The 72,089-nt window shown below is 38.0% G+C and overlaps 1 protein-coding gene and 1 long non-coding RNA gene across 2 annotated transcripts; one reads left to right on the top strand and one right to left on the bottom strand.

Moving 5' to 3' along the window:
- Positions 1–12,508: 12,508 nt before the first annotated feature.
- Positions 12,509–23,248, bottom strand: LOC134739461 (uncharacterized). Its single transcript, XR_010126128.1, has 3 exons — positions 22,722–23,248; positions 20,452–20,556; positions 12,509–14,124 (listed from the first exon to the last, which is right to left on the bottom strand). It is a non-coding gene; the product is annotated as an uncharacterized LOC134739461 (long non-coding RNA).
- Positions 21,665–58,629, top strand: NDNF (neuron derived neurotrophic factor). The gene is made up of 4 exons (XM_054486158.2): positions 21,665–22,318; positions 48,489–48,677; positions 54,303–54,427; positions 56,607–58,629. The coding sequence occupies exons 2-4, from the start codon at positions 48,490–48,492 to the stop codon at positions 57,998–58,000; spliced, it is 1,707 nt and encodes a 568-aa protein (XP_054342133.1). The 5' UTR covers positions 21,665–22,318; position 48,489; the 3' UTR covers positions 58,001–58,629.
- The last annotated feature ends 13,460 nt before the right edge of the window (positions 58,630–72,089 follow it).

Raw genomic sequence — 72,089 nt, 5'->3', positions numbered from 1 at the left:
TTGTTGCCCAGGCTGGTGTCAAACTCCTGGTCTCAACCTGCCTGCCCACCTCGACCTCTCAAAGTGCTGGGATTACAGGGGTAAGGCAATACACCTGGCCCACTTCTTAAATCTTTCCTTATTTAGGCTCTCTATATCACCTAACACTATTTATCATTCTTTCCTCTTTAAGTCACTCTCTTCCCTTGAACTTCTATGATTTTGTGTGTGTGTTCGTGGACATCCTCTTGTGTCCCAATTCATCTCTTAAAATGTGACCTTGGGCAGTGTTCTTTTCTTGGCCTTGTTCTGTTCTAACTCTGTTGGCTTTTCCTGAATGGTCATCTAAACCACAGCTTCAAATGCCATTAGGCTGGTGACTTCTGTATCTCTGTTTTATCTCCAACCCAATTTTTTCCTCTGAGATTTACTCCTACATTTTTTTTTTAGATGGGATCTCACTCTGTCACCCAGGCTGGAGTGCAGTGCTGCAATCTCGGCTAACTGCAGCCTCTGCCTCCTAGGTTCAAGCAATTCTCCTGCCTCAGCCTCCCTAATAGCTGGGATTAGAGGCATGTGCCACCATGCCCGGCTAATTTTTGTATTTTTAGTAGGGATGAGGTTTCTCCATATTGGTCAGGGTGGTCTGGAACTCCTGGCCTCAAGTCATCTGCCCACCTCAGCCTCCCAGAGTGCTGGGATTACAGTACCATGCTGGGCCTGGTACTTATTCTTACATTTCTTTCTGGATGGCCCATATGCACCCAAGTACAATGTGTCCCAAACCAAATTCATCACATTTCCTCTTTTAACCTAAATTCATTTCTTATTTTTTGTTCCTCATCACACTGAAAGGCAGTACTATTCATCAAGTTTCCCAAGTCAGAAACCAGAATATCTTCCCTGGATTATCTCTCTCCCTTATGCTACATATTTTAATCAAATACTGAACCCTGCCAGTTCTATCATCTACAAAGCTTTTGAGTGTGCTCCCTCTATTCCAATGTCTGTCCCACTGCCCTGGTTAAGACTATCATAATTTCCCACCTGGATTTCTGTCATGGCCTTGTAAATTGTCACTCTGCCTCTAGTCTTGCTCTCCGGCCATCCATTTTCCACACTGAAGGTAGAGTAAACTTGACAAATACAAATCCGATTATTCCGCCAATTGAACACATCAATTACTCTAATGACTTATAGGATAATGTCACACTGCCCTAAGATAGTTTATAGTGGTATGCATAACTTGGCCACCACTCACTACTCTGGCCTCATGTGGTCATACCCCCTTCAAACCCACTAGTCTCACTCTTTTAACCTGTTCAAGTTCCCTCAACATGCTCTGGTCACTCTCACTTCTGGCCCTTTACATATGCTGTTTCCTATGTCTAGATGCTCTTACTTCCACCTCTCAACCCCTTTGCAAGGCTAACTCCTTCTCATCCACCCAGCCTCTCAGCTTACATGTCTCCCTCCAGAAAATCTCTATTAACTTACTGCGCCTGGATCTAGCATGCATCCCATGTACCTCTAGTAGCAACCTGCATCTTACAGATGATGCTTAATTGTTTTTTGCTTTTTACACTCCTGCATGCTCATGCATTGGCATGAAGTGTCTATATTATGCACAATATTCAAGTCATCCTGTGGCAATCAATGTTGATCTTTAACAAAGTCAGAACAAATGGAATGGTCAGAGTAACGTCCATATATTCAGTCTTTGTATATAATGGCTATTGTAACATTTATATTGAAGAAGTAATTTAGCATGGATTATACTGAACTCCTAGAGAAATCACTTGTTGCCGGATAATGCTAGTCATTAACAAATTGAAGTGAATTTTTCAGCTCAGTTTACAGATTCACATCAAATGAAACATTTTTTCACTGTCCAAAATGGCTAACAACCTACCATAAATAAATAAATAGCAGGATGCTTTAATCGTAGAAAGTGTTCAGCATCTAACTGGCAAGAGCTGGACAAATGAGGGTCATCTTTTTCAATTCCTGCATCTTATAGATGGGGAGAAAAGGTGTCTTGAGAGGTTAGGTATTATTTTAAGGTCATCCCACCACATAGTGGTAAACTTCCCATCCTGTTAATAGGATCATAGAAGAACCCGTTTGTCACACCCTCCTACCCAGTGCTCTTTCCATTACACAGTGTTATTGCTCACCATGTTTCTTCTCATTTGTAGCTTTCATGAGAAACCCTTGGCCAGGCTCAGAGTTTCCAAATCTTGCAACACTGAGAATGTATTTCAATGATGTATGTTTTCCAGCTGAAGTTGTATTTTTTAAAATTAATAAAATCTTATCTGGAACTACAATACATGCAACAGGTAGAATCAAGGAATCATTTTGTTAGGCAATGAAAATTTCCATTGTAAAAACCCCTGATGCCCTTTCAAAGGTCCAAAATATCTGGGGAGCTCAGTTTGAAAACTACTTGAGATTGAGGGAAGGGCAAATTTGGTAGCAGGAGTTGTGAATTCAGCCACTCAACCAACCTAATGCTCCCCTTGGACTTGGACAGAGCTGGCAGATACAGCAAAAGGTTACTTTAGCATCTTTTTTTTTTTTTTTTTTTTGAGATGGAGTCTTGTTCTGTCACCCAGGCTGGAGTACAGTGGCACAGTCTTGGCTCACTGCAAACTCCACCTCCCGCCTCCCGGGTTCATGCCATTCTCCTGCCTCAGCCTCCCAACTCTCTGGGACTACAGGCTCTCGCCACCATGCCCGGCTAATTTTTTGTATTTTTAGTAGAGACGGGGTTTCACCGTGTTAGCCAGGTTGGTCTCAATTTCCTGACCTCGTGATCCGCCCGCCTCAGCCTCCCAAAGTGCTGGGATTACAGGCGTGAGCCACCGTGCCCAGCCTACTTTGGCATTCTTATGTCTCTTAACAGTGCACTAAATAATTACCACAATGAGATAGTAGTATAAAGCAGAGCTCAGCCAAGACAGAATGATACAAAATTGGGCAGTAGGAGCGGTCCTCTCATGCTTTCTTTCCTTCCTTTCCACCTTACATACATTCATTTTAACAAATCATGTTTCTGGTTTTTGCACCGTTTCCCCTAGGGAGCACTAGTCACCAGTATCTTGGCAGTGTCCAAAGTGCTCCAGTAACGTAAAGATCTGATACGGAGGATGCAACAGGCAATTTTTAAGATATGGTTTATGTTCTAGACAACGTCAGTCATGAAGTTATTCACACAGGCCTACTCCATATTTCAAGCTCCTAGTAATTCTTCAATGTCTATTTCTTATCCTAGCTCTTTTGTGAAGCCATGTCTAACTCATCTAAAGGAGGCCAAGATTGCTTCCTCCTTTAACTTGTTATAGCGTTTTGCTCAGACTTCTTTTGTAACACCTAGATTCATCAGAACTAGTCTTCACAGGACTTTCCTTCTCTCTGCCCAACCATTCTCTTCTGTCCTTACCCCACAACACACACCTCTATTTTTGAGGCAGTTGCTCTCTTTATCTATGTATCCAAAAGAGCAACCAGCCCAGTACCTGGAAAAAGACGAGACTTTAGGAAAGATGAATTAAGGATATATTTTAGTCTTAGCATTTTTTTATCTTAACATATTGGTTATGTAATCATTTCGTATCTCAATTTTCCCATCTGCAAAATGGGGATAATACCTGTCTTGGAGAGGTAGGTAAAATTCTTGGTAAATATTGTAAATAATTCCTGGAGTATCATTATTCAATACGTATTTATTCTAATTCACTGGCATGGAGCTTTGGGTCTGCTCTTTGGTTTGTAGATTGTCATGGCTACAGTAATAGTCTTTCTACCAGGCCTAGAAGGCTGCATAGCCTAGAGCTTGGCCCATCAATTCTGTCTTGTACAGGCAGATTTTTTTTTTCTACCCAATTTGTTTCATGGTCCTCGGCATACCCAAGAAAGCAAGTTATGATGGGACAAACGCTGGATTTGGAGGCAGAAAACCTTGTGTTAAACCTAAGCTTTAATTGATTGTATGATATGGAGGAAGTCAGACACCTGAATCCTCAGTTAATTCACACATAAAATGAGAATACCTGCCACATTTGTCTCACAGGCTTTTTGCAAGTACCAGAGGGAATTATGGAAGTGAAAGCTGTTTGGAAACTGTAAAGGACAATACAAATATGAATTAAACATTTGGTTATTTTGTTTGTATTTTGAATAGGTAATATATATACTTTGTACAAAATTCAAAAAGTACAAATGGGTATATAATGAAAGGCAACTCTCTCCATCCTGTCCCCCAGCCACTCAGATCACCCCCATAGGGACAACAGATGCTATTACTTTTTGCTTATCCTTCCATAGATTTTCTACTTACATGCAAGTTATTATGTAACTTTTTATAAATCTTTCCAACTGCCCCCACACTTTCCTCCAGCCTAAGGCTCCACTTAACACCTTTGAAGCCAGCAACACCCAGGGCTAACAACTACAGTTGGCCTACTTGCGCTGTTAACTGTATTTACAATTAAGAGTCACTCAGTCACTGAGAAAGATTCTGTCATAAGTCTGAAAAAGCCATCATTCTCAGCACACAATGCCCCCGGGGGAGCACAGGGCATGGTGAGGCCCAAAGTTGCTACATCTTCTGCTCAGAACCCTGATCGTCCCTATTCTTTCACATTCCAGCTGAAGCTGCAATCCATTGAAAATCAGTTGTTTTACATTTTTCTTCTACATACCTTTGCTTAACTTAGTTACATATAAAATGTTTTATTGGATTTTTACAATATTTGCTTGAATCTTGTACACTTGAAACAATCTTAATTTTTGGTTGTTTCATATGTGTGATATTTGCATCCTACTATATTCATGAGAATATTGTACAAATTAGCTAAAAGTGTCAATATTACAAAGTTCTTTCAAATCGTTAGGTGAAAAGTCTACATTTATGTGAATTATATGGTATTTTTTTTTGTAATCCCATCCCCTAAGTATGTGATTTCAATATTTAAAGTTTCTCTAATTTTAAACCACTTCAGATGAGTTTTGTAAATCCTGAAATTTCTTAAAGATTATATTCTTTAGACCCTTTTGCTAGATACAGTCTGAACTTTTAAGACCACACTTCAGTTGATATGATTAAATTTATGTTGCTATTTTATCATCCATGTTTTTCTCTTTCATCACATTTTCCACCAGCTTTATTAAGGTATAATTGACAAATAAAAAATTGTGTATATTTATATTGCACAACATGATGTTTTGATATATGTTTATGTTGTGAAATGATTAAATCAAGCTGGTTAATATATTGATTACCTTACATATTTATCATTTTTTGTGGTGAGAATATTTAAGATCTAATCTCTTAGCAATTTTCACATATACAACACATTATTGTTAACTATAGTCACCATGCTGCACTGTAGATCTCCAGAATTTATTCATCCTGTCTAACTGAAACTTAGACTCTTTGAACAACATCTCCTTATTCCTCACCCTATCCCCAACCCCTGGCAAAGACCATTCTACTATCTGTTTCTATGAGTTCAATTTTTTCAGATTCCAAGGGTAAGTGAGATCATATAGTATTTGTCTTTTTGTGCCTGGTTTATTTCACCTAGCATAATGTACTCCAGGCTCATCCATGTTGTTGCAAATGATGGGATGGGATTTTTTTCTAAGTCTAGATAGTATTCCATCATCTTACACACAATGTGTGTAAGGCATTCCATTATTTTACACACATTATCTTATACACACGTGCATGTGCATTTCATATTTCCTTTATCAATTTACCCAGCAATGGACATTCAGGTTGATCCCATATCCTGACTATTGTAAATACTGTTGCAATAAATATGGGAGAGTTATATCTCTTCAACATACTGATTTCATTTCCTTTGGGGAACCTCCATACTGTTTTCCATAATGGCTGTACTGACATACATTCTCACCAACAAGGTACAAGGGTTCCCTTTGCTCCACATACTTGCCAACACTTGTTATCATTTGCTTTCTTTTAAAAAAGATAGTCATTCTAATTGGTGTGAGGTGAGATCTCATGTGAATTTGATTTGCATTTCCCTGATAGTTAATGATGATGAACTTTTTTTTTTCATATATCTGTTGGCCATTTGTATGTTTTCCTTTGATAAATGTCTTCAGTTCCTTTGCTCATTTTTTATTTTTATATTTTTTCACAGGTTATTGGGGTACAGGTGGTATTTGGTTACATAAGTAAGTTCTTTAGTGGTGATTTGTGATATTTTGGTGCATCACCCAAGCAGTATACACTGGACCCTACTTGTAGTCTTTTATACCTCACCCCCCTCCCATCCTTCCTCCCAAGTCCCCAAAGTTCATTGTATCATTCCTATGGCTTTGTGTCCTCATAGCTTAGCTCCCACATATCAGTGAGAACATATGGTGCTTGGTTTTCCATTCCTGAGTTACTTCACTTAGAATAATAGTCTCCAGTCTCATCCAGGTCACTGCAAATGCTGTTAACTCATTCCTTTTTATGGCTGAGTAGTATTCCATTATATATATATATATGTGTGTGTATATATATATATATATATATATATATACACACACACACCATAGTTTCTTTAGTCACTCGTTGATTGATGGACATTTGGGTTAGTTCCATGATTTTGCAATTGAGAATTGTGCTGCTATAAACATGCATGTGCAAGTATCTCTTTCGTGTAATGACTTCTTTTCCTCTGGGTAGATACCCAGTAGCGGGATTGCTGGATCAGATGGTAGTTCTATTTTTAGTTCATTAAGGAATCTTCACACTGTTTTCCATAGTGGCTGTGCTAGTTTACATTACCACCAGCAGTGTAGAAGTGTTCCCTGATTACCGCATCCACGCCAACATCTACTGTTTTTTGATTTTTTGATTATGGCCATTCTTGCAGGAGTAAGATGGTATTGCATTGTGGTTTTGATTTGCATTTCCCTGATCATTAGTGAGGTTGAACTTTTTTTTCATATGTTTGTTGGCCATTTGCATAAAAATTCTAGAAGATAACATTGGACAAAGCCTCCTAGACATTAGATTAGGCAAGGATTTCATGACCAAGCACCCAAAAGCAAATGCAATAAAAACAAAGATAAATAGCTGGGATTAATTAAACTAAAGAGCTTTGGCATGGCAAAAGGAACAGTCAGCAGAGTAAACAGACAACCCACAGAGTGGGAGAAAATCTTCACAATCTATACATCTGACAAAGGACAAATATCCAGAATCTACAACGAACTCAAACAAATCAATAAGAAAAAGAACAAGCATATCCGTCAAAAAGTGGGCTAAAGACATGAATAGACAATCCTTTGCCCATTTTTAATGTTATTTGTTTTCTTGCTATTGAGTTGTTTAAACAACTAATATACGTTGAATATTAACCCCTTATCAGATATATAATTTGCAAACATTTTCTTTCATTCCATAGGCTGTCTTTTCATTCTGTTGGCTGCTTTTTTTTGCTGCACCAAAACTTTTTAATTTGATTCAATTCATTTTTCTAGTTTTGCTTTTGCTGCCTATGCTTTTGGGGTCATATCCAAAAAATCATTGTCCAGAGCAATGTCAAGAAGATTTTTCCGTTTTCTCCTAGTATTCTTGTGGTGTCAAGTCTTACATTTAAGTTTCTAATCCATTTCAAGTTGGCTTTTGTATGTGATATGGGATAAAGTTCCAAGTCATTCTTTTGCCTATGGACATTCTGTTTTCCCACATCATCTATTGAAGAAACTCTTCTTTCCCCATTGTATTGACTTGGAAACTTTGTAGATGATCAGTTGACTATAAATTCATGGATTCATTTCTGGGCTGTCTATTCTGCTGCAGTTGTCTGTGTGTATGTTTTAAAGCCATACCACGCTGTTTTGATTACTATAACTTTGTGGTATATTTTGAAATCAGGTAGTATGATGCCTCCAGCTTTGTTTTTTTTTTGCCTAAAATTGTTTTGACTATTCAGGGTCTTTTATAGTTCTATATGAATTTTACAATTGTTTTTTCAGTTTCTTTGAAAAATGTCATCAGACTTTTGATAAGGATTGCATTGAATCTGTAGATCACTTTGGATTCTATGGCCCTTTTAATAATATTAATTTTTCCAGTTCATGAACATGGACTATCTTTCCATTAATTTGTGTCTTTTGCAATTTTTTAATGAATGTTTTATAATATTCAGTGTGCAGATCTTTCACCTTCTTGGTTAAATTTATTCCTAAATATTTTTTAAATGTAGCTATTGTAAATGGAATTGCTATCTTGATTTCTTTTATGGATAGTTTACTGTTACAGTATAAAAACACTACCAATTGTTGTGTGTTGATTTTATATTCTGTAACTTTACTGAATTTATTAGCTCTAAGAGTTTTTTGGTGGAGTCTTTAGGGTTTTCTATGTATGAGATCAAGCCATCTGCAAACAGGGACAGTTTAACTTTTTCCTTTCCAATTCGGATGCCACTTATTTCTTTTTCTTGTCTAATGGCCATGGCTAGAATATCCAGTACTAGGTTAAATAAAAGGGTTAGACTGGGCATCCTTACCTTGTTTCTTATCTTAGAGAAAAAGTTTTCAGTTTTTCAGCATTGAGTATGATGTTAGCTGTAGCTTTGTCATAAATGGCCTTTCTTATGTTGAGGTGCATTCCTAATACCTAATTTGTTGAGCATTTTATCATGACAGGATGTTGGATTTCATCAAATGCTTTTGCTACATCTATTGAGATGACCATATGGTTTTTTATTCTTTATTCTGTTAATGTGTTGTATCACATTTATTGCTTTGTATATGTTGAGCTATCCTTGCATCCCAGGGATAATTCCCATTTGATCATGGTTTATAATCCTTTTCCTGTGCTGTTGAATTTGCTTTGCTTGCATTTTACTGAGGGCTTTTACATCTGTGTTCATCAAAAATATCAGCCTATACTTTTCTGGCAGTACCTTTGTCTGGCTTTGGTATCAGAGTAATGCTGGCCTCATAAAATGAATTTGGAAATGTTACCTCCTGTTCAATTTTTTGGAAGACTTTGAGAAGGATTGACATTAATTCTTCTTTAAATGTTTGGTAGAATCTTTAGTCACTTTATGAATGAAATTTCACCAATAAGAATAAAGTCAGTCTAAAAATTTGAATTTCTTTTATACAGGAAACAATATGTATTTTGTTTCCCATACAAAAGAAGAGAGAAACCATATCTGTTATCTAAACAGAGAGAATTTTATATAACCAAGTATCAAAAACTGAAAGCAAATGGGAACAGCGGTAGCAACCGAGAAAGCAATTACAATCCCTGTCCTGGAGCACAAAGGGAAGAAGTGGAATTGTCAAAACCTAGAAACTTAGAGTTAGAACCATGGAGGGGCTCTGTGGAGCTGAAACTGATATCTGAGGAAGAGGCCTTGAGTAGGCTAGTGTTACTGCCTTCGAGCTGCGAAACAAACTTCTACCTCGAGGACAGGGCACTGGTAAATTGGCACCGACGTCTCTGAGGGACTGTGATGAAGCTAGTTCTAAAGCTTGGGAAAACTGTGAACTGGAGTCAACAGCCGCTTCTACAAAATACTGCCACTGCCAAGTAAATAACTATAGCTACGTTGAGGGAGACAGGAAGAGGATGCAAAAACAGAAGTAGGAATAAACTAGGAAGCACTGAGGAAGAAATGCGTTATTTCTCTCTCCTCCACCCTTGCATTCTCCCTCCATAATCGCTGACTGGCAGAGCCTAACAGGAGCAGCTGGCAAAACAGAAATGTGTTTTGTAGAGTTTATCCCTAACACCACAAAGCAGGGTAGGGAGAAGTGCATTAAAAATTAAGTGAAAATAGCTTAACCTTGGGCACAAAATGTTACATAAAATTCAAAAGGGAACCTCATACATGTTCAGATTTTGAAAAAACAGATGAACAAACAGAAAAAAAAAACCTGAACCCTAGCAATGAGACAAAAAAATGAAAAGTTCTACGTTGTTTTAGAAAGACCTGTGAACTTTCCCGTTTCTTAAAACATTGGTTAATGGAATGTTGACATTATTGTCTTGTATACTTTTGAGGGAACAGCAATATGCTAGAAGAGTTAAACAAAACACTGTCATATTACTTTTATGAAGAATTAATTAAGTGGAATATAAATCATTTCTCCATCTCCACTCTAAAATGGAACTATTCTGCTATCCTAAATGAATTTTTTTTCTGTTCAGATGCTTGAATTAGTTGTTTCACCCATTGAGAGATGCCAAACAAAACCAAGAAATTGTGTGTTTTCTTTAGGTTAAAATAAATTAAGATGGCCTTTAATTTGGTTCTTCCCATTCATATTATAAAAATGGTCTAGTTCACATGAACAAAGATAGTACAAGAAACCCACACTAGCCCAGTAGCTGTTTGTGTTTCTGTGAGTGTGTATACCTATTTCAGGATCTAAGAGAAATGAAAGGAAGAATTAAAGTAAAACTGTAGATATCTTCCTTTTCTATCTGACCTAATTCTGTAAAGCTCAGTTCTACACATATTATGTCTTCAAAAGTACATGAAATTGGGGGCATTCCAAATTAACATCACCTCTTTTGAATTATGTCAATGACTCTCTGTTGAGCTTTTGAACCTGTAATTATAGAGCTGTGGTGGGTTAAAAATGGCCACAAATTCTTTGCAGTTCCTTTCATCAGGGGTAGAGACTGATTCCTCACCTCTTGAATCTGAACCAGGCTTGTGAGTTGCTCTGTGAGACCAATAAAACGAGGCAGAAGTGACAGTGCTCGGCCTCCATACCAGGCCTCAAGAGACCATTTCCTCATCTCTGCACCCCCTTCTCCAGCCCTACCCCATTGCAGGCCTTGGGAATCACTGCCCGTTCCTCTACTGTATTTCTTCCCTCCTTAGAATCTTTCAGGGCTTCCCACTACTGTGAAGGATAAGACAAGATCCCTCCTGCCTTCCATATTAGCCTAGGAATATCACACTTCCCACGCATGCAAAACAAGAAGAGAATTAGATATTATTTTAGGTGGTTCTATAGCAAATATTTTGTTTAATATGTATGAGGTAAAAAAAACGTAACCCACACATAAAACAGATATTACTATTTAAGTTGTTAAATAAGCTATTTAGTTAAAAGAAGATCTACAGCTTAAACTGAGTAATAGTAGAGGCTGTGTTCAAACACAGAAAACTTTTGGGAAATCCTGCTTTAAGGAAAATTGGTTCAAATCTCACTTGGTACAAATACACTATCCAATTTACTTTACTTCCTTTTACCAAAAGGATCCCTCTAACTTTAAGATCCACCCTGCTTCAGCTTTCTGTTGCCAGTGAAAAAATCAAGCAGCTTTTTAAAGCTTTCCTAACTAACTAGTAGCAAGATGGTAATTTTGGAAATATGTTACCCTTACCCCCCATCAATATTATTGTGCTTCTCCATTCTATTCATATTTTCTCATCATACAAATTTTGTCTTTTTTATGTTAAATATGTATTGTGGTAGAAAATTGCAAAATATTTTCATCTCGCTGCTCTGGGAACTTCTCTTTCATCTTCAGCCTTTCCCATTTTTCTATAATTCCTACCTTATGTAGCCCACTTTTCTGGCATTACTTCTAGTTTTGGTGCTGAGTAACATATTGTCCCTTTTTTCCCTTAGATTTCTTGACTCTTCTAGTGCATTTACACTGCTTCTCATTATTTTCCTGCCTTCTTCATCTCTTACATCCTCTGCCTCCATGCTCTTTACTAATTATCCTTAACCCTCATGATTTTACCTGTCATTATTATCCCACCACTATTTTAAGCCCTAACCACTGTCTCATTTTCTCTTCACTCTTTTCTCTCCTCTTTTTCTCCTCTTACTCAACGCCTTTATCCTTCATTTTATTGTGTTTCTTCTACATTGTGCCCTGCTGCACTTACCTTGAAATCCAGAGGAGAAGCAAATAGAAGGTTTGTAAATGTGTTTGCTGATGCAAAGATAAAGGGAGCCAGACACTTCTAGTGCTTTTGAAGTTCTTTTGGCATTTGAGTCCCACTTGATTTGTGTGACTGATTCCCTTAAGAACATTCTTACTCAAAATAAGTTACAAAAATTCTGGTCTAAAATTGATTGGATATAAGATTATCCTTAGTCTTTGAATGAGACTCTGTTTAACACAAATTACATATTCCTTACAGGTCAGTATGCAATTTCCCACATAGATAAGGTCTTTGAAAAGTCCTTTCAAAATAAGAGTGATTTTTCCATGTTTTGACAGATGTACAAATGAGTTCTTTTGAGTTTAGTGTTTCAAATGACCTTTGAGTTTCAAGCCTATTTGAATTTTCATTATGTTATTCTCTTCTTCTAATTGCAAAAAAAAAAAAAAAAAAAGTCCACCCTCTAAATTTGCAGTTTCTTCAAAATAGGAATTCCCTCAGAGTTTCACTGAGTAGTTTCAGCTAGGCGATTGAAAGTGATAGAATACCACTATGATTATCACATTAATAGAAATTATGGTCTTAGAAATATAGAGAGCTATGGATAAAAGGCTATGGAGACAAAAGAGAAATATTCAAGGCTCTATGTTTGGTTATACTTTTTGGACGAGAAAACATTGAAGGATTACATGGAAGGAATGGAGAGGATTTCGACTGGGTACATTTAAGCTTACATTAGAAAAATTTAAATTTTTCCTTTATAACACCAAGAGTTTTCAGAGCTACATTAGACACTAGTGGTATGGAAACTGTTTTCCCAAAATCATTTCAGTGATTCAATTACCATTTATTATCTAGAAAAAATGGCCCTACTTCTTTTAAATGACCTGAAATAATGCATTTTTTCTTCAACAGAGCATAATGAGAGTTGAGAAGTTGCGCCGGAAAATGAGAACAGTCCCTGTTTCTCTTTACAATCAACATACAGATTTTTGCATTTTATAGCATAGTGATTCATTTTTTATCTAGTTTTACAATAGAATCTGATTTGGCACAATGAAGTAAATATTAACACATTTCTTTCCTAGATGTGGTATTTAAAAGTAGAAATGTGACAAAATCCAGTGTTAACTGGTCTAATCCAATAAGGAATTTAACACATTTGAGTCTTATAACACACACTGAAAAGCTTAACATAATTTTAAAATAATGCTATTCTACTAAAGTTTTATTTTCTCGAGGGAAATTTTTTTGTATGCCAAACTACTAGGAAACAGTTAAAAATGATTGTTAAGATGACTGGACTTGGCTTATTATTTCTTTCTTCAGTTTATTCTCCACATTTGTGAGTGACTACCTTGAATCCATTTCAAAAGTGGAGGAGTGAGTACAATAGCTGAAAGCACTGCCTGGGTTCAAATTTCTTGGCTAGAAATATGACAAGTTCTGACAGCCTCAGTAGCATCATCTCCAAAATGGGAATTCTAATAATTCCTACTGAAGATTGCTCTCACAAGTAATGAGCAGTGAGCGACAATAGCAGGCACTTAGAAACCACTCAATAAATAAGTGATTAAATGGCCAAAAGGTTAAGGTGGAGATTCCCCTCCTTTAAAAAAAATAAAAAAACTAAGTTCTAGGGTTCACAGGTTACTTGTAATAGAAACTGGTTGAATCAAAGGTATATATAATCATATGCCTACTTTTTATGAGCTTCACATGTTGAGATTTTAAAAAATTGTGTTAGCCCTCCTATTCACTGCTTTTCATAGAGAAGTTAGTTTTTAAAATGTCTTTAGGAAAGGACTCATACTGTGTCAATGACAGAGTTTAAGTGATTTTCAAATAAAAGAGAAGACTCAAGCAGCTAAATCAGTTTGGACTATTCCACCTCCCTCTGGCTTAATCTTTGAGATTTCTGACCTTAGAGGTTTGTGGCTAGAATTGATGGATAGGTACACTTTTGTGAAAACACTACATGTGGTTAGATTTGCTCTTATATGGTGCCAACAAGGAGACACCAAATCAAATTCTGCAGTAAGATCCCTTTTCAAATAATGCCCATTAACATGACAGCACCAAAAAGGAAAAAAAAAAAAAAGAATCTGTGAAATTAGTTGATAGAGGCTCCAAGGAATATCCTGGGGCAGCTTGAGTTGGTTCAGAACGCAGGCTTTGGAGTTTGACAGTATGAGACTCAGACCCCTGCTCAGCCACTGATGGCCATAAACCTCTGTTTTCTCACCTGTGAAATGCAAATAATGTCTTTTTCACTGGATGTTTTTGGAATAAATTTGTAAAGGAAAGAGTTTTTGATTTGTTACATTTTGTCAAACCTGAAATTAATTATTTTGGCCATCCTAACAAGCAAGGTCTAAGTGATTCCTTTTGTTTTATTTTTTCACTTACAAAGTACGGTTTTCTGATTAGGGAGAGGCAATGTTTTGTTTATTTGAACGGAAATTGAATCCAGGGAGTAAGAATCAGTGATTATTATATAGGCAATTGTTTAGTGTCTATTATATATCACACGCTTTACATATTCAGAATAGTTTAACCCTAACAATAACCTTATCAGAGAAATTTTATTATCCCCATTTTACAGACGAGGAAACTGAACTTCAGAAAGATTAAACAACTTTCCAAGTTCACACAGTCACAAAGTTATTAAATGTCAGTTCAGGAAACTGTACCCAAGACCTCTGGCTCTGATGTCTGTGTTCTTTCCACTACATCTGATGCCATTCAGCTTCAAAACATTTAAAAAAATAACCAGGCTTTATGTCTGTGTGACCTTAGGGCTGTATGATATCACTGGCACATAGCTATCAGGAACTTGGGCCAAACTGCTCACATGAAAGAGTGTTCTTCTTTAGCTGTGCCTAAACAAGCCATGGGATGTAGAAAATGAAGCAATTATTAAATGAACTCAAATTATAGGAATGTATTAATCACACAATCTCAAACTCTGTGTTATATTTAAGGATCTATCTCCACCCGCTTCTTTCAGCCCTTTTCATACTCTAGGCTGGCCCAGTATTTTCTCATCTCTCTCTTTATTTTCATGTGTGCATAGCTTTAGTACCCTCCTAACACTGCTGCTAGCTTAGGCTTGCATTGACTGTCATTGCTACATGACTGATACAGTGCAGGCTCCTGGAAACAGCCATCCATGCTGCTTTGGTCAACGAACCTGGACCACAGAATAGTTGTTGGATCACAGGCCGAGACTCAACGTTATCAGTGGATTCCTTCTTGTAGAACACAGGAGGCGGTTAGGAAATGTTTTCAGTATTGACATTTTAAAAAATACCTTAGTTTTTCCATCATGTAAATGATATAGTGTAATACACTAATTAGTAAAAATGTTCACAAGAAATGGGATGACGGGTGGATATATACTCTGAAGTGAAAACAAAACAGGGATTTTTATATCAGAGGAGCCCATTAACTGCAATCAAGAGAATGTCTCTTTTACAAACCACCAGACTCCTTCTTAAGTGTGGCAATGGCATTTGCCTCATTGCTTTTTTCCTTTAGGTTTTACTCACTGCCAAGAGGATGAAGCCTGAACCTCTACTAACATAGTCTCTCCAATTTGCCCAACCTAGGTATCCAGTTTCTTCTTCTGTTAACTTCATTAGCAAAATCCATTTCACCAAATGATTCTATTCACTGCCTCTGAAATGCACTTTGGTATTTCCTTCCTGTGAACCTTTCCTGGATGCCATTTCTATGGTTTTGATGCTCTCATCCTCTTCTCTACCAAATCAAACCTTTCCCAGTGGTGAATAAGTAACATCCTATAATTCTTAACACTCCTTTGGCTGTTATCATTTGGCATCTGATGCTATGAGTAATATTTAAAAGCCAAGTAACTAGTCACTATCATATTGTATGCTCTCTGAGGGCAGGAATAATATCTGTCTTTTTAATAACGTATCTTCAACATCTGAAATATAACAGGCATTTAATAAATATTTACTGAGTGTCTAAAGGAAAGAAAGAAAACATATCTAAACTCATCTTACAGACTTTTTCTGGGCAAATACTATGTTTTAGATTTTTTTAAATCTCTTTTAGCACTGTGCTCAGTGACTTGAACAAAGTAAGAATTACATTATTTTTTCAATGTCCTAAATTAATCGTTGGAAATTCAAGCAAATTGCATTTGAGGGCTTAAATATAATTTTTAATCTTTTATTTTAATCCAGTGTTTTTTGTAAGATAGTGGCAGTTCCGATTTAAGTAAGACGTTGTTAAATGTACAATAATGATCTTAAAACATCCCATTCTACTTCCTGAACAAACTAAAACAAGGAAAATCGGTTGATCTCATGTACATATTTAAAATTAGGGTGATTTTTAAAGTAATAGTTAATTTGATAACATTTCCTGAATATGTCATAGTCTATGCTGTTCCCTTTTCCTTCAAATCCTCATTTACCCCACACCTCCCTCCGTTAGCCTAGGATAACTGACCCATCCTTTGGATCTCTATTTAGACGTTACTTTCTCCAAGAATCCTGCCCTAAGGCCGCACTCTCACCTTGGTCATGGACTTACACATTGCCCCATTCCCTTAAGATATCACCTAATTGCTTAACTCTTCACTACACTGCAGGTTCCTCAGAGCAAGGGCCTCATTTATTCCTTTGTTCCCAGCAGCGAGCAGAGGGCTGGCATATAACAGGTGCTCAGCAAATGTTTATTAAGGGAATAAACACCCTTAGGAAGAATAAAAGGTAACTCAGACTTGATGTTTCAACTTTACATTGGCTAAGCGTGTAAGAGGTGTCAAATTACAGACAATCATTAATTTTTAAGAGACTTTAGAGAACTACTTCTTGAACTGTTTAAGGAAGAGACTGAAACTGACCCAACAGACAAAAGACTATCTGGTGCTAGTATGATCCGGGATGTGACACTGTTTTATCCAAGCTTCAGGATTTGCAGGATGGTTTCTATCGGTTCTGTTGTCCCAGCCCCCAGTGTAGAGATGTCGACTATAACACTCTAGAAGTTTATGTATAGAAGGATCTATTTACATTTGTGTAAAATGAGAACTGTATTGTACAATACAACTGAGGTGATGGCCAATCCATGGGCAGAATATTATCATAAGCTTCTGATGATCTTTCAACCTTCTTTCATGAGTTAGCCTAGTTCATATGACAGTCGTTCTGAGGGCCACTTGACAGTCTGAAAATTATTGTGGACCCCAAGGAGTTTTTGTTATATAGGTTATTTCTTTCAATAGTCAACCTATGAATCACAACAGAAATCTTTAAAATATTTATTAATTTATTTAAATAACTATAGTAAACCTACATTAAAGTAACATTATTTTCCAAAGAAATGTTTTACATTTTTGTTAATCTCTTTAATGTCTGGCTTAATAAAAGACAGTTGAATTCTCATATCATGTCTGTTTTCAATCTGTTGCAATTTGTTGTTCTGTTTGAAGTGTATCTTCAAACAAAGGAAAATCCAATTATTCACAGATAGGTAGTTGGAAAATGAAGAAACATTTCAATAATCTTTTCAAACAATTCTGGATATTCTTCTTTAATGTGACACCATAACTCAACAAATGGTAGTTTCTTAAACCTTATAATTGCAGTATGGAATATGAAACTATATCAGTTAACTTTTCATACTGTGTTACATTAAAACCCGTTGGTCTATTTTGCACTTTGAATGGATCCTTATGCGTGATTTTAGATCATGATGCATTATTAGTCATTTGGAAAATACTTGTTCACTGAGTTATGCAGCTCTTCCAAATGTTGATATATTTCATTGTACGATATCTAAAACCACATTCATTTAAATGATCACGATCTTACTAGGAAAGACTTTAAGTACTGGGAAACTGTCAAACTCATGGTGACAGAAACAAGTTTTCAAAATTCTAATTTTTTACTCAAAAGTTCAAATTTTTCATTGGAAATAAATGGTGCTGTTTGTTTGCCTTGAAATGACAGGCTGACTTCATTTGTTTGTTAAAGAAAAATTTTTTTAAAAGTATTTGCCAAGTATCCAAGTCTGAGTAACCATAGTTTGTCTGTCAGTTGTTCTTTCAAGTAAAAATATGTCACATAAAAAAGCAGGTAGTTTAGCTCACAAATCAATTACATAAATGTCTTCGTTCAGGATAAACAACTGCACTTTAGTATGCCGCAGAAGAGCTTTATTTGTGCCTCCCAGTTTGCCATACAGAATATTAAAAAGACATAGTCAAGAGTTGAAATTTAATAAAATAAGTATTTTTTACTGCTTCATCAAAGACATTCTTAAGTGAAACTGACATTTGGGGCAGTAAAAATACAATAACTACTAGGATATTTGGGTGCCACTGCTTTGAACATGCTAGGGTGCTAGCAGTTTTACCCACCATTGCTTTCGTATTATCAGTGCAAATGTCAACACAGTCAAAGAAGGCAAATTATGTCTTAGAATCAATATGAAACTAGCTTTGTCCTTGCAGACCTCCCCTGAAAGGATCTCAGAAGCCTTCACGGGTCTACAAACCACAGTTTGAGGACTGCTGCCTTAAAACATAGGTTTCAACTAGTAGTTCTCCTAAATAGACTTAAATTCACTCTTGGTTTTATAGTAGTTTTTGGCTTTTTCCTCCAATTGCATATTTATGAATTTCCTGGTTTAAAAGTAAATGCAGACAAAAATATGTAAATATCTTGCAAACACTTGAATATGTTATACTATTCAATCCTCACAAAACATCTGTAAGTCAACTATAATTTATTCCATTTTTATATTTGAAAAAAGCCACTAATATTCAAAGAGGTTTTGTCCTACAGCAAATAATTTTCAGAGTCTAGAATTAAATATAAGCCTGTTTGGCTAAATAACATATGTTCCATCTAATATAACACATTACCCAAGTCTCTCAAAACACTGAAGATACTTACATATATATGTAAATATAAATATATACAATGCCACTGGTTTTATCGGTGGCGTATTTTTTTAGAAGACAGAGTATATTGATATATGCAAATCCTGATGTTCAAAACACAGATATTTTGATGAATTTTATGAAATTCAGAGTCCTTACAGAACTTTCCTATAGACTCAGGTCTGTCATTAACTGCCTGAATTAATGATGTCTCTCTAACATCATTAGCACTCAGTTTCTTCCTAATGGCAATTTTAAATCAATACCCCAATCACTGGTTCATTTGAATTCCCAATCAACCCTGTGAAATGCATGGGGGTAGACAGTGTTGCCCCAATGTACCAAAGCGGGAAGTGATCCTCATATACATACAGCATAAACTACAATTGCATTGGTCAAGAATACCAAGACTTTTTGTAAAGAGGAGCAGCAGCTTTTCAGTCTAGTTGTCTTCATCTGTCTGCCTCATTATACCCTGGTCACTATCCCTGTCCTCCCTTGGCTTCATCGGTCCTACTCTGTCACCCTTCTTCTCTGGTGTTCATCCCTTTCTTTTGCAGGGTCCTCTTCCTTCATCCATGCCTAAGACATTGGTGTTCTGCCATGTCCCATCCTAAGTCTTCTCTTCCTGGCTGCCTTACTCCTCCCCCATGCTTGCCAGACACCTGAATGTATCCTTCCAGCTCCTGTCTACCCTCCTAGGAACTCCCCTTTTGGCTGCCTCTACATGGCAGGGCACTCAGATGTCACAGAGGCACCCCCAACTCCACAAGTTTAAGACAGAACTCATTACATTCCTCCTAAAACTGCTCCTCTCTGTGTGTTTCTCTTGGCTAGTGGCACCATGCCTGCCTTAGTGCACCAGCCAGAAAACTGGGAGTCAGTCTAGACTCTCTTCTCTCCATTACCCTCTATGTCCAATCAATCACTAAGCCTTGTCTATTCTATTTCCTAAATATCTCTAGAGCTGTCCCGACCTCCCAAATAGCATTTCTGCTGCCTTAGTTCAGACCCAGTTTTTCCTCTGGAAATAACCTCACGGTGATCTCTCTTCTATTTGTCTTGCACAGTGAAACCAGAGGAAACCTTCTAAAACACATTATCTAATAATACTTACAAACCTTAGAATCTGCCCTAGCTTAAAACCTTTAACAGCTTCCCAACTACTCACCATCTCCAGGCAAGTTCTGGCTCCTTACACCCAGAGAGCCTTGTGCGGCTTGGCCTTGCATACTTCACCTAGTCTCCTAGGTGCACCTAGGAGACTAGTTTCCAGGAGAGTTTCAGGACTAGTTCCAGGACTAGTTTCAGCCGCACCTAGTCTCCTAGTTTCCAGGACACACCATGTACTTTGACACTTTCCTAACCTCTTCACTTGCTTCTGTTTGTGGAATGCCCTCCCCCCTCCCACCACATCCTTGTTGGCCTTGTATTTCTTCCTTGTCTTTCAGAACTCTACACTGAAATCTCTACCAAGAGAAGCTTCTGAAGGGGAGTTAGCTGTTTCCTTTTCCATGCTCCCATAGGACCAGGTACCTGCATTTATTATAGTGCTAATCACATTTTCATTTATGCCTCTGTCTCCCCACCAGGCGGTGAGTTCCTTAAAGGCAGCACCATCACCCCTAAATCTCAGCACATAAGACATACCTGGTACACAGCAGGGACTTCGTAAGCTTTGTTAATGAATGACCCAGGGATCTGCTCTAGATCGTATCTCCTAAGTGCAGGACTTTTCCCCCCTCATTGTCTCATCTGCACAAAATATGCTTGCACAGTGATCTGAAATGTCCTTTTTAGTGTTTAAAAATTTTACAAAACTATTTTGTGACGTATAAACGGTTTTATAAATCCATTTCCTGCAGTGTTTTCATCTAAGAGCCACAAAACTTTAGGAGCTGCTTTGGTCCATCCTCTGTGACCAACCATTTAACAAAAAAGATCATAGTTCTTAATATGACCGGGGTAAGGCTGATTTTCATCTTATCTACCTTAATTTCACTGCGGCAATAACAGAACTAGTGTTTTCAATACTGACACTATATCTTAATAAATAATTATATATTATTAGAACTTATATAAAACCAGGTTTGCTGGAAATCAGGTTCTCAGTTGCAAAAATGAGATCACCAAATCATTCGGTGCTTTTTTTTTCTTGGTTTTCCTAAGCCCAGGCCAGGTTGCTAATTAGGTAACTTTTTATCATAATTACCTAGTCAGCCTTAATGGCTTCACACACTCTGCTCCGTTTCACTGGTCCTGTAGGGCCGCTTTTCAATTGTTAAAACAGCTGCTGAGTTTCAAACCGGGGGAGGCTCGGTCTGCGCCGAGGGGGAAGCGCTCCCTGAGTGAAGGCTGTGATAGGCAGGCGTTCGGGTGAAAAGTGGGACATGAATGCACAGTTTGCACACACTGCTTTCGCCTCCAACCACCAACCTTCTGGATTTAACACGTCCCCCTCCCTGCCCCCAGATCAACCCCAGAGTTTCTCTCTATTGTGCACCCCAGTCTCCTTGACAGTGTGATGGTCCCGCGTGCGCGTCTCCTGGGTTTTGCAGCTTTGTCGGGGGCTCGGTGGGCCTCCTTCATTCTCCCCGAGTGGCGTTGAGGTTAGGACAGCAGCGTGTCCCTCGCGATGCCGCCCGTGAGGGTCCTGTTTGGGGAGCGCTGGGTCGCTGAGCAGGGTGGTATGTGTGTAAGAGAAAGAGAGGGAGGGAGGGCTACAGGGAGAGAGAAAAGGAGGGAGAGGGTGTCTGTGTGTGAGTGTGTGTATGTGTATGAGTGAGTGTGTGTGTGTGTGTGTGTGCGTGCGCGCGCGCTGGCGCGCAGTGGGAGGGAGAGAAGGAGGGACGGAGGGGGAGGCAACGGGCAGAGGAGGGAGGGGGCGGGCGGGCAGCGGTGAGGCGGGAGGGGTTAGGGCTGGGAGGGGAAGAGACTCCGGGCTTCAGCAGTGACACTCTGGAGCGAACACACACTCCCCGCTTCGAGCCGCGAGAGAGCGGAGCTAACTGAGCAGCGCACCCGCCACCGCCGCTGCCGCCCCGTGCGCCCGGCTCTCCCCGCACCCCTCGCGGCGCTCCAGCCAGGCGCCTGTGCGACTCGCGGCCGCCCGCGAAGCCCGCGCCAGCCCCGCGGGTCGCTGCGGCATCCTCCCGCCGCCCAGCCCCCGCATGCTCCCTGCAGTTTAAAAGGACCTCCCGCCGCTTTCCGGCGCTGCCCCGGGATTCCCCAGCCCCGCGCGGCTCCCTACTCCACTTCGCAGCAACTTCGGCGGCCGCGCGCCGCCCGCCCTCGCCCGCCTTTGAAGTTTGCTGTGCCGACCGCAAAGTTGGGACACTTCAGCGGATTGAATTTTTCTCTTTTATCTGCCTCGGTCCCCGCCCTCCAGGCTTCTTGTTCCTGGATATTGGTGCTTAGCATCTTGGCAGGGTCCGGGGACGTGGACTATTTCGTACACCACACCTCGGGGAGGGATTTTTCCTCTTTTCCCTACGAAAAACAAACAGATCTTTTTAAGGTAAGTGGGGAGAGGAAAGCAATGCCCCAGAGCCCCGACGCCTTAGCCTGCCACCCCGAGACCTAGCACAAGGAGCGTTCACGCCCGAAGGGTCATCCGAGATGGGGGCTCGAGGCACGCGCCCCCAAATTGTCAGGGCCCAAGAAGCTTCTTAAGGGCGCCCTATCCGTAGGAGCTGAGGGCATGAGGGGCAGGAGCAGGTTTCCCTCGTTTTTTGTTTTTTTTTGTTGTTGTTGTTTGTTCGTTTTTAATTTAGCTGCTTTCGAACTGGGCGGCCCGGAGAGATGTGAGGAGATGGACAGACAGCGCAAGGGCGGGGAAGACCTGGGACCGGGAAGCTCGGGGTGCGGTGGGGTCCGGGGAGCCGCGGAGCCTTTATCCCGGACTTAGCGTGGACACTTACTTTGCCCGCCTGCCAAGAGGGCTGTTGCCTCCCTCTCCAGGTTCATGCCCTCCGCCCGCCGCTAGAGAAAGTCTGCGGGACTGGGGTTTTGCAGAGGGCGTTTGCGTGTAGGGCGAAAAGCTAGAGGTCCGGGCAGCGCACGAGTTCTTGGTGGGCGTCTGGGAGCTGCGCAGCCGGGGCCGGGAGTTCGGTTGGCCCGACCCCCAACCGCTCTGGCTCCTCATTTGTCCTCTGCGTGGTAGGCAAGCATCGTTATAGAAACTTCCTCGGGCTGAGCGAGGTGGCCTGGGACCGGCTCATACTTTCTTCCGGAGAGCAGAGCGGCCACCGAGGTGACGCCCCCTCCGGCCCCAGCCGGGAGACTCGGCTTCGTGCCCTCGTCCTGTCTGTGCGTGAGTTGGGGTTCGCTCTCACCGCGTTACCTTTCTAACTGAGCGGAGTCGCCGCGGCCCCGACAACCTAGGAGTCCGAACGAGTGATTGCAGGTCCCAGCTGTTTTCTTGGAGGCACTTTGCAAACTGCTGAATTTGGGGTGCGGTTTCGTTGCATTGTGCGCTCTCGGTTCCCCTTTTTTCCCGCACCGTATCCCAGGCCCAGGCGTGAGAGCTCCCCGCAGTTCCCCGGACCCGCCCCGCACCAGCTCCTCGGAGTTTGCCGCGGGTACCTCTACGCTGTCTCTGAGCTGTCCCTCCGGCCAAGTTGCGGTTCCCCTCCTGGCCCCCTTCGGGGCGCTGTCCATTTCTTGCTCTTGGGTACGGGTTGCTCCCTAAAACCAAGACCTTGAGCGGGAAATGAACCTGAGTGTATGTCTGGGTTTTGTTGTTGTTGTTATGTTTTTTCCTTCTTTTCTTTAAATTTATTTACAGAGTTCTTTTTAGCAACTTTGTTGGGTTGATAAATTTGCTTCTCATCTGTCGATCCCGCTAAATCTCAAAGAAGCGTTTATTTTTTCATTTAGTTGCTGCTCTCCCCAAACACACTACCCTCTCTTTCCCCCCTCCACCCCTCCTCCTCCTGCCTCGCTTCCTGAACCCTTTTTCTTTTCTGACGGAGGGAATCTCCGCACCTCCTCCTTTCCTCCTCCCACCCGGTCCCTGAGCGCCTGTGAGAACCAGGGGAGTCATCAATGGAAATAAATAGGACCCCGCTCCATTCTCCGCCCCCTTCAAACAAGTAAAATCCTCCCTGGGCTCGCAGAAGTAGAGATAAAACATCCCTCCCGAGGGAGCGGTTGCGGGGGATTTGATGGGATTGAATTGTTTTATTATCTTGAAAGAAGTGATGGATGGATCCGAGAGGGAATATGTATATAAAGCAGAGTGTAGTGAGGGCGATCGGTATGATTATTCATTATTGTTTGTTAAGAGTGATAATAAGGCCTCAACCTTCGCTCAGACTGTGTTTATACTTGGGTTTGAGTTTATGTCAGTCTCTTATTACAGTGGTTTCAGAAAGTGAAAACACCAAAACGGTATTAATTCTTCAGTCATTCTGCATATGGGATTAATCAAATGTCAAAAAAAGATACTGTCGTTTTACTACAGTTTTAATCTATGAACTTTTAGAAGGTTGCACTCTTATAAAATGTCATTGGCCTCCATCTGTCTTCTTAAAGTTTAAAAAACTTGGCAACATAATTAATTATGGTCCCAATTCCCATTTTCAATCTAAACCTCTGTATTCAGGATTATATTAAAATACCCCATCATTTATTCCTCAGAAGTGACTCTTATGAGTTTAAATTCTTGGAGGGGAGAGAGGGACAACTGGGAATGAGGGGCCTAGGAGTTAGAGAAATTAGTACTATTTCAGATTTCTCTAAAAATTCCTTTACTTCTTCCTTTAAAGAAAGAAATTACAAGGTCCTTCTTTGCACAGTTCGTCACTTCAGTGAATGCCCTTAATCTTTACCACACACTTGAAACATAACAGCTTGCAGCCTTGTCTGCATTATTGCTTTCATTTTTGTGTCAGGACATTTTATTCATTAAACCTGTATGTCAAAGACTTAGGCTCAGTGTGGCAGTAGCACTCTGTTTTAATTAGTAACTATCATAAAAAAGAAGCTAGAACTCTGTAATAGGCCTAAATTGCCATGAATTATGTGTGGTTTAAATTACGCATTTATTTCAGCAGAAATGAAACCGTGAATATAAAACATCTTTTAATCACTTGCAGATACAGCTTTTATCTCTTAAGATGTAACAAAATATGTAATTGAAAAATATCCTTCTAAGGATAAGAGAAGCCCCCACCCTCAGTTTATTTGTCCTGGGTCTGTTTAACATTCATGTGGTAAAGTATGAATGTTAAAGAGTAAAGACTATTGTCACAACATTGCCAATACCAGGTCGATGGAATGCTACCTTGGAAATAGCCATAGTAGGTCAGTCGTCAACTTAATGTAGAGACTTTTCCAGTTGGCTGCATGAACCTTGTTGTTTCAGATTTTAGTTTTCTCACTTGGATTTATCGACCAGACTCTGTTGTGGAAGGGAAAAAAATGTATTTTAAAACTCTTAACAAATTATTTGACATGAAGGGGAGAAAAGTAGAAATAAAGTGTATCTCTTCTTTTCCTATATTTATTTCTATAGCAGTTCTCTTCAGCCTATCTAGAGGTCAGAATTTTTACTTTAAAACAATGTGTTTTTGTTGTCGTCGTTAGGACATATCATTTTGGTATGATGGATTAGTAGATATTGGAAATGGAATAATGATGACTGAATCAACCGAGAGCATAGGAACAGAGTGTAAATTCCACATCATATGTGCTCATTAAAATTATTTTAATCTCCTTTCCTTAGTTTCTCCATGATAAGGTGGTCGATAGTGACCAAGCAGTGCTCTCTCTCTCTCTCTGTCTCACTTTTTTGCTCCCTGCCTTCTTGTCAGGTCTTGCTTTGGGGACCCATACACCTATAGTAGCAGCTGAACCTTGCCAGTCAGTCACCATCAGCTAATCACTTGGAAGAAAGTATGTCTCATAGTCATCTGTATTGGGTCAAAGGCAGGGATACCCAATATAACCAACAAAATACTTCAACTAATTCATTTGACCCTGAAATAATATCTAGAACCTCTAAATGTTTATTTTAGAATGATTATTCTAAAGAACACAATTTATTCTTCCCCTGTGGGCTCATAATCATTTAATAGAAGCCACAGCGTGGGTTGATAGTAAATAGTAAACCACATGAAATCTTTGCTTTGAAAGCTGATTTTAAAATCAAATCCTCCAGGATTTAAATACTCTATTTTAAAATACTTTGCATTTTATTCCCTGAAGTTAGGATAAATTCTGCTGTATTTTTCCACTGTATTACAAATGTAACATTACATGACACTCAGCATGCATGCAGTCATGCCTCCATGTTAATTTCCTCCTAGAAAAAAAAGTAAATACTTTGCTGCTGCTGTTAAAAAATGATCACGTAGTATGAGACAGAAAACCAAGAATGCTAATATTTTATTGTATCATATGGTGGTGTGCTGACCATAAACTCAGTTATATTTTTGTTGAAAATCACGCCATTTCAGTGTAAATCTGTTTGCTTGGCTGTGTGTATTTCACGTATTTCTTGCCTCTTCTGAGATGACACCTGGCATTTGCTGTACCAGTGCCTAAGCCAGTGCCAAAAGCAGGTGTATCCTTGGCTGCTTCCTTCCTAAACACACAACCCAAAGAAGCAATATCCACACCTTTCCCCTTCCTTCTGGTACTTTACTAAAAACTGCAAACCAACAAACACATGAATTTTAGTCTTTTGAAATATTTGGAAAACATGTAATATATAATGTTAATTCCCCCAATAAAAAAAAGTTGTGGCTTGTTTTGATTTTAAAAATTAAGGGTAACAAATTAGATCAAGGTGGTATAAAAGCAAACTAGCAAAATGTGTCTGTAGATTTTTCACTTTGGGATAAAGAGACAAATTTGACCACAGAACAGCTGGGTATTTGGCCCTATTACAATGCCAATTTTTTTCAAGGAACTCATTGAGTTAACTTCGATTTAAACTTCACTTTAAAGTCCACAAACCTCAAGTTTATGAGAAAGGTATAGAAACTTTCAAGATATGTGTCGTTATTCTTTCAATAATTTCCATATCCTTTGGAAACTGATTTATTTTAGTAAGTTAGTTAATAGGTCTTGGTTTTCACTTGTTAATTTTTTCTGTAGCAAATTTGAACATGACACATTTAATATTTTATATATTTCTCTGAAGTATTTATTTTTAGCTTCACTTATGAAAACTCTGAAATGAATCTTTTCTTTAAAAAAATATGGCTAGAGGTAGTAGTATAAATGTATAATTTGTCAAATGTCTCTTTTAATTCTTTTTTTAAAATAATTTGCTGTCCTTTTTATAGTTAAAAGAAAAACTTTTTTAGGAGTAATGGTTAGGTTATATAAAGTTTGGAGAGTACTCAATAAAAATATGATTACACGTGATTGGGAATCAACTCATTTGAGTGGAACTCTTAGACACTGCCTCCACAGCATGGAGACTTTTAAATATAAAACACAAATTATAAAAACAATTCACAACATGCATGCATGTTTGCTTTCTAATTGGAATGATTTCAGCTAATATCACAAATAGTGGTGACCAGCTGAAGTAAATGGAGACTGTGCAAGTTTCTGTCAGTGTTTCTTCTCTCTAAGCGGAAATCAAGGTAAACACCCTCTTCTTCCAGCTGTGTGCTCTGAGAACATTATTCCACAATCTAAAAACATAGCCAAAAATATGGACTATATTCACATATGTGTTTTATCAATAACTGAAAATCACCATATCTTGTCTTCTGAGGCAATGCTCTTATATACACAGTTGTAGATAAAATAGGAGACTGAAATTTAACATTTTCTAAAATAAGCAGTAAAATCTGAACTCATAATTAGACCTGTAAAATATGATATCTTGTTTTTGAAATCACCATGACTGTTTTTAAAATTTATAATGTAGGAACTATGAACACATTGGTATATACAAGACAGACAATGCCCTATCCTGGCAGTTGGCAAACAAACTGTTGGCAGACAGTTAGGGGTAGTGTTGTGGTACTTACTTGAAAATACTACATTTAAGAGAGAAAAACTAGTATAATAGGGCCTGATTGATTTATTTAGGAATACTTTGTCCAGTTTAGCTGTTACAAGTGTATGGTGACTTCTGGTGTGTAGATGGTTATAATTTATATATTAGAAATACATATACTGCTGGATCCTGTAATTGAAGAGAGATTTGTTGCCAACAGTGGGACAGACCAGAAACACCAGCGCTAGCTAAGACACGTAGTAAACTGGGGAAAAACATCAGTCGTTTATCTCTGTGCCTCCCTGAGTCTCTGATATTGTTAGTTCTTTGGGTGCTATGAAAATATGTTACTTTTTATGGAAAAAGAAAACTGCCTCTTAAATGAGAGATAAACATTTAACACTCTAATGATAGCAACAGCAGGATTCACCATACTAATAGAACTAACAGATGGGTTACATGAGAGATGGCCTTAGAGGTACCAGGGAAGCCACCCTGCTCCCAAGGCCTCTCAGGGTACCAAAACACTACCTGAAAAAATATGCTTTTTTTTAACTTTTAAATTAATTTTATTTTTAGCTTTTACATTAATTAATTTATATTTAACTTTTAAATTAATTTTATTTTTCAGTGTCCTCTATAAATATGAAAATATCTCTGCGATGGGAAATGGGTAAACTGATATCAGCTAACATTTTACAAAGATATTTTAATAACTAGATAAAGCCAGATCACTTAAGACAACATTTTAGAGAGGGATTATTTTATACATATATATGTATAAAACATATGTAAAATATATGTGTGTGTGTGTATTTCATTCTTTACACATAAAAGTGAATATAAATAGATCTTTTGGTATTTCCTTCTTACACCATAATGGGCAATTTGTGCCCCACAATGAAGCAAAGAGGACACCCCCTTTTAGAGACCTCTGCTTTACAAGGTTGACACTATCAGAAGCTGTCCAGGAATTAGAAAAGGACATTTGAAATTATCTTTGCAAGGTTAGGCCCAGTGAATATTTGCATTTAAAAGCTTGTCTTTTAATTACAGTAAAGTGGAGGATACAAGATATTCTTTTAAACAATTGAAGTGAAGGTTGCCCATTGCCTCTAAAATCGTACTGAACAGATATTCAGCTTCTGTTAGTGTCAACCTTGTAAAGCAGAGGTCTCTAAAAGGGGGTGCCCTCTTTGCCTCACTGTGGGGCAAAGATTGCCTCATTATGGTGTAAGAAGGAAATACCAGAAGATCTATTTATAGTCACTTTTATCTGTAAAGAATGAAATCAAGTTTTGTGAATATTACTTAATACTATATAAATTAACAAAAGCACTCTTACTCAGGATATCAGATGGTCATGGAACAACAAAGAACGGCAGAGGTGACAGCGTGTATGAAGCAAAATTAATGCAAGATAAAAATAATGACATTCTGCTAGGTGCAATGGCACAGTTATAGTCCCAGCTGCTAAGGAGGCTGAGGCTGGAGGACCACTTGAGCCCAGGAGTTTGAGGCTGTAGTACACAATGATCTCCCTTGTGAATAGCCACTGCAGTCCAGCCTGGGCAACATACTGAGACCCCATCTCTAAAAATATAATAATAATAATGACATTATAATCAGCCCTGTTTATAAAACACCCCTGAAATTAACCAGAAAAAGATTTGAAATGTACAATTATATCTACTGTAATTATCTATGATGCTCATCCCAGTGTAGAGAGCTTTTAAGTATTTTTTAATGTATTATAAGTATGTATGTGTGTATACAGACACAGACACAAACCCACGCACATGCATACACATTTTTTTAAAATCACAATTCTAAGAGGTTTGGAGACCTCAGACCTCAGACCGCACATTACTGAGTGAGAGGCGTTGAAAAGAATTGAGCGAGAAGCTGAAAAAGCTCTCAAATTAGTCACTATTTTCAATATTATTCTGTTATTTGTAGAGGTATTTCATAATTCCTCTTTTATGTATAAATGCATATTGTGCCCCATTATGTTTTGAAAATATCAGTAATCTGAGAGTTTAAAAAGTTCCATCCAACATTTTTCATGTATATTGTGTTATATTTTGAAGTTTTTCTTTGAAATTATATTTTTTCTTAGTAATGTTGTCAGTTATTAACTAATGTTAAAGTTGTTTCCATGCTTTGAATTTCACAATGGAAGTGGAAATGATTCTATTTATTAATAATAATAATATATCTTTGTATAACCCTTGATTGTTTACAAGGTGCTTCCACATCCATCACTTTCCTTAACCCTCACAGCAACCCAGTGAGGAAGATATTCTATCCTTCTACTCCTGATAAATCTGACTTACCTAAACTCACATAAACTTTTTAAATAAAGTTGTTAACTCTTTGGTTTTAGAAGGAAAATTGATGAAAATGTTTAAAAGCTTAAGCTGAGATTAGTTGCCAAATTAATTTGTCTGGACAATTTGCTTAGAAGTTTTTTACAATTTGATTATTCAGAATACCACTTATTTAGCCTAAATCCACAAGACCATAATTGTAGACTGTCTATGCACTCACTGTTTGTTTTTGGTAATAGTTAACTTCTTAGGGAATTTTTAAAGGGGAAACTGATTAAACTCTTTCACTTGTAAATAATTATTTCAGGTAAAACAGAAACAAAACTTACCTTTGAGAGTAAAAAACACCAGTTCCAAATGGCACAAAGGGCTAACAGTGATAAATAATCCCCATATCTCTCCTTCCAGAAGGTTAAAGTCTTTTTTAATAGGGGAAATCATTGAAAGTGAAGTCGAAAGTCAGTCTCTGAATATGCGTAGGTTCTGATATAAACCTCCCCTGGCCCCCCCACACCCCCAATCACCATTTGCTTAGATTCTCCTCTAATCATAAAAAGTAAACTAGGTTATCAGTTTACTTTATTAAGTCTACTTATAACCTGAAATCATCTCTTGAAATCAAATTTTCTCTCTTCAGCCCTCCTTTTAATTAGTCCTACTAACCCAGTCATTCAAATCTGGGTATTACAATGTTCTAAGATATGCTATTTGTTGAGTTTGATTTCTCCTCTCTCTCTCTCTCTCTCTCTCTCTGTGTGTGTGTGTTTATGTGCACATATGTGTAATAGACAAAGCCTTTCACATACCTTGGAGACAAGTTATCGGAAAAAGGAAATAATAAAACATATTTTCTTCAGTAAATAAAGCCCAATAAGAAAATTTGGGATTAGAAAAATAACTCAAAAGTTTATTAGAGACACATAACCCATGATATTGAAACATATTCCAATTACTATGGTAGCTGCAATCACTGAAAAATCAATAAGCTGCAGAATCCTCTGTGAAATTCGTAGCAATTAATAATTTACCTATCAAGTTGTTCCATTATAATGTTAATTATGTGGCATTCTTCAGAGGCAAGAGTTGAAGTTAGATCAGTTCTAAGATTTTTAAAATTATTTTTAAATTATTTTTTGAAAATTGGATGAAATTGTACATTTCAGCAAAACAAGAGTGCCTATAAACATATAGAAAAAAGATACTCCAAAAATTCCAAAGTTTAAAACCCTTTAAAATTTAATAAGAAAAATAAGTTCAGATAATGAAAGTATTTATACACTCAACACTTCAGCCACCAAACTCAGTCTATAATTTTTTAAAACATTTTCCACATTTAAAGTTTATTCACACGTACAAAGCAATGACAACAACCAGGCAGTTTCGAGACCTCTTTTTCTCTTGGCAGGCTCTATCTTGTGTAATGATCACTGAACGTTGTTGACCGCGACACTCACCAGCTGCAGCTTTTTCCTTAGTGCTTCCCTTAAAAAAAAAAAAAAAAAAAAAAAAAAAAAGAAAAGAAAAAAAATAGGAAAAGAAAAACCACACCTAACTGTATATCTTACTTCCTTGGGGGGGAAAGGATTACATAATTGTGGATCTGAATTCCCATATTGTATCAGTACTTGTGGTTTGTCATCTCTCTAATTGTTGTAAGTTTACATGCTTGTATTATTTCATCACAATTTGCTATAAACTATTGAAAACGACTGTGGGATCTGTCTGTGTTGTTTGCCTTTTGAAAGTGTACTTTTCTTTAATCATCTCTTAATCCAGAAATAATAATGCAGAACATCCCAGGAACTGACCCTGATCCTCAGTGCTCTGATCCCAACACGTGCATCTTAAATCCTTTGCTAGATATAGTGCCTAAAAAGCCCGAGCACACTCGCCTTTGAACCAGTGTTGATCAGTTTTGTTTATTAAACAATGTTGATGTCCTCAGATATGGTGTATGAAGGATAACAAAAAGCGTATTAAGAGTTTACAATTATTTTTGAGATTATTTTTTAAAATCTAACATCTTGGCCTTTTAACTCTGTGCTTCTAATCGGTCTCTAATTGAATAAGGTCCTAATCTTTTACCTGACAGGTAAATAAAGATGGAATAATCTGATGCTGAAACTCCTTCACATATCTCTGTTTTAAGAGCAAGTCAAGATGTGTTTTTTGCTGCCGAATAAAATGTTGCAACCAGTTTGAGAAACTGACTTACACTATTTGAAGATAAATAGAACCTTTTTAATTTTAAAGAATATTCATATCAATTATTTCATTTAATCTCATAACAATCCTGGGAATAATTGTCTCCATTTTTTAGATGAGGTAATTGAGATTGAAGGGGATTAAGAGGCTCAAAGTACCAAAGCCGATCATGGTTTAATCAGGACCTCTTCAACTTAGATCTGTGACTCAGATCTTACTCTAAGTTGAGTGATCTTTTTCTATTTTGCTTTGGCAGCCTTTAAACTGTTTCAGAACTTGAATAAATGAATAAATGCATGAATAAATGAATAAATACACGAATAAATAATAAAAATTACATAATCGTTGGCCGGGGGATGGTGGGGGAGTAAAGAACAGACCAAAAAATAAATTCAGGTGTTTGCAAGAAAACTCAATCCTGAATTGACGAGGAACTCAGACATGGGAAGAGGTCACCTGAGACATTGAGCTATGAGCTAGGAGAGAAGAGACAGAGAGAAAGAAAAGGAAATGATATGTTAACTATTCTTTCTCCAAATTGCGAGATTGTGGACGTGAGGGCGATCTGGCTGCGACATTTGTCACCCCTTTGATCGCCAGGGTTGATTCAGCTGATCTGGCTGGCTAGGGATGTGTCCACTTCCTCCCTCCCTGCTCCATGTGCATCCCTCCCAAAGCTGTGCACTCCGCCAAAGAGGATGACCATCCCCGATGAAGGAGGACCGGTCTTTGGTCAATGGTATATGAGTAGCTGCGCTCCCCTGCCAGAACCTCCAAACAAGCTCTCAAATTACTAAATTATTAGGAACCAATGTCTTTGGAGAATATTTTCTAACCTTTCCAGAGGTGTTTTTGTGTGTTTTGGGGGGCCTTGGATTTTATAAGAGGGCTGGTAGAATAAATACATACTTGAAGACTGTTCCTTTTAAGTTACTTTCTTTTACAAAAACAAGTTAACTGCATACTTATGTGCTCTCCCCTTTTTTCTGGAAATAATATTTCCAGGGCATGGAAAAAGTTTAACCCTTTTAACTCTTTAAGGTCCCTGGTACATCTACTCATTCATCTATCTATGGATTATGTTAGCTTTATTACAGTTTTTTAAAATTACTATTTTGGTTATGTCTTGTGCTTTGGCACTGGAGGCCACCACACATCCTTTAATAGTATAAACACTTAGGCTTTAGTGCTGACCCATCAAAAGAACTGCTGGGGACCTTGGGGGTAAAGATGAGGGAGAGTTGAAGCTTCCAGACCACCAGATATTTGGGTAAATGTGGGATTAGGCCCACAGAATGAAGCATCACTTTTTTTACTCTATGCAATTTATTATTCTGTAGTAGTAATAAATGGTTTCTTCTTGATCTCATTTTATTTATTAGTAGTGTTTTTGCAAACTGTATTAAGTATATGAACAAACTAGAAACTTTGGTGTAATTTTGAATCTTGTCACCATCTCCTAAATAGTCCACTGGTCCATTAGTGGGCTTTGTGATAAACACAAACTGCTTGGGGGAATAAACTTTTTTTTTTTTAATGTAAAAAAGGTAGGCTGGGCACGGTGGCTCACACCTGTAATCCCAACACTCTGGAAGGCCAAGGCAGGAGGATTGCTTGAGGCCAGGAATTCAAAACCAGCCTGGGCAACCAATCGAAACCTCATCTCTACCAAAACTAAAAAAATTAGCTAGACATGGTGACACGTGCCTGTAGTCACAGCTACTTAGGTGGCTGAGGTGGGAGGATTGCTGGAGCCTGGGAGGTCAAAGCTGCAGTGAGCCATAATTGCACCACTGCACTCCAGCCTGGGTGACAGAGCAAGACTCTGTCTCAAAACTAAAAAAATAAAAAAAAACTAAAGAAAGAAGGTAGAGAAAAGAGAAAACTGAAATAGTATGGATATAATAATAGTTCTTAGAAAAAGAAAGGATATGGGCAATATCTTTCATTCATACCTCTCCCTAAATAGAGGTTTAAAATATTAAAACTTGGTAGTCAGTGAAAATTAAAGATCAGAAAGTTCTAACAATCAAAATCCTAGAGATGAAAATCCTACTGCTGCTATTACCAGATTATAAGTCTTCATAGTTTGGGAGTTTCAAAATAAAAATACATGAGAATCGTGAGATTGGAAGAGACAGACCCACCCATCACCTGGCTATTCAAGTGCAGTCCATGAACTGTCAGCATCAACATCTCCTGGGAGCCTGTTAGAAAGGACCATTCTCAGGACTTACCCCTGACCTGTTGAACCTGAATCTGCATTTTAATGGGAAAACAGCGATTTCTGTGCATATAAAGATTTGAGAAGCACCCGTCTATGCCATTCCTGTGCTCAGATCAGAATAGATGCTAACCAAACCAAAATTTACATGATTTCAGAGGAAAGAGGCCCTCCTGAGTAATATGCTATTTTTGTTCTTATCAGGACATTTTTGTGTTCTTAAAGACAGAAAAATTACACCAGGCTCCTGGACCATCCAGCACATGCCATCACTGTATGGCAGCCATGCCAGTGGATATCCATGATGTCCCCTTCAACAGATTAGACATATGCTTCCAGACTACTTAGGTTTCTCACAATAACCTGTTATATATAAGTTTAGCGCCCATAAAATTGTCAAAAGCATTCATATTTTATTTGCTATTTAGCCTATATTCTCTCGAAACAAATTCTGTACACCAGCAACAATAGTCAACTTGAATGTTCTTTTTCATTTATTCGTTATGCACCCACAAAATGTCTTGAGTATCTGCTTAATGTTGGGCTCTGTGGTCAGTACTATCTATCAGTTATAGTACTTGTAGATATATGTAGGATTCCTTTTCTACCCTTAGGAAACTCCAGAATGTGTACAAACAATTTAAGATGGTCTTCAATAGAAATATGAGCATAAAAAAGAGCACAGCCAAATTTCTCTGTCATTGTTGAGGACTGAGTCTTAAAGAATGAGTAGACATTTGCCACCCAGAGAGGCAGTAAAGGCATCCTAGCAAAAGAAGTGGCCTGTACCCAGGCTAGAGGCACTTGCTGGGAATATGAAGCAGAGGGTGAGGAGCTTGTAGGAAATGAGTGTGACAGAGTGCAGGGCTTGAGAGTGAAGGACCTCATGGGCCGTAGACTTCATCCTCTGGGTAATGGGAAGCCATCTGACTTTTAATTTTTTCGAAGAGTGAAACAGATTTTTGTTTGTAAAGTTGCCAATGTCAGTACTGTAGAAAATGAATGAGAGATGTTGGAAATGGGTATGAGAGCAGTTAGGTGAGACGCAATAAGTGGATAATTTGAGACATTGGCAATTTGGATAGAAAAGAGAACAAATTTGGGAGAATACGCAGCAAGTAGAGTGGCAGGATTTGAGGATTAGTAGGACATGGGGATTGAAAAGTCAGATAGTATGGAAGTCCCTAGTTTCGTAATTGGAAAGATTGTGCTGCTGCACTGGCACGTCCTGATTTTCATGCAGCATCTTCGTTTACGCTTCAGCCGCCTCGTCAGGACCTACTGTTCACTTCAGTCAGCAAACACGGACACCGAGGCTCGGAGCAGTTGCATCATCTGCCCACAGTCACAGTGGCATGGAAGCATTCTGGCAGAGGAAGGAGTGGAGCCCAGATTCAAGTTCAAGCCTGACTTTCAAGTCTGGCTCGCAGAGGTGTCCGCTGAGTTATTTTACACTCTTGAGGGTTAGGTGCCTGGGCTTCAGAAGAACGAATTTGAAGCTAAGAATTAGCCTTGAGGGTTTGGTAAATAGCCGCCCCTAACTTCTTTGCACAATACAGAAATCTTGGGAATTTTTCTGATGGGAGATATTTCAGATTGCTTTGCTGTCTGCTGTTAGCTTCTTGAAAAGAGTATAATTCAGCAAATATTTATCTAATGCCTACTTTATACAAGAAAACTAAAAACAGCTATGTAGGGAATATAAAGGGGAGTAAAAAGTAATTTTTGTTCATAAACTTGTGTTATACAAGCCCCATGAAGAGCTTTTTTATAGGGACAAGAAAAATATAAAAATAACTATAATTCAAGTGAGACGAGAAAGTAACATAAGAAACAAAGTCTTTGGTTTCACCAGAGGACTGTAATTCCACCTTATTGGCCTCTGAGGTTCCCAGGGGACTTGCAGTAGGCACTTAATAAACAGTGATTGACTTATTGACAGTGTACAGGGAGAGCTCAGATAACAAACCATCTAAGTAAACACCACACTGTCGCAATCCTATTAAGAATTTCTCCGGAGATTTTATAGCACTCTGTTTTGGGTATCTCACTCCGGAAAGTCAGGAATCATCCTCCCTCTGTGGGAACACTTCCTACCTTTCAAACTGCTTCCTTCAGTGGAATGGCTTTGTCAGATATGCCTTTATGTTGCTGAGCTCCAAGTTCCTTTCCCTAAAACCATGCTGACAACGGGGACTGGCTGGGCCAGCCGGAGAGCCTCTAATCTGTCTCATCTGATAATGGACATCAGAGCATCTGGTGTCCTCCCTGGGTTTAACGCTAGCTAGTTGTTATTCCTCACCTGACCTGACTGCTGGGTCTTGGTGAGCCAGTGCCTGTCTTCCAGTCCCTGTGGCTTGGCAGCGTGTCCCTCTTAGTGGCTGATGGTTGCAGTTAACTCAGATGAGGCAGGTTCCCAGGTGCGAAGCCTGGGAGACCAGTGTTTGTCTTTCTGCTGTCTCTTCCTCAGTGTTCTCATCTGTTAAAAGTCCCTTCTGGTTCCAAAATCCCATGACTCTGTATGGCTTACTCTTCATGTGAGCCCTTGCTGAAATATTCCTTCTTCAGAGAGGGTTTCTTGACTGCTTAGCCTAGAAGGGCCCCTTCTTCCCCAGCCTTCACCTCTCTACAGGTCCTCTTTAGTCCCTTAGCCTGTATCATTTTCTTTAGAGTGCCCTCTAGGATCATTATATTAATTATACTTTGTTCTTTACTTGTTTTTCATCCCTCTTATCCACTGAGTATAAGCTCTACGAGCTCAAGATCTTCACACATCTTGTTCGCTGCCTCATTCGCAGCACGTCAGGCAGTGCCTAGTACACAGTAAATGCCCTACTTATATTTGTGGAATTACCCACTCCATAATCTCACCACACTTGCTCTTTTTCTGTTATCACTGCCTTATTGGTGGGTATCGCTTACTACATCACTGAAAGCTGGGTTATAAAAGATTTCTTTGATGGAAACTTTAGGGAGGATGCAACCCATGTGTTTAACAGACATTGCCAGTAGAATCACCAAGGCAGTTTTTAAAACCAGGTTTGTTATAAGAACACAAACATCTTTGAACTTGAATCATGTTAGGTACCTTGTCTTGTTAATATGGTGAGTAGAACTAGAAAAACCTTTTGAATGTTTAAGATCCTTTAAGAAGATAGTACATACGGCCTGAGATAGATGGAAAATATACAAAAATTCAAGGTCATGCCTGAATGAAATGATTGATAGTTTTTTAGAATCTTTTTTTCTTGCTGTAGTATTCTGTTTTAGTCTTTCAGTTTTATCCTTGCTGTTACTAGCAAACAAAACCAGTAGTTATCTCAATTCAGAAGAGATAGTGATGGTCCGATTTGATCCATCAGTATTTAGTGAGCATTTAACATGTGTATTGCAAAATGTATGAAAAGATTGCTGACCTGCCCTGTAGAGTATTATACATCAAAGCTTGGTGTCCATCCTGAAGACACTGCCAGTCACTTCCTTACTCTCTCTAGCCTGGTTTTCTCAACTGTCTCGGTGACTGCAGTCAATTCCCTCCTTGTGTTTTCTTCACTGAGCTCACCATCTGCCACTTCCCTGCTGGTGCCTGTGTAGTTCGCTACATTCTGGATTATTCCATGGCCTTTAGAATTCCTCCAGGGATGGTGCTTCTTTCCAAATAAGTGCCCAGTAGCATAAGTTATATGGTATTTGGCAGGTGTGAGTTTATAGGAAGGTTCACAGGTTTTATTTAGCCTATCTGTTTGGATACAGTTTATGAAGAGGTCTGGTCACATATACCAAATAGTAATATTTTCTGGTCAGATTTTCTTCATACCTTCTGTATCTGTCTTTCTTAATTCTGTTTCCTGCTCATTTACCACAACAACCACTTTCCAGGACGAAAATTTGCCTTTGGACTTCTTTCTCCTCTGGGTACTTTTAACAAATGGGTTGGCCTCAAATAATATGCATCCCTTCACTTAAAATTTAAGTTCAAAGAAGCAACTGCTGGGGTGTGTGTGTGTGTGCATGTGTGTATGTATTGCCTTTCTCTAATATGTCTCTGCAACCATCATGTATCTAACAGATCCCATTTCCCACCATGATAATTGAAATCAGTCTTTTTATTTTTTTAGCCACACCTCCTACTAATTTCCACTGTAGCCTTTCCTCATTTATGTTTCTCATCATTTAAAGAGAATGCCTTCCTCTTTTTCTCCTCTCTTCTAATACCTTCTTAAATATAATAACCAGTTTTTAAAATTGCATCTAAGGTAGACAGCTATTCAGGCTATTTGATGCCACCTGAAAAATTCTGCTTGACTAATTTATTTCTCTCATTTCTTCCACCTTTGCAGTACTTTCTGTTTGTCATTTTATCATATGCACGTTCCTATAATCAATGTGTTATTTTTTAGTCCTCTTTTTTCCTCACTTCCTTCCTCCAACTTACCTGCACATTCTGACAATCCAACTGCAAAGCATATCCCCAGTTTTTCCATTATTCCTCATCTCCTCTACAAAGTTGAAAAAACCACCATCTCTACCATGGACAAGTGCAGTAGCCTTCATCTGATCTTTTTGTTTCACAAAGATGAAGTTGTTTTTTGCTTTTAAAACTACCACTTCTCTGAAATCCATTTTCTACACAATAGACAGGGTTATTCCTAAAAAAGCATGAATCACTTCACGGCCTTTCCATGCTTAAAGAGCTTTCCACTCATGCCTGTAATCCCAGCACTTTGGGAGGCCAAGACGGAAGGATCACCTGAGCCCAGGGGTTTGAGACCAACCTGGGCAACATGGCAAGATCCCTTCTATATAAAAATAAAAAAAAAAAAACCAAGCTGAGTAAGGTGGCACACACCTGTAGTCCCAGCTACTCAGAAGGCTGAGGTGGAAGGATCTCTTGAGCTCAGGAGGTAGAGGTTGCAGTGAGCCATGATTGCACCACTGCACTCCAGCCTTGGCAACAGAGCAAGACCCTGTCTCAAAAAAGTTGGCGACGGGGGTCTTTCCAACACACTTAGAACAGAATCCAAACCCCTTAATATGGATGTAAATCTCTATGTGATCGGCACTTGGTCTTCCATTCTTCCCTCACCCACTCTGTTCCACACTGATGTCCTTTCCTTTTGTCAATACCTCAAGCTTAGTGCAACCTCAGTGCCTTTGCATCAGCTATTTCTCTGCCCAGAATGCTTTTTCTCCTGACATTTATTTGCTTCATTGGCTTCTTCTTATCATTCAGATGACAGCATAAATGTCATCTCCTCGAGGAAAACTTCTCTAAATACTCAATCTAAAATGCCCATTACCACACTGTCTTTCACAGAAGCCTATTTTAATTTTTAGCATAGCTAGCAGCAATAGTGTTTTCTTGTGTATCTGTTTTTGTGTTGCCTGTCACTCCCACTAGAACACTCACTTCCTGAGGTCACCACTGTTCCTAGAAGAGTACCTGGCATGTAGCAAAAACGTATTATATAGATATTGAATTAAAAAAATAATGAATGAGTGGAAATGCTGACATTGGACTCTGTTGGCTGGGCAGGTACATTTTGCCCCATAAATAGATTATAAGTTCCTAAGATATATATTTTTTCAGACCTCACATTACCCAGTTGAGTTTGGAGTATGACATCGATACTTGACAAACTCTTATTCTCTTCATTTTTTGCTCTTTTGGTCATATTTAGGTCTTGGTATCCTAAGAAATCCATGGAGTGACTTACTGAAGAGTTAACTTCTTGGATAAATGGCTATAAAAAATCAAATTTTTATGGTGCTACACACTGCAGTGACTCAATATTTTTTTATTGACCACAACAATTCATGCCTCACCTTCCAGGCTGATATGTGCTGTTGCTGAATGCTACTGGCGCGCTGCCATGCTCTATCTTAGCTAAATTTCAGTAGAGAATGAGGTATGCAGTTTGTAAACTGCTTTGGGGAATGTTCCACAGGAAGTCATTTTCATTTTGTTGCAGATCAACAGGAAATAAGGCTTAGTTGCCAAACAAAAGCAAGAAAAGCAACCAAGCATATTATTCCTTCCTTTGGGGCTTTCATTATTCTAAGAATCATTAGCATCACCTAAGACAGTGGAAGTTATCCCAGCTATCTCAGTTTCACATATAGAGGACATTTTGATAGGAAGAAGGTATTTAGTGTTTTGTTGCAGTTTTTCTTTGCATTCTCCCATACACTGCTTTTGAACTTTGTCATATCTTCTAACCACTCATCTGATATATTTTAACAGTTCTACTCCTTTCTTTATTAAAATGGGTCTGGCTTCCTGAATTACAGACTACTCCTATCTATGAGACATTTATTTCGGCCAGTTCTATTATTCATTATTCTTCTCATTGGCATTAATATTGATGGGAATACAAGATTACTTATTTTAAAATCTGATCCTCTTTGAAGTGATTCTGATTGTGTAGGCTTGGCCATCTTTTAAATTAGAATGCCCTAACGTTACCCCTGTTAGGAACTCTGCATCATGAGACTCAGAGGGAGTGCATGACAGAATGGAAACTTTATTCGAATCCTTGGCATGTTTTAATTTCACATTGCTTTTTTATATTAATTTAATTTCCTTCCAGAAGGAAAGTTGGCAGTCATTTAGAGAAGTGCTAAGGGAGGTTGGAATCATTGCAGTTGAAATGCATGTGCAGGTCCCTAATCTGTACATTATTTGCATAATGAACTCTAAAACCCTTAATAATCATGCCACTGTGTACTGACAGCCTGCATTTAGAGAACTTTAGTGCACGAGTTCTGTACATAATGTCGGCTCTACTTCGTTGGGCTGGGTAGAAGTTGGCATGTTATCGCAGAGTGAGAGCTCACCTAGCATGTACCAGAGGAATCCCTTACTTCCATCTGCTTTATTTCTCCCTTTTCAGGTATGGAAATGTCAGCCCATAATATGCTGTATTTCCTTCAAATTTTTAACAGATTTGGATTTTTAAGAACAACTAACTTCAGACATTTTCATTGTTTGCAAAAGAAAACAAAATAAAACACCTTTTGGGAATTCAACTTTTGATTGCTGCATTTTTACCTCGAAGGAATCCGTACATCCACGCTGGCACATGGTGGACATGCAGTATTAAAGTGTGCAGTCCCCTTCGCTTGCTGCCCAGCAATTCATGGCAGACACACGGGTCTTCCCCTAACAAAGCTATATATTTTTTTCTTACACCTAGACCAAATGCTTCAGATTTATTATCAGATGTGACATAGATGATTCAAACAAAAACAAATGCCCTTGAGTTTAAAAATAGAAATTTAAAAGACTAAATATTTGCACTTAGAAAGGAAAAGAAAATAACAGAAATCTCTGTGGCAGACCACTCCTTGAAATTATTCTCGCCAAATTATAATCATGCACTTTCCACTCTCTTTAATTAAACATTACATTCCATTTATTCTCGATACATTTGCTTCAAGTAAATCAGAATGCCCATCCTTTTTTGTCATTGTAAATGTATTTCAACTTCCTGTCCTGCACATGATCAGGCACATTAGATAATTTTTAAGCGAATCTCAGTGATACTATATATTTTTTCAAATTTTATACTTTATGTTATATTTATACTGATGAATCTGATCTTAAATTTTATAATATATAAAGTGTGTAAGAGCTTGATGACATTTTTCACAACTACATTTATACATTTCTGCAAAGAACTTGTTGGTGATAGAGGGATGGAGAAATTTGTTTTGATCATATTATCACAGGTAGGTAAAGCTGTTGGCTGCTGTTCTGAGGAAGCTACAGTGATGAGAAAGGTCACAGTGCCTTAATTTATATCACGTCTTCTATTTTGAGAGCCTTGGACCTTTACATGAAAGCCCAAAAGAACTTTCTATCTACCAGATTTGCAATTGTTTGAATTGCTCAGATAATATAGCCAAATAGCAGTCTATAAATATTAAAGACAAGCTTTCTAGTGGTTGAAATAAGAGTCTGCTCTTAAATGTCTTAATTGTTTTATGTGGTAAAACCATTTAATGGATTTTTAAGAAAAAAAAATTGGCCAGATTTATTTCTTATCACTGTTCATACAATTTCAAATAATAAATGTTAACTAACTGAACCAGTGGTTTAACCCAGATGGGTAAATTGACTAGTTGATCTTATGTAATTGCAGATAAATTTTGCAAAATGACAGCAGTGGAACTGCTATAGACATTGTGGGGCAAGTTGAATTTTTGTAGGGTATGTTGTGCTTTTTTGTGATGAGAGAGGTAATTCTGGGTATTTAATTGATAAAATGAATTACTCAAACTCCCTTTAAATTTTTACTTTGCTTACCATTGACCGTTTTATAATTCACAAGCATTTCCACAGGTTTGTGGGAAAAAGATATGCCAGGTCAGTTGGACAGTATATTTTATCTAAAAGTTCCATAGAATATGAAGTTTAAATTAATGCTAAAGAAAGGCTTAGAATTGTTTGTACATGTTCAATTATCCATCATTTGCTCCACTCCCTACTCCCTGCAGAACAATAAAAACGCTTTAAATCTATTCACTGACATTTTCTTTAAAACTGGAGGAGATGAAGGAGAGAAGCAAGTTCCCATCACCATAGTCCTAAAACATTAGAAAGAATCCCTTCTCCATATCTCTTGGGTTGTATAGTATTTACCTGCTCACCAGAAAGTGGGCAGCAGGTGTTCCATTTTTATATTTAAAAGTTTCCTCTTTGGGGACTACTACTCATTTGACTTAACTCCAATATCATTTGATTGAACTCATAATGTTTCCACATTTTTTATCTAAAAATATGTGTGTGTATATATTCATACACCATATAAACTAGTTATTTACTTTGAATTATCCAAACCTGTCTCTACCTTTGTAAGTATAGACTATATGGTTAACTTTTGGACAATTTTATTTCCCCTGTAGGATATTGGCATTCCAAAGAAAAATCTCATATCACCAACAATCTATTTTCTAAAGATTGAGTTGTATCAAATCATTAGGTCATTTTTATTTTCTCACCTTAGTTTTAGCAGGATCTGAGGACTTGTGCCGAATATGAAGAAGGCCTTTGACAACACAAAAATAGCAGAATTATAGATTGCATCTATATCTTTTATTCATTAGAACTTTTCAGTTGAAACAAAGTCAATTTTTTCAGTAACAGAGTAACACCACCAAGTTCTTCTGGGTTGTGGATACTGTGCAACCAAGTTGATCTGCCTAGCAAAATAAAAATATTTGGAATTATCCTAGCAACTTTCAACTTATGTTTGAACTAAAGCCTCAATTGTAGAAAGATAGCAAGATTTGTTGCTGTGCAAACACATTTCCTACATCATCCACCAGATGGCCATGAAAAAAGAAACAGTGCTTAAAGTGAAACTCTGATTGATGTTATTTAATGTAAAGTTTAAGTCTAGATAAGCTCTGCCTACCTAGAAGTAACAAAAAGAAATGAGAGGAAAAGTTATGCTATTAGAGGGCACTTTTGTAATCTTAGAAAAAAAGTCTGTTCTTATAAAGCAATTTAAGGCTTAATGCTTAACAAGAATGAATTTTCATTTGTTTATTCTCAATGACTAATTCTTAAACTGTATATCTGAGACAGGACATTTTATTGTTAGGGGAAAATGTGTAAAATCTTAAAACCACCATATAAATAATATCTATGTAAAGCTTCAATTTTTTATCAGTAAATATAAGTTGTAAAAATATATACAATGTATCTACACAGTCATTTTTTGATTAGCTATATTCAGTGCTTCTTGTAAATACATTTTAACTTCTGCCTGTAACCTGACCAAATTGAACAAGCTATCAATGCTCCCTAATATTTAAGTTTTTCCCCAACAGTAGTTGCATGTTATTAGATAATATTTGTAGAACCAGAATCTGACAGAGTATAAATTCCTGTGTTTGGGGTCCATACTAACTTTTAAAACTTTTTTGAAAAATGTGTTTTGCCCATAATTGGCATAGCAATTGAGATGGTTAAAACTGTTTCAGAAACAAAAAATGTGGCCTGATGGAATTTTAGTTTGGGAAATATGATGTTTTTGATAAAGCAAAAGATAAAGTTTCAGTCCGTTATCTATTGGTGATCGTCTAAAAATATCTACCTGAGCCAATAAAGTAGGTAAACCAGTAAAATAGTTTAATAAATAGAAGCTTAGTGTCAAAAACTATGAAAGACTTGAGATTTTAGCTCACTTGCAAGCTAATAAATTAGTCTGTCATAGTTTCATGGGTGCTAGAAGAAGGGAAGATACTCCTGGGTCAGAGACAAAGGACTTTATTACTCAGAGCGATGTATTATTCAGGCAGAGTATCATTATTTTCTTCCATTGGCTCCCTGACCCCCACTTCCCACAGGATGATGCAAAGAGGGCCAGCGGGCACTAGGCCATGTTTGGATTTTATTACAGGAGAAGATCCCTGAATTTAGGGACCTAAAATCTTTTATAATGGGTGGTAGCCACCCATGCCTGCTCTTTGCTCCAGAGGCTTTATCTGCCAAGACTGCTCACAATACAAATATCCTTGAAAAGATAATGTGGAACAAAAGCAGTCTACTTCTGCTCCCAAGTACTTGCAAAAGCAAACACAAGAGACCCATGGAGAATTGCCTCCCAGCACTTACTCTGCATAATCCTATAACTTAAATTTGTTTACTAATATTAATTTGTTAAGTAACTGAACTGGAGAATATATAATAATCAGATTAACCATATTTTAAGCCACCTATAATAAATAGTTCATATTTTTTACATCAGATAGTATTTACTGTATGACCTTACTTATCTAAGTCTCACTTTGATCATTTTTAAAATGAGAAAAAAGAATAGTGCCTACATTATAGTGTTGTTGCTAGCATTAGATGAAATAATATATTTAAAGAACTTAGAAGAATGCCTGGCATGTGGCATGTATACAACAAAATTTATTAATATTGTTTTTATCTCAGAATTATTTTTTTCTTTTTTTGAGACGGAGGCTCTGTCGCCCATGCTGGAGTGCAGTGGCGTGATCTTGGCTCACTACAGCCTCCGCTGCCTGGGTTCAAGCGATTCTCCTGCATCAGCCTCCCAAGTGGCTGGGATTACAGGTGCCCACCACCACACGCAGCTAATTTTTGTATTTTTAGTAGAGACTGGGTTTTGCCATGTTGGCCAGGCTGGTCTCAAACTCCTGACGTCGTGATCCACCCGCCTTGGCCTCCCAAAATGCTGGGATTACAGGCGTGAGCCACTGTGCCCAGCCAGAATTCATTTTTTATAAGTATCTGATTTAATAAAAAGAGAGTTCTTTCCTAGGGCAGTTGAGGATGCAGGGAAAGTTCCTATCAATCAACACTATTTTTCCAACTCAGGCTGACCTAAATATCCCAGATACCCTGGGTCTTTAGGCAGCTTGTCCTGCTAAGTCGTACTGTGGCACTGTGGTTGACAGCTTTGTGGGCAAACATGGGGCCTAAGGAGGTAAGCCTTGAGTGGCTCTGAGGCAAATATGCCTGTGTATCTCGCTTTCAAGTGCTCTGATAGCATGTTTGCTATAAGTTTCTAACAAGTACGGAAAGCGAAATTCTAGCTATTTCTAAAGAGATTTTCTTCTTTAGTTGGCCTCGTCTGTTCTCACAAGGCAAGTTTTGGGGATGGTACTCCAAAGAGAAATAAACTGGTAGAATTGTATGTGGCATGTCTATGGTATTTCTAAACAGAGGCAGCATAGCAAATGCCATTTGGATTTTCAGTTTCTGTTAGCTCCAAACAAGAGAGGAGCAGAGGGGAGGGACAGAGAGCGGTGAGGGAGATCCCCTTCAGGTCAGTCCACCATGTCCTTGCTTGGTTAGATTAGATCAGCCTAGTCTTGATTTTGATCCATCCAGCCATCTTTTGCAAACATAGCCCTTGTCTACTGTTAGCAGCTCTCATGAGCTCCCACTGACATCCCCAAGTTCTTTTGGATTTCTCCTTGACAATCATCTGGATATCTGAGGGAGAGATTACTTCATGCAACTTAAGAAGGCCTGGTCTTATTCTTAAACTGCCAGCTTGTTAGGAAGAAAAGTTTATTTCAGTCACAGAAGCATTGCTCATTAGAGATCACCCATCCAAACTCTTCAAAAAACTGAGGTCCAGAGTGGCTAGGTGAATTGCCTAAGATCACACATCTAGTTAGGAACTGAAACTAAACATCAAGTTTCTTAGCTCTCAGTTGAATTTTCTTACACTTGCAATACAATTAAGAAATAAGAGTGGGAAAGAAAAGCCTCATAATAAGTTGTTATGGCTTTCTGGAGAGATATTACAGAGGATGAACATTGGGCTCTGCAGTCAGATCCACCTGTATTTGTATCCTTTCTCTGCTTATATAATGGAGTTTTATTTTTGCATAGGATAGCAGCTACTTCACAGGCTTATTGTGAGGACTAAAAGTAGTAATGCAACTCGTGAACTTAGAACAGTGCTTTGCACATAGTAGCTCTAAATCACCGCAGATATTTTGTATGGAAACCCACAGAACACAGAGCAGAAAAGAATATTTGGAAAAAAGTAAAATGCTTTTTGCACAAGCTCGTTGTGAAAAATCCAACTCTCATGTCCACATTGTAAAAAAGAGAATGCTTATTTCTTTCAAACTATATATTTTCATGATCTGAATCTATTTTTGATAGCATTCAAAGAAAGATAAAATTAAAATCGAATGATGTTTTAAGTAGAGGTTGATTATAGTAATGTCTATTTAAAAATAAAACTGTTATTCACTTCATCTTGAATTATCACAAGTATTTGCTATTTAAAGTACTTCAATGTAAAAACACTATATTTCTCTAATGCTTTAATTCCCTGATGTATGTTAAGTCAAAGAGGTAAAGGAAAACAATTCTTTACATATTTCTTTCTGTGAGAAAAAAAATGTACCAAATGGTCAGAGAAAGCAAAGTTTTTTCATGAGACCTGTCATGTCAAGGAACTTGCCTACCTGGGGTTTCCTGTTGGGAACACCAAGACATTGGAAGACAGTGTCTTTGACAACACCCTTACAGCAATGTGCAGTAGAGAATGATCCATCATTACTTAGAGGATCTTTGATGAAAGTCAGTGACAAATGCCAAAATGTAAATCAGTGAAAGTACTCTGCTGGAGGTTAAGACAAATGCTAAATATACATCTTTCTGGCTTGATGTGTGAGTGGAGGTTCAAGCCCATTTTCTAAAATGATAGAGGTGTATATGTCAACGTTGTGTTGAAGACTCTGGTACCCGATAACAACTAGACATCAACAAATAACTCATCTTGTGATTCTGGACAAATTGCTTAATCTGTGAAGGAGATGAACTTTATGATTTATAAAAATCCCTGACTTATGAAAATTTGATCTTGGAAAAGGCATAATATTATATAGAGAGTTATATATGTATAATCCCTAGTCAGATTTTAGGGAAGAATAAAAATAATTGAGCAGTGATAATTTTCTGGTTCTCAATGAGTCTCTGTGATTTATGTTAAATGTAATAGGTCAACCATATCAGCAATTAGCAACTTGACTGCTGAGCAATGATACCAATCAACCACTGGTATAACTTTTATAGTAGTTCAGAGAACTGACCTTAAGAGATTATTTTCGTGCAAGCTTTGAGACATTGATATAGTGTTATCTACAATGTCCATATGGGCTTCTGCTGTAATGAAGTGAGGATTTTCTCTCTGGATACCCAGAGAAGTTAATGCAGCAAGAGTATTTTCATTTCAAAATCTTTTTAATGTCTGAAATTCTAGTGAATTTATTCTCAACATCGTGAAAATGTTTGAAGAAAAAATATAGTAAAGTTGCCTTCAAGATCATGTGTATGTATCCAAAATACATGATGCGTCCCTAAATTTCCATCAAAGCTAAAATAGTGTTAACCCTTTAGAAAATCTGTGACTTGCCTGAGTGTCTGCCTGCAGAACTAATAAAGTAGTCATTTCTATTGCCTCAGGATGGTGCCGCTCCACTGGTGTCTGCTGTGGCTCCTGTTTCCACTCAGCTCAAGGACCCAGAAGTTACCCACCCGGGATGAGGAACTTTTTCAGATGCAGATCCGGGACAAGGCATTTTTTCATGATTCGTCAGTAATTCCAGATGGAGCTGAAATTAGCAGTTATCTCTTTAGAGATACACCTAAAAGGTATTCTCCCTGCAGTATTTTCTTTATTAAAAAGCTCACAAAGGATGCCTCCAAAAAAGAGAGTAACCTTTAGACTTAGGTTAGATAATTTACAAATCAGCCTATGAATGGCATTACCAATTTTCTGTAAGGGGGAACATGGCAGTGCAACTTCTAATTATGAAATAGAGGCTATTTGATTCTTGCTGATTGTCATCTCCTTTTGGGTGTAGGAGGCAATGCTTGCATTTCGGAATGATTATTTTCTTCTTTTCAGTACAGGAGGATATTTCTTTTTTTTTCCTGAGACAGAGTCTCACTCTGTTGCCCAGGCTGGAGTGCAGTGGCACAATCTCGGCTGACTGCAAGCTCCGCCTCCTGGGTTCATGCCATTCTCCTGCCTCAGCCTCCCTAGTAGCTGGGACTACAGGCGTCCGCCACCACGCCCGGCTAATTTTTTGTGTTTTTAGTAGAGACGGGGTTTCACCATGTTAGCCAGGATGGTCTCAATCTCCTGACCTTGTGATCCGCCCTCCTCGGCCTCCCAAAATGCTGGGATTACAGGCGTAAGCCACTGTGCCCAGCCTCAGTACAGTAGGATATTTCTAAGAAGGATTCTGTAGGATTAAAATGGAATCAATGTTCATGAATATGTATGATTCTTGAAGAGTTTGCATTAAGTTTTGTTTTTGTTTTTGAGACAAGGTCTCACTGTGTTGCCCAGGTTGGAGCGCAGTAGCACGATCATGGCTCACTGTAGCCTCAACATCCTGGGATAAATCAATCCTCCCACCTCAGCCTCATGAATAGCTAGGACTATTGGTGTGTGCCACCTTGCCCCGCAAATTTCTTAAATTTTTGGTAGAGATGGCGTCTCACTATGTTGCCCAGGCTGGTCTCTAACTCCTGAGCTCAAGTGATCCTCCTGCCTCAGCATCCCAAATTGTTGGGATTACAGGCATGAGACACCACATTTAATGCATTATGTTTTATGAGTATAATATTTCTTCAACAAATATTATCATATTCTGAGAGAATCAAACTAAACAGTCATAAAAACTGACACAGTTTATTTACCTTTACTCCAACATCAACAAATTTGCCTCACATAAAGTTTCTAAATATTTTGACCTTTAAAATATATATATATAAAATAAATAATGTTATAAATTAATTACATTTAAAGTTACCTATTTTGTAGTGCTCAAACTCTTTTCTCCCTTTGTAAGTGTAGCACACACAGTTAATCTTTGGATAATTATATTTCCAAACCAGTTTCTCCTTCTAACCTGGGATACAGTGAAATTCCAAAGGATTAAACTGTTTCAGAACATCAATAACCCATTTTCTAGAGATTGAGGTATATCAGATCATTAGTCATCTTTTCAGTTTTGATTAACAGTAATCATGGAAGGTGGTGGTCTGAACCCCTTCCACTGAATGGCCCAGTCGTATCTCCATCTGGTTAATCAAAATGATGGTAGGTGATCAGTTTTCCTACATTAACTGGAGTGAACTATTGTTCGGATATCATTTCGGCACTGCTCGAGTAAAATTATTTGTTTGCATGAACACACTAGACGAGTAACTGACTTGTCAATAACATATAAAATAATTTTGAATCTTTAAATGACATTCATGAGAGTGAAGGCAGAAAAGGAAAGGATGATTACATTGAAGGAACTTGCTCTCTTGGTCCTGACTAAAATTGAGTCTGTGAAAACAGTAAAAGGCATACAAAGCAGTCCTAATACTTCAAGTTAATCTTAACTATTAACTGAGTTCTTGCTGAGCACATTTGGCTTTTCATATTATTTTGTCCTTTGAAATTTACGTGTGAGTGAAATCAAATCAAAATTTTTCTGTAGAAATTACTTTCATTTCCCAAATGCACTTGTGCACTGCCTTCTTTGCAGTATACTTTAAATACAGCATTCTGCATTATGTAATCCAATCACTTAATTAAATGATTCATCTTTTTTTAGTCTTCCAGTTTCTTAAAAATTAAATAAGTTTTGCCTGTAAGAGTTGTTTTAGAAATTAGACTTTTAAAGTGAAGCTCCATGTTTTTATTATGAGACATTATAAAACAACGTTTTCTCTTTTTATTTCTTTCATTTATTCATTCTTTATATTTATCTTTTTTCCACCAATAATTATTGAGGCCCTTGGTATCCACAATAGGGAAAAATGTTAACATACACTAGTAAAAGCAGACTTATACTAGTAAAGGATTATAGCCACAAGTAGAAACTTCATTTCTAGGGGTGAAATATGCAATGACAAGCACACATATATGTTGTTGATATTCCAACTAAAAAAAGAAATTCCAGATAAAGTTGCACAGCAGTAAATTTAAAAAGACAGCAAATGCATTAATTATTCTTATGTTTATACGTAAATTCCAAAGGCTAAATGGCTCATGGTGTGCTTATCCCTCAGCTTTGGCACTATAATTTGGGCCGTGTTTCCTTAGTTATTAATTACCTTTCTGTGTCCCTCACTAGCCAGTAAATATCTCGAACATGTAGATTATGTCCTGTCATCTCTGATTGTCACTGTCTTCTACAGTTGCTTTGTGCATGGTAGACAATAAATATCAGTCAAATTGTTAAGTATATTCAAATTATCATTTATCCCTCATCATAAGTGCTTCCATATGAAAATGTTGACTTAGAGGGACTCCCTGCTGCTTTATATGCATAATCATTATCTTGTGGAATGAAAGCATTGTTTTATTTGTAATTGCTCACCTATGACCTATGTTTAAGTTACTAAGACACAGTTTGAGAAATAAACTACTTCCGTGTGTGAAATGAGAACAGAAGGTAATAGACAAACTTGGACATTGTTTTCTTCTGTGACGTTGGTTAGCTCTGCTATTCACATAAAACCTAAAATCAAACAAGAAGTTTTGAACACTCTTTTACTTAAATGATGCCAAACTAGTTATATTGTTGTAACTATTTCTTTGTAATATAGATAGGTTCAATTGTGTTTATGTGGTTAATAACTCTCATGCAATCTGGCCAAAGGGACAAAATTCTACTCACAAAAAGTAGACTGCATTAAAAATTAAGCAGTCTTAATTTTTAATTAAAAATTAAATTAAATTAAAAATTAAAAATTCCGACACTGTTCAGGAATGCTTATGGTATATTAAACTTTCCATACAATAAACAATTCAATCATCTATTTTGTCTAGATGATTGTTTAACTTTATTGTTATATGAATAAGTTGCTTTTGCATTTATAGGGTCTTAACTTTATTTGTCCGCCCACTGCCCCACTCCCATTCTCCATCTCCAAAAGCATCTTTGAATGGTGGCGACTGGGGGGAAGTACTTATATTTCAATTCAGATTCTATGTCTTCAGATAGAAGGAGATTCTAGGTATACGAACCAGGCTAGAACAAGAAGTGTGGTGTTAGGATTCTTAGGTTTTATTTACTCATTCAGTAATTCAATTATTTTAAAATGTTGATCAAGTACATACATGCAGAAATCTGTGCTAATTGCTAAGAATACAAAGGCCTGATAAATGAACCCTAACAGGGCCCTTGTGAGGAAAATGACATTAATCAAATAATAATACAATTATATAGTCACAAGTAACAATAAGTGCCCAAAAGTAAAAAGTATAGGATGTTCTGAGAATGCATAAGAGGACCTGATCCAGAGTGAGCTGGAAAAAGCATCCCTGAAGAAATGACTTTAAATGTATGAGTCACAAACCTCTGTAGTGACAGGGCCTCTGCCTACCTCACCTGTCTCTTGTCCTGTCACTACCCATTTAACTCTCTGTGCTCAAACCGCAAAGGACTTCTCTAGTTTCTGAACCCTACCCACCCTACTGTCTATGGGATGTGGTTTTCTCTGCTTGAAAAGAACTCCTTTGCCCCAACTCACATTTAAAGTCATTTCTTCAGGGATGCTTTTTCTTTAGTCTCAAAGACTAAAATAAATCTCAAGGAATGTTTGTTGGATGAATTAATGAGTAGTTTCCCATACATCCACTTTCACCATCTCCAAATCATTCCTTAGAACTGGAGCAAGAGGAATCTCCTAAAAAAGCAAATGTACTGTGTGATTTCCAGTTGAGAGTCCTATCGGAGCTTTAGATTTTAGCTTTAGGGAAAAATTCCTTAGTTGTATGAGCCTGGATGAGGTCACACAGGGAGTGAGCATAGGTAGAAAAGAGACATTCAAGCACAGTCCTGTGGTTCACTCCTGACATTAGAGTTCAGGGAGGTGAGAAGGAACCAGCAGAAGAGACCGCTGGGGTCGGAGGCTCTGGTGGTCAGTGTTGGTCAGGGTTATGGAGAGAATAGGAAGGCAAGAGATATCCAGGAGGTTCAATCCACAGGAGGCAAAGCCTGCTTTTCTCTGCATGGAATCAATGAGCAACTCTGGGCTTGCTAGAACTGAAACCACTCTTTCCTCACTGGCAAGATTATAGGTTTTGAAAGATAATTGAATGAAGCCATCTAAGTCATTTGGAGTAAGAGTATATGGTATTTCTATAGTTAAGCAATATTTTTATTCTTTTTAAGGCATTACAATAAAGGCTCAGGGGAAAGCACAGAGTAGAACATTTGATTTTTTAAGTTTTCTTTTAAAATAATTAACTTATTTAATTCCACAGAAAACCTGTGATAGAGAAATGTGTCTTTCTACTGACTGACACAGTGCTCTTTACTTTTTAAAGTATTTCTCAAATGGTGATTAGATAATGCCATTCAAAAAGATATGAAATGGGCCAGGCATGGTGCCTCACAGTTGTAATCCCAGTGCTTTGGGAGGCTGAGGCAGGAGGATCACTGGAGGCCAAGAATTTGAGACCAGTCAGAGCACCACAGTGAGACCCCCATCTGTACAAAAAAATTTAAAAATTAGCCAGATATGGTGGCACATGCCTGCAGTCCCAGCTACTCAGGAAACTGAGGTGGGAGGATCGTTTGAGCCCAGGAGTTTGAGGCTGCAGGGAGCTATGACCACGCCACTGCACTCCTGCCTGGGAGACAGCACAAGACTGTCTCAAAACAAACAAATAAAAAGATATGAAATAGTAAAGCTGTGAATACAAGTCACTAATGTAAAAGTGTGAATACAGCATTATATTGCCAGAGACAAACATACACTTTAGAACTAGGTTGCTGTGAAAATGTTCTTTTGAAATAGTTGCAACTATGTCAGAGTGCCCTCAAGTTAATGTACAAATTTATCACCAAATGTATGGAAAGCACAGCATCTATAGGGCAACAAACCTGGAAATTTCTTGGTTGTGATTTATTTTGCAATGGCAGGGCCTGTGTTAAATAATACCAGACAACAGGTCAGTGTTGATTTTTAACTCAAAATACTTTGGGTTCAGTGTATTTTATTTCACACTGTATTTGTTGATGATAAATCTGGTTGCAGATCCTTGGGGCTGTTGGACTTCCACAGTTAATGCTGTATCATGTCTTGTGTCCAATAGCCAATTTTATTATACTATGTTAAGGGAAAATACAATGACATTTTATGAAAATTTTATAAAATTTATAAAATGAAAAAAAAATTAAAAGCAAATGATTTCTCTGGTAAGTCTTGATTGTAAATGTTAGAAAGCATTACCACAGTCTAAAGTGGTCCACTTTCCCACAGGTATTTCTTTGTGGTTGAAGAAGACAATACTCCATTGTCAGTCACAGTGACGCCCTGTGATGCGCCTTTGGAGTGGAAGCTGAGCCTCCAGGAGCTGCCAGAGGACACGAGCGGGGAAGGCTCAGGTAAGCAGCAGGATAGATCTGCCCCGGACCTTTGAATGGATGGTTTTAATGCTTGTGAAACATACAGCCTTCTGCGTGTTAGTAAGAAAAGGCAGCATGGGTGCACAAGTGAAGCTGGAGGTATGAGACGGAGATAAGGGAAGTGGGAGGGTGGCATCAGATAACACTGATCCTGATAAAATAAAAGGTTAGGAGAGACAGGTACGGGGACTGACGGCTTGAGGAGAAGGGGAGAGGTTTGGACTAGCCTCTATGGCTGTGGTTTGCAATCTTGCCTAAACATCCTAATCACGTATAGGGCTTTAAAAACTGCCGATACCTAGATCTTGCAAAGGTCTGATTTGATTGGAATGGGGTGAGGTCGGAACTTTGGGATTTTTAGCCACACCCCCCAGGTGATTCTAATATACAGCCAAGGTTAAGAACCTCTGATCTCCAGGGAATAAGAGATGGAAACAGAGAAGCAGAGAGGCATTTAGTAGCAGTTAAAGGCCAAGATGAAAACAAAGTTAGTAGGATGAGTGGGCTAAGCATTTAAAGAAGACAGATGATGGAGAGCAAATAAAATAAAAGAGAAATGAGAAGAGTCTGTATGGCACCCTGAAAGCTCTTCAAGGTTTCATCATAGGTTAAAGGTGAAGGCTTGGCAATGGGTGCCCTACAAATGACTATATATATATAGTCTTTATATATATATATGTACATATATATAACTATGTATATATATGTACATATATATATAACTACGTATATATATCTATAAAGGCTAGCTATAGTAGTTATAAAGAGGAGCAAACATCACAATTAGGAAAATTATGGAAGTGTGTATGGGGAGTAAAGAGACCAAGATACAGAAAACAAATCCTGATGGGCTTTTTTTTTTTTTTTCAGGACAGGGTCTTGCTCTGTCGCTTAGGAGTGCAGTGGTGTAATCTTGGCTCACTGCAACCTCCACCTCCTGGGCTTAAGCAATTCTCCTGCCTCAGCCTCCTAAGTAGCTGGAACCAGAGGTGCATGCCACTACGCCCAGCTAATTTTTTGTATTTTTGTAAAGACAGGGTTTCACTATGTTGCCTAGGCCGGTCTCAAACTCCTGAGCTCAAGCAGTTCGCCCACCTCGGCCTCCCAAAGTGCTGTGATTACTGGTATGAGCCACTGCACCTGGCCAAATCTTGATGTTAATATATCTGTTTGATGATTGTGTTTATCCCATAGTTTAGGAATATGAAATTCTGTATAGCTCACTTTCAACCTGCAGTGATAAGCTGGAAAAGGTTTCTTCTCAGTGTAGCTACCCAGTCATTCGCCAAGCCCTGGAAACTTACCTATACACTGATATCTGTGTGATATCTGATACTTACAGTAACAAAATATGGAAAACATTAGTTTAGCTTTAACACTATTCCTGTGTTATTCCTGGGTGCACGTTCTATACGTTGAACCTTAAGCATTGTTTTCTTATTTTTATTTTATTTTATTTTGAGACAGGGTCTTGCTCTGTTGCCCAGGCTAGAGCATAGTGGTGCAATCATAGCTCACTGCAGCCTTGAACTCCAGGGCTTAAGCAATCCCCCTGCCTCAGCCTCCCAAGTACCTGGGACTTGGGAGCATGTGCCACTATGCCCAGCTAATTTTTTTATCTTTGTTTCTTATAGAGACAGGGTCTCTCTTCGTTGTCCAGGTTCAGCTTCAAGTAATCTTACAGCCTCAGCATGCCAAAGTGCTAGGATAACAGGCATGAGCCATGACACCCAGCCAAACATTCTTACTGGTACTTTATATTGTGTATTTTAATCAGATTGTCTAGTCCTTCCAACAGTTGCGAAATTAGCAAAATGGCTGGCCATCCAAATGCAAACTGATACAATTCTTTTGGTAAGCAGATCGACAGTCAGGATTAATAATGTCTCAGAAGTTTACAGTCTCTGACCTAAAATTTTTATTAATTGGATTCTGCTCTGAAGAAATAATTTAAATTCAGAAAAGCCTTACACATATATAACAGCATTATGTATAATGGTCAAAATAAATATTATCTTGAATACATTTATAAATATTTTTACTTATGAACATGTACTATTTTCATAACAGAGAAAAAATAAGATAAAAGAATAACTTAAGGTTGGCAAGCCACAGTGTATGCCCTGACAGTAGCCTGTGCTTCTCATGTATTTTCTAGGTGATCTGGAACCTCTTGAGCAGCAGAAGCAGCAGATCATTAATGAGGAAGGCACTGAGTTATTCTCCTACAAAGGCAATGATGTTGAGTATTTTATATCATCTAGTTCCCCATCCGGTTTATATCAGTTGGATCTTCTTTCAACAGAGAAAGACACACATTTCAAAGTATATGCCACCACAACTCCAGAATCTGATCAGCCATACCCTGAGTTACCCTATGACCCAAGAGTAGATGTGACCTCACTGGGGCGCACCACGGTCACTTTGGCCTGGAAACCAAGCCCCACTGCCTCTTTGCTGAAACAACCCATTCAGTACTGTGTGGTCATCAACAAAGAGCATAATTTCAAAAGTCTCTGTGCAGTGGAAGCAAAACTGAGTGCAGATGATGCTTTTATGATGGCACCGAAACCTGGTCTGGACTTCAGTCCCTTTGACTTTGCCCACTTTGGATTTCCTTCCGATAATTTAGGTAAAGAGCGCAGTTTCCAAGCAAAGCCTTCTCCAAAACTGGGGCGTCATGTCTACTCCAGGCCCAAGGTTGACATTCAGAAAATCTGCATAGGAAACAAGAACATCTTCACCGTCTCTGATCTGAAACCCGACACACAGTACTACTTTGATGTATTTGTGGTCAACATCAACAGCAACATGAGCACCGCTTATGTAGGTACCTTTGCCAGGACCAAGGAAGAAGCCAAACAGAAGACAGTTGAGCTAAAAGATGGGAAGATAACAGATGTATTTGTTAAAAGGAAGGGAGCAAAGTTTCTATGGTTTGCTCCAGTCTCTTCTCACCAAAAAGTCACCTTCTTTATTCACTCTTGTCTGGATGCTGTCCAAATCCAAGTGAGAAGAGATGGGAAACTACTTCTGTCTCAGAATGTGGAAGGCATTCAGCAGTTTCAGCTTAGAGGAAAACCTAAAGCGAAATACCTCATTCGACTGAAAGGAAACAAGAAAGGAGCATCTATGTTGAAAATTCTAGCTACCACAAGGCCTACTAAGCAGTCATTTCCCTCTCTTCCTGAAGACACAAGAATCAAAGCCTTTGACAAGCTCCGTACCTGTTCCTCGGCCACCGTGGCTTGGCTAGGCACTCAGGAAAGGAACAAGTTTTGCATCTACAAAAAAGAAGTGGATGATAACTACAATGAAGACCAGAAGAAAAGAGAGCAAAACCAATGCCTAGGACCAGATATAAGGAAGAAGTCAGAAAAGGTCCTCTGTAAATATTTCCACAGTCAAAACCTGCAGAAAGCAGTGACCACAGAAACAATTAAAGGTCTTCAGCCTGGCAAATCTTACCTGCTGGATGTTTATGTCATAGGACACGGGGGGCACTCTGTAAAGTATCAGAGTAAGGTTGTGAAAACTAGAAAGTTCTGTTAGTTACCTTCTTATAGAGATATATTATGTAGAACTCCAGGAGGACATTAAATCACTTTAAGTATAAACTGACTACTCCCACAGCTGAGAGAAGTTGTGACCTGTACTTGTACTATGGAAGGAAGGATATCAACATGTGTATATTGATGTTTATATAAGTAACTCTTGAAGGAGACTTGTTCTAGCGTGCCCCATGGTACCTAGTGTGTGTCTGATGCCGGTTGGTGTCAAAGATAGAGGGCTTCTTGAAGGAACTTGCCATTCCTTGCTTTGACCACTGCATGAACTGCTTCTAAATTATTTTATTACCTAAAAATTTAAAATATGCCATTCATTGCACACACCCACAAATGCAAATCGTTCCTCTCTATAGATGCTAGGATATATATAAATTATTTTATAAATTCTTGTTTTAAATGTCAGTGTTTCTATGATTGTAAACTATTAAATTCTTTTCCTATTAAAGTACAGATCTAATCTAAGTATTATTAAGTGGATAGCCCTCTAGTCAGTTATATTGCTATTGTAAATTCTTGTTTGTTGAGTAAAATGTTTAAATACTATATGTATCTCATGTACAAAGTTGACATACATTATATTCATGTACATAAAATTAAAGAGATTAGATTATATACTGTTCATTTTCCCAAGCAGCTACCTTGGTGTATTCAATTTCTAATCTGTCCTCAAAACTGCACCTTCTGTAGTTTGGCACCAAAACAGACCCTTTTTTAGTAATTAAAAAGGGATGCCCCATCTCTCTAAAGTTACTATGGCATTAGAAATAGTTACTAAAATTTGTATTTTTGACTTTGAATGGGAGCCAGCTGTTAGGAGAGTTGAGAGAGCTACAATAGACTTGTTTTAAAAGAATAGGACAAGCCAAACACAAACTCGACAAGTATTCAACAAATTGTCCTTAATAACCTAAAATATATCACTTTATAAGCATTTATTTTAAGTACAAAATTGAGATATTTCAAGTATTTTCCATCTGTTTGAACATTAGCAAAATAGTTAAATAATTATTTTAATCTCTAGCTGATGCAACTTAACAAACACCAATCAGGACTTTTATTAGTAAGAAGAAAACTAGGAAAGCTGTTGTTTTATAACATTAATGGTCTGCTACTTTTAACTTTGATTTTTCATGGATTTTTTAAAAGTAATTTCAAGTGTAAGAGACAATTCAGGCAAATCATAACAGAAATATTTTATCAGAGACTCTGCACAAAGGGCACTTTTAGGTAGCTTCATTCTCCACAGGTTCTATATATAAATCATGAGGTGTTACGAGAATATTGGTCCAGGAATCAGAAAAGTCTGGAATTTACAGTCACCTAAAGCAATATGACTTTAACAAAATCTGTTACCTCCCATCATCTCCCTTTCCCATCTGTTAACATTAGGTGGTGATAGATTTAGATAAGATGACATTGTTAAATACTTTCTATTGTAAGAGGTTGTCTTTGGTAGAATTCTGTGATTCTAAAGTGCTGTGACTACAAGTGTGGACAGGTATAATCACTTTACCTCTACACTGCCCCCTGCATGCTGACACTGCCGTTCATATGGTGGGCATTCAACAGCAACATTCCTGTGGAGAATAGATGGCTGTGACTAAGGTAGTGTAAGTGGTGGTCCTTATAAAATATGCTCTGCTTGCCTTAGGAGAAAATAGTTCCTTAAAAACGTTCTCATCCAACTCCTCAGTGTTAAGATATCTAAACAAAAGTGACCACATCTATACACAACAGTAATGACACCGAAAGAATTTTTTAACAGATAAAGAACAGTACCCCCATGGTTATGTAACCAACCAACTAGGAAGAAGAGACTTTAAAATTGACAACATCCCAGAGATGTTGTATCCTAAGTTACGAATGTGCGCTGCCGTTGAAGAAAAATCAGCTTTCTCATATTACTCACATATATATTATTACATAACAATGTGTTAAATGGGACTACAGTGAATCAAAGAGTTATTGCAGCTTCTGAAGGTGACAGACTTAACTTTCAGATATTGCTTAATGCCTGGGAAACCCTGGGAACCACGCCAAGTCAATTTAACCAAGCTTTTGCTTTTTAGCCAGCTGTGATGGTGGTTTCTACATAGTCTGGATAAATCCAAGAATACTTTCATGGCCCCAGTGAAATTTGCCTTTTTGAAATTATTAGGAAAACGAAATACATGTTGTGAAACTTCTATCACTCCTAAAGAAAGGGGAAAACCTATTAAAAATGAAGCTCTCTTACTTACTAATGCATTTCTATTTCAGGAGCATTTGGCTAAACTGGGGACAAAAAACAAAAACTTGTTCTTAATTGACAAAAGAACTAGAAAGAAGCTCATATGAAAGCACCACCTTGTGTTCAGTAAGCTTCAGGATGGCTCTGTTGACAGCAGGGCATTTAGAGAGTCCCAAGTATAGTCGTGTATCATTGGGGAGGGAAGAATCTTTGAGGACATCTAGTTTACAATCTTTATTATTTTTCAGGTGTAGAAAAGAGATTAAAGATCATAGAAGTCAGAATAAATTTGTAAAAGTTCTCATAGTCAAAACAGCTAAGTAATGGCTTTGCCCAGACTCCAAAATCCTGACCAGAATTTAAATCACCAATTGTTGGTTTAAAGGGGTTATTTGTGAATCATTTTCCAAAAAAAGAAGTACACTTTTTGTGTTACTTACCATTTCAAAGAAACTTATTCTTCAAGACCATTTCAGATTTCCTTAGGAATGTATGTGTTACCCATAATTGACCACTTCAAACTTGTAAGAAAAAAAATGTTATGGTCATTTTGTTATTTTTAGAGACAAAGTATTTCTAATCTAGGTTTGCATGCACATACAACCTTGAGGCTGTGAGATCATTAGTCAATTGCTTTAATTATAAGCCCTGTTTTTTTAAATCTAAAAACTAATAAACATCTATAAGAATTATAACAGATTATTTTCTTCATTAAATTACTTTGTAATCAAGTTCTAGATTAAATGTTTAAACATACATTAAAGGATTAGTGCTGAAAAGCACTTATTTTCATTACTCAGAACACATTTGAAAAAATGATTTTGATATGATGAAGAGAATTAAAAAATGACAAAGATGAACTTCAGAGTTTGAAAAAGGCTTAATGATTCTTAACAGTTTGACTCTGAATGAAACCACACATGCGCGCACGTGCGCACACACCTATACTTTTGTATAATATTCAAGGTATCCATTGTAGCTGAAACCAATCCAGTATCCCTTCCAATATTTTACCAATCCCTTCTAGAGATTATCTAGTTCTACCATCTCATTTTACAGGTGAGGAAATTGAGGCCCAATTAAGACTAGAATCCAGATTCTCTTACTCCCAGTTTAATGTCCACTCAGGACTTCATCTTAAGCACTTCTTCACTACAGAAAGCATGGGACAACTCACCCAGAGTATACTTCTTTGTCTCTATTCACTGGCTGGCTTCAAAACAACACAAAAGCATCTAACTTGGAGGACAATGTCATCTGGAGCATCTCCAGCCACTTCCTTCCCCCACTCTGATATGGTGTGACAGAGATACAATTAGCTGGGAGCCTGCCTTCTGGCCCTCTCCCTATGACCAAGTAGAGTGACCACTGCCAGACTTTAGCTGATCTTTATATGTAGTCGACCAAATGACCTGGGAAGCATCAAGGCACCCTCACAATTGTGTTTCCCCAGAGAGTTTTAGCCAGAAAAATAGAGAGTCTTTGGGGATTTGGGCCTTTGTTGTTTTGAAAGTGGGAAGTAGGAGAAAGGAGAACAGGGAGAGAAGTAGGGTGTGGAGAGAAGTATAATTTTATCTCATTTCTTTCTCTGAGAGATGCAAGAAGTCAAGAGATGCAAGAGAACCAGTGTAACTTGATTTTATTAATGTTTGCATTCTGTCCTTCATGTAACCTTACGCTGGAACATTGGACCTGGATCACCATCCTCTCTTGTCAGAATTGCATCTCACTGATGGACATTTTCATTTCCCAGGAGTGGTTGATCATGCATCTTGGCAAGATTTCCTTCATTTCTCTTTACAGTCCCCATTCCTGACCTTTGAGAAACAGTCATCGAAGTATAGAAGTAAAGTCTTTTAAAATGCCTTTCCACATGGACCCTTAGAATTCTTTCAAAGATATTTGTAAATATTCACTCTAAATGTAATAGAAATAAAAAGCTGTAGATCTTCATTACAGAAAAACCATTAGCTCAAGATTGAATATCTCAAGGTCTTAGGCACAGTTTCATCTTACACTGTCATTATTTAGATCCCAAGAAAGAGAGGGTGGGATTGGATATCCCACAGTATAGCAGGGAGGAGGGCAGCGCAGGAAAGGACATTGATTCCTAGTAAAAGATCCACTAAAAAACAGAAATAAGAATGAAGTACCAGAATGTAATTTATCATCCCTTTATGCTACAGAAGAGAACTTGAAAGACAGTGTAAGGTTTCCCTGGAACTTGTTAGAAATGTCATCCAGACATTGAGCCAGGAACACAATCAAGCAACCTTCCAGGATATAGTCAGGCCCCAAGCCTCTTCAGAACTGGGAATAATGTTTTGAATTGAAACAGAGGTGTAAAACAGAGAGGTCAGAGCAGATCAATACTGGTTATGGGTGATGAGATCCAGATAGAACAGTCTTGAAAAAAATAACTGTCTTACAACGAGGGGGTGTGATGGATGTGTTATTTTGTTTTTTGAGTCTAGTAGTATTACTGTCTGAAACTGGTCAGCTTTTAGGGGCAACTTCAAAATGTTATTTGTGTCTTTCTTGTAAATACCTGCCAAGATTAATACCCAATCAAATGCCATGAGTTGGAAATAAACAAATATTCATTTCTTGTCTATAATTACCTTTTGGTATAATCCTTTCAACTTGTGTAAATAGGATATAACAGAATAACACCAATAGCTGTTTTAAGATAGACTGAAAAACCCAAAATGCCCATATTTAATTATAACTCTGACAGTAGTGTGTTTCTGAGAAAAATTGTTTATAATAAGCAGAACCAAGTATATGACTACATCACAGGCATAGAAGTCTGACTGTTCATTCTCATCATTTCCTATAAAATGAACTCAGACCTATTTAAATAGGATTAATATATTAGTTCCTCTCATCATGCAAGCCTGATAATTTCCACATTGCCAGACCAACAAACAGTTTTTGGAAGAAGCATGCCACCCTCAAGAACCACTGGTAAATCTCTCATAGGCATCTGAATTTGTCTGGCCTGGTTTGTGCTCTGTGGGTCCATATGGCTGAAGTAACAAGATTGTGGCTCAACTAATGTCACAGTTATAACAATAGACATAGATTGCTACATGAGCAATTTGGTAAGAGCAACTGATCTAGTCACAAATATGGCCCATTTCCAATGGTTGAGTTTCTGTGTATCACAGTAGCTACAGTGGCTTTAGCAACATATGATGTTTCCAGCTCTTCTGGATGTGGTAAGATCTTTAAGTGAGAGGGACAAACAAGCATACGTATATGTTTTAAATAACCAAATAAAATTCAACCCATTTTATTATGGTAAAATATAACTTTAAAAACATTTTTAAAGAAATAGCAGACTCTTGGTTGACTATTTTAAAAGAGTAATATTGAATATCTCCTTCCTGCTGAATAAAGCTTGTCATTCTTCTGCAAATAAAGAGGTCAAGCTGTAAATTACAGATTGCGGAATTTTGCCTTCTATTATGCACAGGATCCCAGGTTCTGTTGGGTTGTCCTGGGGTGATCTTCAGGTATGGAAAAAGATGAAAGAGATATGAAAGCTGGGTAAGAATCACAACATTTACATCTAAATTGAATTTTGTGCAATTTCCATTGACTAATGGCAGAGAGCTGTGCTTCAAATACAGCTGTGGTCTGAGCAAACTTGGCTGCTCTAAATACTGAATGCCAGTTCCTTTGCCAATTCCACGGGCAAGCATTCCAGGAGGCTTGAGTTAAAATGTGCAGATAAATACTCAGTTCTGGAGTTTTTTGGTGCCAAAGCATACAGAATACTTATGTTCTGCTATGGAAATATTGGAAGAACAGAACTTCTGTTTTTAATATCTCTGAGGATTTAAAACAGTTCTTAGACTACTTATTACCTTTCATAAAACTCACTCCTACTTTAAAAGTCTCTTGGTGGCTTACCTATATTAAAAAGAGGAAAAGAATTCTTTTTGATTCCGCTGAGTTTTCTCTTCTCTATTGAAGTTAAGCAAGCTAATAAGAGGACAGCAGAGGAAAGGGTGCAGAAGTGGGACTTTGGGCATTTTCTTAAACTTCTGTGGGCTTGAGCTTTCTCATTTGTAAAATGAGAAGGGTGATGATCTCCTAGATTCCTTTTTTGGAGAAGCAGGGAAACTAACAACCTTTAAGCACATACTGAGTGCCAAGCATTTGAAATACCCTTATTTAATCCTTATAACAACCCTGAGATGGAGACATTATTGTATTCTCATTAAGCAGAGGAGGAACCCAAAGAACAAAGAAATTATCTAATGTGCTCAAGGTCACAAAGTTAATACAAGATGGAACTGGAATTTAAACACAGATACATCTGGTACCAAATGAATGCATTTTTCCACATCCACCTGTATGCTTGTGAGTTCTAGTGCTACTTAGTGAATCTCACCAGAATAGAATACATGACGAGTCCCTTACTAAAACTGGAGAAAGTTAAAGTATATTATAGCTTGGCCTGCGTATTTATAAACAAGTTTTCTCTGACATAGATAAATATCAAGCATTAGGGACAGAAGATGAATAATTGACAAAGTATTGCTAAGTTGCTCTTATTGTGTAGAACTTTCCCATTTTAATGGTGACTCATACTACCATAACAACTTTGCTTGGTATTTGTTTGTGTATTGTTATACAGAGTTTGATGTAATGCTTACATATGGCATAATGTGTCTTTAATATGATGTTAATAAACCTTTATTTAATGCTTTTGTTTTTCAGCATATAGAGTTGTCTGTGATTGTCTTTGTTTTCGTTTCCGCTTTGCCCTTGCACATGTCTGACTTCTGTTATCATTTTTTAATAGCAGATGTTTACTGGGCCTTCATTAGATACCACATCCTGATATGGTGGTTATAGCCTGAGCTGAGGCATCTCTTTAATCCACATAACAACCTTATGAAGTAGACACTGTTGATTTTCCACATTTTACTGATGAAGAAATCAAGGGTCAGAGAAGTTAAGTAACTTCCCCAATTTCATACAGCTAATATGGGGTGTGCAGTTCTGTGTCCAATTCAGGGTTTTAGATAACGCCAGTGCAGGAAGGGATGATACTTATTTACTGCCTTTGGGAAAGATCCTCTGACTGCTTTCCAAGGAACTCATTGGCACAAATCTACTTTTAAAGTTTGTTAGACTTGTGTTCGTTCTACAAAGCACTTATTTTGATGGCACATCAAATACTTACTATTGACATTCTTGTGATTTGCTTTATTACACTTTTGTTTCCATATAAATTTTTCCTCATGTACTTCAAAGTGACGGAGTTCACACAGCCACTTCCACAGTCCCAGGCTGAGAGCTAGTGAATTTCATGTCCTGCATGGGAAAGGAGCCGGCTGATGACAGGATTCAGGTAGCATCAGCAGGGCTTGTTTGGATGGACTCCATCCTGGACAGTGCTAGGGAGGAATGATGGCCGTGTTGATTCTCTGGGTCCTCCTCCAACTTGAAAATATTTTTTCTAATTGCTAAAGTAATATTACAGATATATATAAACTACAAATTACTGAAACACATGACATGAAACTTGAACATTCGCCCTGATTATTTTCCCCAAAGAAAACTATTTTTAACAATTCTACTTGCATTCCAGTACTTTTTCTTTCCTGTTCATAAAAATAATATTTATTATCTTTCCTTTTTATCAAATATGGGATTATACTGAATACACAGTTTTTCTTTTTTCATTGAATTTGATATTTTGAGTTACATTCCCTGCCAACTTGACCTTTAAAAAAAATCAGTTCTTACCAGACATTCTCCAATGATTTGTGAAGGTGTGTGTCTTATGAACACACATATTAAACCATCCTCAAATTTAATGCTGAACCATCACCTACCTCTTCTATGTTCACTGTTGCATATGAGCTTCCTCTCCCGACAAGTAACATATTCTAGAATTTGTCTTCATCTTTAGGCTCATCAGTATCTTTGTGGGGGTGTTTCCCAGATAATATGGGATATTGCTTAGGGGTTCATGGACACATGATTCTAAGAATCAGACAAATATATTTAAATGTAAGTTCAAAGAAAATGTTCTTAAAGCCCAATTAGGTGTTTTTTATATCAAAATTTTACTAAATACTGTTTCTGTCTCACACTAATCAAGTTGATATTTGGCGAGTAAAGATGACATTCTGTGTAGAAATTTTTCCTGAGTACATGTGACAAAGAGGTTGGGTTAAAAGCAGGTCATCCATCCTGGTGGAGTGAGATCGGAAACAAAAATAATAATAATAAAAAATAACAAATTTTAAAAAGCAGGTCATCACCTGGTGTCTCTTTTACTATCTCCCCACAAACCTCTACCCCCCAGCCACTTGATCTAATCAAAGCAAGGAACCAAGTATTTTATTTTTAAAAAAATTTTAGTTTATTGTGGTAAAAACACCTAACATGAAGTCTACTTCATAAAAAAGTTTAAGTGTATGATACAGTATTGTTGACTATAAGTACGATGTGCATAGCAGATCTCTAGAGCTTACTCATCTTGCTTGACTGAAACTTTATGCCCATAGATTAGTAACTCCCTATGTCTTCTCCCCTCAGCCTCTGACAATCACCATTCCATTCCTTTTTTTTTTTTTTTTTGTAAGACAGAATCTTGCTCTGTCACTCACGTGCTGGAGTGCAGTAGTACAATCACAGTTAACTGCAGCCTCGACCTCCCCAGGCTCAGGTGATCCTCCCACCTCAGCCTCCCAGGTAGTTAGGACTACAGGTGTGTGCCACCACACCTAGTTATTTTTGAATTTTTTGTAGAGAGGCAGTTTCCCCATGTTGCCCAGGCTGGTCCCAAACTCCTGGCCTCAAACGATCCACCTACTTCAGGCTTTCAAAATGCTGCAATTTACAGGTGTGAGCCGCCACACTCAGCCTTCCTCACTTTTACTCTATGAATTTGACTATGATAGATACATCATATAAGTGGAATAATGCAGTGTTTGTCTTTCTGCGACTGGATCATTTCACTCAGCATAATATCCTCAAGTTACATGCATGTTGTTGCATATTGCAGAATTTACTTCTTTTTTTAAGGTTGAATAGTATTCTAATGTATGTATTTGCCACATTTTGTTTATCCATTCAGCTGTCAATGGACATTTAGATTGTTTCCATAACTCAGCTACTGTGAATAGTGCTACAATGAACATGGGAATGCTAATATCTTTTCAATATCCTGATTTCAATTCTTTGAATAAATATCCAAAAGTAGGATTCTGGATCATTTGGTAGCTCTATTTTTAATGTTGGGGGAAACTTCCATATTGTTTTCCACAGTAGTTTTGCCATTTTGCATTCCATCCGATAGTTTTCAGGGGTTTCAATTTCTCCACATCCTCACCAACACTTGTCTTTTTTTTTTTCTTTTAATAATGGCCTCCTAACAGGTGTGAGGTGATATCTCACTGTGGTTTAAATTTGCGTTTCCCTGATAATTAGCTATGTTGAGCATTTTTTTCATAAACTTGTTGGCCATTTGTATGTCTTCTTTGGAGAAATGTCTATTTATGGCCTTAGCCCATTTTTTAAATGTTTTTAATAGACACACAATAATTGCACATATTTATGAGGTATAGTGCAATGTTTTGATACATGTGTACATTGTGTAATGATAAAATTAGGATATTTAACATATTCATCACCTCGAACATTTATCATTTTTGGTGAGAATATTCAAAATTCTCTCTTCTAGTTATTTTGTAATATATGATATAACATTGTTAATCATGTCATCCTATTGTGCAATAGAACACCAGAACTTTTCCCTCTTATCTAACTGTAACTTTGTACCCATTGACCAATCTCTTCCTATCCCCCACTTCCCACTACCTGGTTATTAGTTGTTTCCTACTGAGTTATAGGAGTTTTAAAATATGTTTTGAAGATTAACTCTTTACCAGATATATGATTTACAAATATTTACTCCTGTAGGTTCCATAGAACCATAGCCTTCTCACTTTGTTGATCATTTCCTTTGCTGTGCAGAAGCTTTTTAGTTCAATATAATCCCAGTTGTTTATTTTTATTTTGTTGCCTGTGCTTTTGGTGTCATATCATTCCCTTTCAAAGTAAATCTTCACTCTACATGTATTTTTGAATCACAATTAAATATTCTGAAGGGTTTGATAGTTTCTTGGTTGGGTAGTGGGTAGTGGGAAGAGAAAGACTCTTACCTTTTCATCTATTACTGCCAAACAATTCTGGCATAGGTGAAAAAGATAAACATCTTCAAGCTATCTGGCAGCTTTCTCCTTTGCATGCTGCTCTTTGGAATGTTCAGGCAGAAGACTGACACGTGGCAGGGACAAAAGAAGATAGAGATGTGGGTTCAGTGTCTCTGCTGTCTGGGGATTAAATGTCATAACAGTTGTCTCTGTAAAGAGCTTGAGCAAAAATACTTTTAAAATTTCCACTTCATGCTGATTCCAAATTCTTGTTAAGTGAAGTGACAATAAAAAAGTAAACTGAAACTACTTTCAAGGGATCCATAGAGGACTAAGACTTGAAAAGTATATTTAAGCAGTATATAGTAAAAATTTTTATTGCATCTGCATTTGACGTATGATAAAATATACAGTTAATGCTAACATCTGGTTTGTTGTATATGTCCTGATTTTATGTGTATTTACAGGAATGTATGTGTGTTTTATATGAATAAACAGAGGATATAAGGTTATGTATAAAAACTATATATGGCCTATATTAACCATGACATACTTGACTTAGATTTACGTTTTCATGTTCCAGAATGAGAATGCCTTTTAATTTTTAATTTTTCCTTCTCATACTTCCTTTGTCTGGTTTTCTTATAAACGTTATCCTTGCCTCACAAAACTAATTGGGAGACATTCCTTCTCTAAGAAAAAATTTGTATAATATTAGGAATTATTGTTTTCTTGAATATTTGATAAAACACAGCTGTGTTTTATCATATTTTATTATCATTTGGAGTGTTATGACTACTTTATTATTCTACTTCATTACTGATTATATTCTATTCAAGTTTTTTATTTCTTTTTGAGTCAAAATTTAATTTATATTTTTCTTTAAAATTTGCAGTTTTGACTTAAATTTTCAAATTTATTGCCCTCAAGTTGTTCATAGTATTATGTTACGGTCTTTAAACATTTTACCTATTTATAGCATTGTTTCCTTTATTATGTTTTAAATTGTGTCTTATCATTTTCTTAAAAATCTTCCCAAGAGCTTACCTATTGCTGTATTTTTTCAGAAGCAGCAGCTTCTAGTTTTGTTAATCTTCTCAATTGTTTCTTTGTCTTATGTTTTGTTGATTTCTAATCTTATTGTTATTATTCTCTTCCTTCTGCTTTCTTTGCATTTTTACTATTTTTCTAATTGCCTGAGTTAATCATTTAGCTTACTTATTTTTATGTTTTTACTTTCTAACATACGGTTTTCCAACCCTACATTTCCTTGTGAGTGCCACAATAGCATTCCCTTTGAGTATAACTCACTAGTGTTCTATTTGTTTTTATATAAAATGTTTTGTTAAGTGATAAGACATTCATAATTCTCACAATGATTTCTTCTATTATTCAAGAATTGGAGTATGATTTTCTTTTGGTTATTTATATAGACAATTTTATTATGGTCAGAGAATGTGGTCTGTGTGCAATTAATTCTGTAGGAGTTATAGTTATTAAGATTTGCTATGTGTCTTATTCACGTTCGATTTGTATAAATGTTTCATGAGAGCTTGTAAAGAACATGTATTCTCAAACCATTAAGTTTCTACAGAAAATATGCCCATTCACACAGCTTGTAAATTGTGTGCTTCAAACATTCTATATCCTGGCCGGGTATGGTGGCTCACGCCTGTAATCTGAGCACTTTGGGAGGCCGAGGCAGATGGATCACGAGGTCACGAGATCAAGACCAGCCTGACCAACATGGTGAAACCCTGTCTCTACTAAAAATACAAAAATTAGCTGGGTGTGGTGGTGCACCTGTAATCTCAGCTACAGGAGGCTGAGGCAGGAGAATTGTTTGAACCTGGGAAATGGAGGTTGCAGTGAGCTGAGATTGCACCACTGCATTCCAGCCTGGTGACAGAGTGAGACTCTGTCTCAAAAAAAAAAAAAAAATTCTATATCCTTTCTTTTTTGGTTTATTTGATACATCATTTCTGAGAAAAGTTTATTAAAATTTCCAACAATTGTAGAGTTATCAAATATTCCATGTAATATTGTTAGTTTTTGCTTTATATATTATAAAGTTGTGTTGCTATGTGCATACAAGCTCATTATTTATAACTTTTCAATGAATTTCCCTTATATCATTAAAGAATAATATTTAGGGGGGAGGAGCCAAGATGGCCGAATAGGAACAGCTCCGGTCTACAGCTCCCAGCGCGAGCGACGCAGAAGACGGGTGATTTCTGCATTTCCATCTGAGGTACCGTGTTCATCTCACTAGGGAGTGCCAGACAGTGGGCGCAGGTCAGTGGGTGAGCGCACTGTGCGCCAGCCGAAGCAGGGGCGAGGCATTGCCTCACTCGGGAAGCGCAAGGGGTCAGGGAGTTCCCCTTCCAGGGGTGACAGACGGCACCTGGAAAATCGGGCCACTCCCACCCGAATACTGTGCTTTTCCGACGGGCTTAGGAAACGGTGCCCCAGGAGAGTATAGCCCGCACCTGGCTCAGAGGGTCCTACGCCCACGGAGTCTCGCTGATTGCTAGCACAGCAGTCTGAGATCAAACAGCAAGTCGGCAGCGAGGCTGGGGGAGGGGCGCCCGCCATTGCCCAGGCTCGCTTAGGTAAACAAAGCAGCCTGGAAGCTTGAACTGGGTGGAGCCCACCACAGCTCAAGGAGGCCTGCCTGCCTCTGTAGGCTCCACCTCTGGGGGCAGGACACAGACAAACAAAAAGACAGCAGTAACCTCTGCAGACTTAAATGTCCCTGTCTGACAGCTGTGAGGAGAGCAGTGGTTCTCCCAGCACGCAGCTGGAGATCTGAGAACGGGCTGACTGCCTCCTCAAGTGGGTCCCTGACCCCTGACCCCCGAGCAGCCTAACTGGGAGGCACCCCCCAGCAGGGGCAGACTGACACCTCACACGGCCGGCCAGGTACTCCAACAGACCTGCAGCTGAGGGTCCTGTCTGTTAGAAGGAAAACTAACAGAAAGGACATCCACACCAAAAACCCATCTGTACATCACCATCATCAAAGACCAAAAGTAGTTAAAACCACAAAGATGGGGAAAAAACAGAGCAGAAAAACTGGAAACTCTAAAAACCAGAGTACCTCTCCTCCTCCAAAGGAACGCAGTTCCTCACCAGCAACGGAACAAAGCTGGACAGAGAATGACTTTGACGAGCTGAGAGAAGAAGGCTTCAGACGATCAAATTACTCTGAGCTACGGGAGGATATTCAAACCAAAGGCAAAGAAGTTGAAAACTTTGAAAAAAATTTAGAAGAATGTATAACTAGAATAACCAATACAGAGAAGTGCTTAAAGGAGCTGATGGAGCTGAAAACCAAGGCTCGAGAACTACGTGAAGAATGCAGAAGCCTCAGGAGCCGATGCGATCAAATGGAAGAAAGGGTATCAGCCCTGGAAGATGAAATGAATGAAATGAAGCGAGAAGGGAAGTTTAGAGAAAAAAGAATAAAAAGAAACGAGCAAAGCCTCCAAGAAATGTGGGACTATGTGAAAAGACCAAATCTACGTCTGATTGGTGTACCTGAAAGTGACGGGGAGAGTGGAAACAAGTTGGAAAACACTCTGCAGGATATTATCCAGGAGAACTTCCCCAATCTAGCAAGGCAGGCCAATATTCAGATTCAGGAAATACAGAGGACG

Source organism: Pongo pygmaeus, chromosome 3 (genome assembly GCF_028885625.2).
Source record: "Pongo pygmaeus isolate AG05252 chromosome 3, NHGRI_mPonPyg2-v2.0_pri, whole genome shotgun sequence".
NCBI lineage: Eukaryota > Metazoa > Chordata > Mammalia > Primates > Hominidae > Pongo > Pongo pygmaeus.
The sequence above is the reverse complement of the archived record's forward strand: the minus strand, read 5'-3'. Positions and strand labels throughout refer to the sequence as shown.

What these genes read in the sequence shown, in the direction of transcription:
- NDNF (XM_054486158.2), top strand. Translation starts at nt 48,490, where the DNA reads ATGGTGCCGCTCCACTGGTGTCTGCTGTGGCTCCTGTTTCCACTCAGC. An exon ending in TTTAGAGATACACCTAAAAG is followed by an intron (nt 48,678 to 54,302) that starts GTATTCTCCCTG and finishes ACTTTCCCACAG; the next exon opens with GTATTTCTTTGTGGTTGAAG. An exon ending in CACGAGCGGGGAAGGCTCAG is followed by an intron (nt 54,428 to 56,606) that starts GTAAGCAGCAGG and finishes TGTATTTTCTAG; the next exon opens with GTGATCTGGAACCTCTTGAG.